The sequence below is a fragment of the Miniopterus natalensis genome, chromosome 3, assembly GCF_054644295.1.
Source record: "Miniopterus natalensis isolate mMinNat1 chromosome 3, mMinNat1.hap1, whole genome shotgun sequence".
NCBI classification, from domain to species: domain Eukaryota; kingdom Metazoa; phylum Chordata; class Mammalia; order Chiroptera; family Miniopteridae; genus Miniopterus; species Miniopterus natalensis.
In genome coordinates this window covers 103,634,274-103,704,238 of record NC_142083.1, presented here as the reverse complement: position 1 = coordinate 103,704,238, position 69,965 = coordinate 103,634,274, and the positions used below count along the sequence as shown (strand labels likewise).

The window sequence follows — 69,965 nt, the reverse complement described above, 5'->3', positions numbered from 1 at the left end:
TTCTCTATTAAGATATGTAACCTACCTAGAAAAATGTGTAAAAATGTAAGTTTGAAGAATGAAAATTAAATGAACACCACAACTTAAGAAATAGAACATTTTCATATCTCAGAGCCCCCACTGAATCTTTTACTCCCCTTGCCAAGTACTGTATAAGCACTGCCCTGGATATTGTTATTCATTTTCCTGTTTCCCTTTGTAGTTTTCTTACTGTTGATGTATCTCTAATGCAAGAGTGGGGAATGTCCTGCCTGCTGGCCATAATCATTTGATCTGGGCCTGCCAAGGCAATTGCAGGCGGGACTTGAAATTCAATAAATCTAGGAGCTTTTTTTCATAGCTAATTTTTAAGTTGATAATTTTGTATGGCCCTCAAATGATGTTATAAATATCCAAGTGGCCCTTGGCAGAAAAATGGTTCCCACTCCTGCTTAATGAATGCAATGCACTGTTTCACTAGGTTTTGAATTTTATATAAAAGGAATCCCAATATATATTGTGTGACCTGACTTTTGCATGTAACGTATATGAGATGCCGCCTTGTTGATCTGAGCTCTACTTGGTCTTCCTCGCTTTGAATTCTGTGGTGTGATTGCACATGCTTTCTGCACGCGTTCTTCAGCTGCTCATCGTTTCTGCTCTTGCCTGAGTTTTGCTGTTACGTGGTGCTTTTATAAACCTATTTCCTGGGGCGGATGTGGAAAAGTTTCTGTAAAGTGTATATCTAATAGATTTCTAAGGACACCCAAATGAGCTACTGATACCAAGTTGTATACAGTGGTTATAAGAGTTTATGCTCTACCAGTGGTGGATGAAAGTTTCAGTCTCAGCCATTCCTAAGGATTTTTACCTACCTAGCGATGGTTAAGACATTAATCACTGGTTTTAATACTCATTTACCTGAAGACATTGAGGTTGGTCATCTTTTTATGTGTTTGTTAATCATTTGTGCATGCTCTTTGTAAAATTTGTTGCTTGTTTTCTCTTACAGTTGTCTTCCCGTTACTTATTTGTAGGAATTCTTTATATGTTTTTTCTGAATATATATCTTTTGTGGCTTAATGTGTTTCAAATACTTTCAATTTGTAGCTTGTCTTCTCTTTCTCTTTCCCACTCTCGGGTGTTTTTGGTGAACAGAGGTCTTTACTTTTAGCAAGGTTGAATATATCACTGTAATCCTTTATGGTTTGTACTTTTTTTATTCATTACTATAGCTTTATAATAGCTTTGCATCTGTTAGGACAAGCCCTCCTTTATCTTCTCCAAGAACGTCTTTGCTGTTTTGCCTTTTTGTTTTCCATGTAAATTTTAGAATCATCTTGTCAGATCACACACAGCACAGACACATGAAGCCTGTTGGGAATTTGACTGGAATTGTGTTGATTTAGTTGCATTGGATTAATTTGGATTTAATTTTTTAAAATCCTCACCTGAGGATATGTTTTTACTGATGTTAGAGAGGAAGGGAGAGAGAGAGAGAGAAAGAGAGAAACGTCAATCAATTGCCTCCCACACACACCCTAACCAGGGATGGAACCTGAAACCTAGGCATATGCCCTGGTCTGGAATTGAACCCACAACCTTTTGGTGCACAGGAGGATGCTCCAACCAACTGAGCCACCTGGCTGGGGCTGGATTTAATTTTTTTAAAATTTATTGAGTTTAGAAGAAGGGGGGTGGGGGGGAGAGAAATAAAAAGATCGATTTTTTGTTCCACTTATTTTTTATTTTTTGTTAGTCCTCATCTTAGAATAATTTTTCCATTGATTTTGTTTTGTATTTTATTTTTTAATTATTTTATTTTATTTTTGTTTAAAATATTACAGATGTCCCTTTTTCTCCCCAATGACCCGTTCCACCCCACTCCATGCCCCTCCCCAGTCCCTCTCCCCACCATTGTCCATGTCCTTGGGTTGTACATAGATGCATATAATTCTTTGGTTACTCTTTCCCCCTCCACCCACCTGCCCTCCTCCATCCCTCTGACATTCGTCAGTCTCATCCATGCTTCCATGTCACTGAATCTATTCTGTTCATCAGTTTATTGAGTTCTTTAGATTCCACGTATAAGCGAGATCATGTGATGTTTGTCTTTCTCTGCCTGGCTTATTTCACTTAGCATAATATTCTCTAGGTCCATTCATACTGTCATGAGTTGATTCTTGAATGTGCCCTGTGCCCTGATGGAGGATCGAACCCGCAACCTTCAGAATGATGCTCTAACCAACTGAGCTACCTGGCCAAGGCCCAATTTGGATTTTATTTAATTTATTTTTTAATTGTTATTTTTTAAAATATATCTTTATTGATTTCAGAGAGAGGAAAGGAGAGGGAGAGAGAGAGATAGAAACATCAATGATGAGGGAGTCATTGATTGAGCCCACAACCCTGGCATGTGCCCTGACTGGGAATCAAACCCCGATTGCCTGGATCCTAGGTCGACTCTCAACCGCTGAGCCAAGCCCGGCCGGGCCTAATTTGGATTTTAAAATGATTGCTTTCAACATTTTATCCTTAAGTATTATGTTTGCTATAGGTTTTTGTAGATGTCATTTAGTAGATAAAGGAATTTTCTTCTGTTTCAAGTTTAAGAGTTTTTATTATTATTATTTTGTTAATCCTCACCTGAGGGTATTTCATTCTATTGATTTTTAGAGAGAGTGGAACGGAGGGGGAGAAGAGGAGAGAGAGAAAGAGAGAGAGAGAAACATTGATATGAGAAAGACACATTGATTGGTTGCCTCCTACATGTGCCCTGACCAGGGCTTGTGATCTAACCTGCAGCCCAGATACAGGCCCTTGACCTGGACTAGAACCTGCGACCCTTCAGTGTGCAGGCCGACGCTCTAACCACTAGCCATATTGGCCAGGGCTAAGAGTTTTTAGTATGAATAAATGTTGAATTTTATCAACTGTAAGAGATGGTATACTTTTTTGTCTTTATTTGTTATTAGTGTGACTCACATTGATTGATTCCCCCTTCCAGCTTTGTTATTTACTTCTTTTTACTTTTTTTATTCAATTTATTGAGGTGACAATGGTTAATATGAACATATAGGTTGCAGGTGTGGTTGTACCAGTCTACATTCCCACCAGCAGTGAATGACAGTTCCTTTTTCTCTACAACCTCTCCAGCACTTGTTATTGCTTGGCTTGTTGGTTATAGCCACTCTAACAGGTGTGAGATGATATCTCATTGTAGTTTGATTTGTGTTTCCCTAATTGCAAGTGAGGTTGAACATCTTTTCATATATCTATTGGCTCTTTGTATGTCTTCTTGGGAGAGGTGTCTGTTCAGGTCCTCTGCCCACTTTTTGATTGGGTAGGTTGTTTGGTGTTGAGTTTTATGAATTCTTTATATATCGTGGAAACTAAAACTTTGTGGGAGCTACTGTTTGCAAATATCTCCCGTCTGGTTATCTGCCTCTTTGTTTTCTTGTCAGTTTTTTTTTTTTTTTTTTGCTGTGCAGAAGCTTTTAGTTTGATATAGTCCCATTCATTAATTTTTGCCTTTGAGGTCAAGTTTATAAAATGTTCTCTGTGACCAAGGTCTGTAAGTTTGGTACCAGTGTTTTCTTCTATGTAACTTACTCTTTCAGGTCTCACATTTAGGTCTTTGATCCATTTTGAGTTCATTTTTTATACATATGGACAAACTGTAATCCAGTTTCATTCTTTGGCATGTGGCTTTCCAGTTTTCCCAGCACCATTTATTGAAGAGACTACCTTTACTCCGTTGTGTGTTTCTGGCTCCTCTGTCAAAATGTATCTGCCCATCTATATGCAGTTTTATGTATTGGCTCTCTATTCTGTTCCACTGACCTGTGTGTCTGTTTCTGTGCAGATACCTTGCTGTTTTTATTACCATAGCTCTGCAGTATCATTTGAAGTCAGGTAGCGTGATACCTCCAGCTTCCTTCTTTTTTCTCAGGATTGCTTTGGCTCTTCGGGTTCTTTTGTGGTTCCATACAAATCTGATGATTTCTCGTTCTATTTCTTTAAAAAATGACATTGGGATTTTGATGGGGATTGCACTAAATATGTATATTGCTTTGAGTAATATGGCCATTTTAACTATGTTGAGTCTTCCAATCCATGAACACGGGATATTTTTCCATTTTATTATGTCTTTTTCAATCTCTTTTAATAATGCTTTGTAATATCCAGTATATAGGTCTGTCGGGCTCTTTAAGTTTATTCCTAGGTACTTTATTCTTTTGGTTGCAGTTGCAAAAGGAATTGCCTTTGTTTTTTTTTGTTTAATTTCATTTTTTTTTCTGAAGTTCTGTTGTTAGTATACAGGAAGGCAATGGATTTTTGTACATTGATTTTGTATCCTGCAACTTTACTGTATTTGTTTATTGTTTCTAATAGTTTTTTGGTGCAATCTTTAGGGTTTTCTAAATACAGAATCATGTTATCTGCAAAAAGTGGCAGTTTTTCTTCTTCTTTCCCTATGTGGATGCCTTTTATTTCTTTCTTTTGCCTGATTGCTCTGGCTGGGACTTCCAGAACTATGTTGAATAAGTGGTGAGAGTGGACATCCTTGTCTTGTTCCTGATCTTAGAGGAAAAGCTTTCAGGGTTTCACCATTGAGTATGATATTAGCGGAGGGTTTATCCTATATGGCCTTTATTATGTTAAGGAACTTTCCTTCTATTCCTATTTTATTGAGTGTGTTCATCATAAATGGATGTTGTATCTTACCTAATGCTTTTTTGCATCTATTGATGAGTTCATATAATTTTATTCTTTTGTTAATGCAGTGTACTACATTGATTGATTCACGTATGTTGAACCACCCTTGTGCCCCTAGAATAAACCCCACTTGATTGTGATGTATTATTTTTTGATGTACTGCTGTATTTGATTTTGTTTAGGATTTTTGCACCTGTAGTCATCAGAGATATTGTTCTGTAGTGTTTTTTTGTGTTATCCTTGCCAGGTTTTGGTATCAGGTTATATTGGCCTCATAAATGTGTTAGGAAGTATCACCTCTTCTTCAATTTTTGGAAGAGTTTGAGAAGGACAGATGTTAAATCTTCTTTGAATGTTTGGTAGAATTCACTGGTGAAGCCACCTGGTCCTGGACTTTTATTTTTTGGGAGATTTTTGATGGTTGTTTCAGTTTCCTCACTGCTGATCAGTTTATTTAGATTTTCCATTTCTTCATGATTCGGTCTAGGAAGGTTATATGTTTCTAGGACCTTATACATTTCTTCTAGGTTATTGAAGTTGGTGGCATATAGTCTTTCATGATATTCTAGTATGATCCTTCGTATATCTGTGATGTCTGTGGTGACTTCTCCTCTCTCATTTCTGATTTTGAATATAGGGGTCTTTTCTCTTTTTTCCTTAGTGAGTCTAGCCAGGGATTTGGCAATTTTATTAATCTTTTCAAAGAACCAGCTCTTTGTTTTATTAATTTTTGTGTAGTCTTTTTGTTCTCTATTTCATTCAATTCTGCTCTAATTTTTATGATTTCTTCTGCTGGCTTTGGGCTGTTTTTGTTCTTTTCCTAATAGTACTTTAAGACGTAATGTTAGGTTGTTTACTTGGGATTTCTCTTGTTTCTTGAGATAAGCCTGTAATGATATTAAACTCCCCCTTATCACTGCTTTGGTTGCATCCCAGAAGTATTGATATGTTGTATTGTCATTTTCATTTGCCTCTATATATCTTTTGATCTCATCTTCTCTTCTTTGACCCGGTCATTTTTTTGTAGTATGTTGTTTAATCTCCATGTATTTGTGGGTTTCTTTACTTCCTTTTTACAGCAGATTTCTAATTTCAAGGCCTCGTGGTCAGAGAATATGCTTGGTATAATTTCATCTTGAATTTGTTGATGCTAATTCTGTTACCCAACATATGGTCTATACTTGGGAATGCTCCATGTGCCCTGGGGAAGAGCGTATAATCCGATGTTCTGGGACGAAAGGCTCTGTAAATGTCAATTATGTCTGTTTGGTCTAGCGTTTCATTTAAGGCCGATACTTCTTTATTGATTTCCTGTTTGGTTGATCTGTCTAGAGCTGACATCCAACTATTACTGTGTTTTGGTCTACTACGCCCTTTCATTCTGTCAGTAGTTGCTTTATGTATTTAAGAGCTCCCTGGTTGGGTGAACATATATTAAGAAGTGTTGAGAGATTAAAGATGGCAGCAGACTGAGTGAAAGCTACACTGACACTCCCAGGAACAAACTGGATTTACAACTAAAATATAGAAAAACCATCCTGAATAATCAATTGCAACTGAAGAAGAGCTGGAGAGCACCCTCATAACCAAGAAGGAAAAGAGAGACCGCACAGAGACTGGTACGAAGTGTGGAGGCATGAGAGGGCTGGCTGGGCTCCGACAGGCAGCAGCTAAAGGTCCAGAGGGAGGTCTCAGCTGTGGGGGGTTCCCACTGAGGACTCTGGGGCCTAAACCCCAGGCTGGGCTTCCCAGCCCAGAGCACCAGAACTGAGAAAGGTGCCCACATAACATCTGGCTGTGAAAAGCAGCCAGGTTCTGTCTTCCAGGGAGAGATGGCTGGAAATGCAGGAACTCTCTTAAAGTCTCAAAGCACAAAGTTTAAGGTGCAGCCACTTACCTTGGGCTCCAGCAGAGGGAGGGCAGAGTGGACTGGAGTTGTGTGAGGAGAATCTAGGGTAGTGGCCTCTGGAAATAGAGCTCAGAGGGCACCCCCCCCTGGATTCCAGTGTGAGTCATTCCCCCATACTGCAGAGTCAGACATTTACCTTCCTAGGAGCTTTTGCCTGAGGGGGAAGTAATTTCCCCACCCTGCTGAAAACCTCTCTCCCTACCCCGTGGAGTTTCTACAGCCTGAGGCTCATTAAGAGAACCAGATTAATCATCCTGCAGGTAGAGGCAGACTTCTGAGTGCTTTGAGTCTTTGCCTGATCTGCTTCTGGACTGGACCTTGGAAAAACAGACTTCAGTGTGCATCTTGGTCGTGCCCAAATACACCTAGCCCCAACAGAGTGAACTCACGCTGGGGGTTGTTGATAGCTCCAAAAAGGGTACTCAAGGCCAGTCACAAACAGTGTCTGACCTTGGCCTGGACCAGAAACCTTCCAAAAAGAATGAGAGTCTTGGCAGGCCTACCTAATACATAGAAACAAATCCACACAGGCAGCCAACATGGGGAGACAAGAAAACAAGCCCTAAATGAAAGAACAAAAGAATTCTCCACAAGAAGAGCTAAATGAAATGGAGATAAGCAATATATCAGATATAGAGTTCAGAATACTGATTGCAAGGATCCTCAACAGCGTATAAAAAGATGTGGAAACTATAAAGGAAATGAATAACATAGGAGAAATAGAGAATACATTGGAAGGAATAAACAGCAGATTAGAGGAAGCTGAGGATCGGATCAGTGAATTAGAAGACAGGGTAGAGCCAAGCTGGGCATGGCTCAGCCGTTGAACATTGACCAAGAATCCAGGAAATCACAATTTGATTCCTGGTCAGGGCACATGCCTGGGTTGTGGGCTCAATCCCCAGTTGGGGGCATGCAGAAGGCAGCTGATCAATGACTCTCTCATTATTGATGTTTCAAGTCTCTCTCTACTTCTCCCTTCCTCTCTCTGAAATTAAAAAAAGGAAAAGAAAAAGAAGACGGTAGAAAAAATCTCTCAGATCCAAAAAGAAAAAAAAAAAAAACAACCAACCAGAAGGACAGTCTATGGGAGCTGTGGGACAACATGAAACATAACATTTACATCATAGGAATGCCAGAGGAGGCAGAAAGTAAGCAAGGGATAGAAAACCTGTTTGAAGAAATAATGACAGAAAACTTCCCTAACCTGGTCAAGGAAAAATCATGCAAGTTCAGGAGGCACAGAGAGTCCCGAGCAAGAAGGATCCAGAGAGGCCCACACCCAGACACATCATAATTAAAATGCCAAGAATTCAAGACAAAGAATCTTAAAGACAGCAAGAGAAAAGCATTCTGTTACCTACAAGGGAGCTCCCATAGACCTGTCAGCTGACTTCTCATCAGAAACTATAGGCCAGAAGGGAATGGCATGAAGTATTCAAGGTAATGAAAGCAATGATCTGAAACCAAGACTACCCCATCCATCAAGGCTATCATTCAAAATAGATGGTAAAATAAAGAGCTTCCCAGACAAAACAAAGCTAAAGGAGTTTATCACCACCAAACCAGCATTGCAGGAAATGTTAAAGGGGCTGGTGTAATTAGAAGTAGAAATAGAGAAACACAGGCATAAAGAACTAAATTGGCACTAAATAAGGACCTATCAATAATAGCGTTAAGGACTTTAAAGGGGAGATCAACAGCAATACAGGCATAGTTGTGAACTTGAACACCTCACTGATGTCACTGGATAGATCCTCCAGACAAAAAGTCAACACAGAAACACTGAATAAATGACACACTAGATCAGATGGATTTAACTGATATTTATAGAACATGTCACCCCAAAGCTGCAGAATATACATTCCTCTCAAGTGCACATGCAACATTTTTAAAAACAGACCACATGCTAGGACACAAAACAAGTCTCTACAAGTTCAAGAAGATTGAAATCATATCAAGCATCTCAGGTCACAAGGGCATGAAATGAGAAATCAACTACAGTAAAAACACTCAAAAACATTGAAACACATAGAGGCTAAATAGCATGTTATTGAACAAGGAATGGGTTACCAACAAGATAAGAAGGAATCAAAAACTTCCTGGGAACATGAAAATGAACACACAACCCCAAATCTATGGGACACAAGGAAAGCAGTCCTAAGAGGGACGTTCATAGCACTGCAGGCCTACGACAAAAAGCAAGAAAAACTTTTAGTAAACTATTGAGTTCTACAACTGAAAGAATTAGGAAGCTCCCCTGTGAGGCCGTCTGGACCAGGGCTTTTGTTTGCTGGGAGTTTTTTTAATTTTTATTTTTTTACTGCTTCGATTTCATCAGTTGTTATTGGCCTATTCAGGTTTTCTGATTCTTCCTGAATCAGTTTCACATGATCTCACTCACATGTGGAATCTAATAAACAAAACAGACTGAGGAACAAAATAGATCCAGAGACACAGAAGCATGGAACAGACTGAGGGGATCTCAGTGGGAAGGTGGGGGTGGGGGAGTAGGTGGGGAGAGATTAATCAAAGAGCTTATATGCATAACCGATGGACACAGACAATAGTGTGGTGAAAGCCTGGAGGGGGAGCCAGTGTGGGGTGGAGGTGGTAAATGGGGAAAGTAAGGGGGGGTATGTGTAATACTTCCAACAATAAAGATAAATTTAAAAAAAGATAGTGCCCTAGAAAGTAAAAAAGAAAAAAAGTATGTAGTGTCCCCTTTATCATTATCAAGTGTCCATCTCTGTCTCTTGTTATCTTTGTTGTCTTGAGATCTATTTCATCAGATATAAGGTTACACCTGCTTTTCAGTGGATGTTATTTTTCTTGGAGAATCATTTTCCACCCTTTTACTTTGAATCTACTTTTGTCTTTGCAGCTTAGATGTGCCTCTTGTAGGCATCGTATGGTTGGGTTTTGTTTTTTGATGCACTCTGCTACTCTGTGCCTCTCTATTGGTGAATTCAGACTGTTTACATTTAGGGTAATTAGTGATGCAAGAGGATTTCCTGTAGCCATTTTATCTTCTGTTTTCTGGTAGCTCTGTGCCTCCATTGGTTCTTTTCCTTTGTACTTCTGCCTGTTGTTTTGTTTGGTGGTGTTTCATACATCTTTCCTCTGTGTCCTGTTGTCTTAAGCTATGTGTCCTGGTTTGGGGATTTTTGAGTGTGGTTACCATTAGGTTTATAAAAAATAAAGTTGCACATATACAATAGTTTTTTTTCTTTCAAGTTCATCTGATGTTGATGGTCCTTTTCTGGTTCAGACCTTTACCTGCTCCCCTTTTATGTTTTTGTTGTCACAAATTACCCCTGTTAAGCTATACGTATTTTGGTGATCTTACTGGTAGTGTTGTGACCTTATGTTCTTTGTTTCAGATAGAATAACTCCCTTGAGTATTTCCTGCAGTGGAGGTTATCTGGTGATAAAATCTTTCAGCTTCTGTATGTCTGGGAAAGTCTTTATTTCTCCTTCATATTTAAAGGATAATTTTGCTGGATATATTATTCGTGGCTTGTAATTTCTCTTTCAGATGTTTGAATATTTGGTTCCAGTCTCTTCTGGCTTGTAGAGTTTCTATTGGGAAGTTGGATAAAATTCTGATGGGTTTTTCTTTGCAGGTTACATCTTTTCCCTGGCTGCTTTGAGAATTTTTTCTGTGCCATTAATTTTTGACAGTTTCAATACAATGTGCCTTGGAGAGGGCCTCTTTGGATTGAGGTAACTAGGTGTTCTGTTTGCTTCTTGGATTTGAGGATCTAGTTCTTTCCATAGGGTTGGGAAGTTCTCACCCAGTATTTGTTTGAATAGTCTCTCTGTTCCCTTCTGCCTCTCTTCTTCTTCTGGAATGCCTATTATTCTAATATGCTTTTTCTGATGGCGTGAGATAGTTCTCTTAGAGCTTCATTTTTCTTTATGCTCAGGTCTCTCTCTTCTTCCCTCTGTGTCATTCCAGATTCCTATCTTCAGTATTACTAATTATTTCCCCCATCTGGCTGGCTCTGTTTTCTATGCTCAGTAGCTCATTGCTAATCTCCTTAATTGCATGCTTCATTTCCAGGACTTCTGATTTGTTCTTTTTTAAAGTTTCAGTCTCTTTGTTAAAGTACTTGTTTTGTTCATTGGTTTGTTTTCTGAGTGCACTGAATTGCCTGTCAGTATTTTCTCACATCTTGTTGAGTATTTTCAGAACTGCAATCCTGAAATCTGTTACTTATATCACATATTTCCATGTGCTCCAGCTTGTTTTCTGGGAATTTTCATTTTCTTTCTGATCATCCTCGTTACAGTGGTTGTTCATGGTATTTGCTTCTCTCTTTTGTCTAGGCATAAATGTCCCTTCTATAGCAACGTTCTCTAAAGAGGTCTTTTTACTACTTTCCAGTAGATGGTGCTGTATGGCAAGATTTTTTTCTCACATCTCTGATCTCCCAGACTTGACCTCCAGGGTCAGGCATCTGCTGGCTCAGTCACTGTTCTCTTCAGTCACCCTGCTGGGCTCCCCCTCTAGCTCTCTGTTCCTCCTGGCCAGCTGAAGAAAGCACCTGTTACTACCGGCTTCCTCCCCTCTCCTGGCCGTGCTGAGAGCTCCCGGCTACAGGGCTGTGTCTGTGGGGCATCTGAGCTTTCCTCCCTTCTTATCTCCCCGCTCTTTCCCAGTTGCCCACCTTTAGATGTTTTAGTGCATGGGACTCTCAGGCTTACCTCTGTATTGAGTAGGGAATTCTTTATTGGATTATAGTTGGTTAATTTCTTGAATTTTCAGGAGGAGAGGGCAAGGGTATCTCTCATGCCTCAATTGGTCTTCCCATCCAGCTTTATTAAGATACTGACATATAGCATTTAATTGATTTTTGAATGTGAACCATTGCTAGGGTAAACCCACCTTGGTCAAGATGTATCACCCTTTTCCATGGCTCGATGTGGTTGGTTAACATTTTGCTTAGGAAGGACTATAGCAATTATGTTTCTGAAAGATGCCAGCTTTTCATTTTCCTTTCTTTTGAAGACTTTGTCAGATTTTAATGCCCAACTTTTGTCAGCCTTATTAGATGGTTTGGGAAGGGTTGCCTGTTTTCTGGCTCTGGGATATTTTGTGTCACACTTGAGATTATTTGTTCCTAGAATTTTTTGTAGGACTTCTGGATAAATCCTTTGGTACCTTTATTTGTGGGAAGTTGGATTTCCCATAAAATGTCTTCAATGGTTATAAAACTTTTTAGATTTTCAAATTATTCTTTAGTCAATTTTGAATGAATTTTTAAAAAATACATTTTTATTGATTTCAGAGAGAGGAAGGGAGAAGGAGAGAGAGATAGGAACATCACTGATGAGAGAGTTGTCATTGATCGACTGACTCCTGAAGGCCTCCAACTGGGGATCGACCCCACAACCTGGGCATGTGCCCTGACCGGGAATCGAACTGCAATCTCCTGGATCCTAGGTCGAAGCTCAACCGCTGAGCCACACCTGGCCGGGCGTGAATGAATTTTTTTACGACTTTGTACATATTTAAAACTACATATTGCTGTGTTACTTATAATATTTTTAAAAAATGTTTGAATCTGCAGTCAGTTTCCCCTTTCATTCCAAATGCGATTTATTTGTAAATTCTCTGTTGGAAGATCTTGTCAGAGGTTTGTCACTTTTATTACGTTTTTCAAAGAATAATTTTGGTTTTGTTGATCTCTTCTGGTATGCATTTATTTTTTATTTCATCAATTTCTATTCTTCATCATTTACTTTCTTCGGATTTAATTTGCTATTCTTTTTATAGCTTCCTTAGATGCAGGTCTTTCATGCCTTCCCCTTTTAAAAAATGCGAACATTTAATACTGTTAATTTCCCTTAACTGTTTTAATTGCCTCTCAGCAGTGTTCATGTATAATATTTTGTTATTTTTTAATTTCCATTAATAATAATTCTTTGTTAATGGATTATAAATTTGTTTCTTAAATTCTAAGCAGACTTTTTCCTGCCATCTTTCTGCTTCTGTTTCCAGCCTATTGTAGTGTGGTCAGAGAACATGTTCTCTGTGAGAGCACTCCTTTACCTTTTGCTAAGACTTGCTTCCTGGCCTAGTATGTGGTAATTTACATGATCATTCTGGGCTCTTTGAAGATTTTGTATTCTGTAGCAGTGCAGTGTTTTTTGCATGTCCATCAGATTAAACTTTTTGCTTTGTTGTACAAATTATTCTAACCTTACTGATTTTTAATTCATTTTATTAATTGTTGATAGGGATATGTTAAAATCTTCTACTGTGATTCTAGATTTGTATGTTTATCTCTGTAGTTCTGATCATTTTTGCCTTAACCATTTTGAGTCTCTGTTATCAAGTTGCACAAACATTTAAAACTGTCGTATGTCACTGGGGTTTGAGCCTTTCCGTTTGACGCTCAGGTCTGTGGAGTTTGCATTTCGCGTGGACTGTACCATCTAAACCAGGTGGTTTGCAAAGAGGACTGAGGAGAAAAAGGGTTGAGGATGCTGGAGAAGGAGTCCAGTTTAGGATTTGTTGAGGCTGAGATGCTGGTGAAATAGTGTCAAGGAAATCTGGTAGGTGGTCAGAGAAACTCATCCTGTGACAGTGCATCTTCCCAGTTCTGAGCTCCAGTTGGTGCTGCTGTTCAAAAGAACAGTAACTAGTCCTTTTGTGTATCTCCTATGTGCCAGGTCCTTGGGAAACCTGTGGTAGTCATATCTCATTTAAACTTATGCCTTAAATATAGTTATATTACCCCCATTTTATAGATGAAAAGACTGAGGCTTAGGGAAATTAAATGTGTTAGCTAAAAATGTTTCTGTGCTGTATTTGCCTAGGTAACAGCAACTTTCTTATCAGATCATGGCATAAGCTGAAGTGAATGTGAAAACCTCAGAATTCCAGGACCCTCTGCATTCAGAACCTCCAGAAAAGAGGACATGGATGTGTATTTTTAATACACAGGTTAGGTGATTCATAAGACCAGGCAGGCCTAGCAAGAACTGGTCTCAGAGCCTGTCTAGTTCTGAACTCACACTCTTAGCCCCACAGAGCAACAGAGGTTCATTCTGGCAGGAGAGGCTTTTTGATCAGGGCTTGTGTAGTACTTTGTCAGCTCTGATCTTTGTGCTTTGTGGAAAGGTAATGTTTTACTAGACAGCAGGAGATATTAAAAATACCCTGCAGTCCTATAATGTCAGTTTTATTAGTGGTTTGAGAGAAGGGAAGGAAACTGACATTTAAGTGTTTACTAGTAGTTCTCTAAGCAGTGAACATTATTCTAATTTTTTAGTGAGAAAATGGGACCTCAGCTAAATTTATCCAGGGCCATAGATCTGGTAAGTGGCTGAGCCAAGTTTCAGACCCAGAATCATCTAATAGTGAAAATAGCTAACACTTATTTAGTGCTCAGTCTGTTACCAGGCTTTTATGTGTATTATCTCATTTAATCCTCCTGGTAATTGTGTGGAGGACGTTTCTATCATTATTCTGATTTTACAGGTCAGAGACTGAAGCCCAGGGAGGTGATGTTTCTCCATTTCACCCCCTAAGTGGGGGAGCAGGCTGTGAATGCTTGCCACTGCCCAGTACTCATTTGACTAGCCCCTGGCTTGTCCTGTTCATTTTTGTACTGTTCAGCATGGTGACCTTTATTTTAAAATCCATAACAAATTTATATTTGTTAATGCAAAATCATATAAAACTTAGAACATTGCCTTTGGTGTGCTCACAGGTAACTTGATTTCATTGACTTCCTTTTAGCCCCTTCACCATGCAGGGTAGCACAAGAAGGATGGGCGTCATGACTGATGTCCACCGGCGGTTCCTGCAGTTGCTGATGACGCATGGAGTGCTGGAGGAGTGGGATGTCAAGCGCTTGCAGAAGCACTGCTACAAAGTCCATGACCGTAAGTGTCGGTTCTGTTCCCAGGCACTCTGGTACTGTGTGATCAGGGACATACTGTGGTTCAGAGGGATAAGAGACACGATATGTACAAAATACCTGGCACAGTGAAAGTGCTTGGTTGGCTATTGGTAGTCAGAGGGCAGCTTAGCGTAGGCTGGGACTCAGCCGTCCCTGGAGAAAGCGCGTTTCCTGCCCTGTGCCGGCTGTATGCATTTGGAACTTCTTCTCAGTGGTTGTCCAGGGGGTAAATAAGATAATACATGTGAAGCACTTGGGGACAGGACCTGGTGCATACTAAGTTTTCAGCAACTCAAGGTAGCAATAAAGCCATGGGATCAATGTTGATAAATTGATAAAATGAGTATTAGTAGATCTTGTTGAGTGAAAAGGAAAGTTTATAAGTTATACTTTATACTTGTAAGACGTCATTGTATTAAGGTTTGTGTAAAATGTAATGATTTTTATTGTTCATGAATATATCTGCGTGTAGGAAAAGGCAACTGGACTGGAAGGATATGCAGCACACTCACGCTCTTGCCTCTGGGGAGAGGGGGAGGTTAGGCTTGTCACAAGAAATCAAAAGACACCTCATCTTTACCCTGTTCTGTTCTTTTATTGCCAAAAAAAGATGAGGCAAACCTGGCATTATTAGTCCAGGCCAATGGTTGTCACTCCTGATGAATGGGAATATAGGGTTTTTATTCTGTATTTTTGTCTTTTCTCTATTTAAAAAAATTTTTTTTCAACCCTCACCTGAGGATATGTTTTTTTATTGATCCGAGAGAGAGAGAAAGGAAGAGAAAAAGAAACATCAGTGTAAGAGAGAAACATCGATTGGTTGTTTCCTGCATGCACCCCAACCAGGAATCAAACCCACAACCTGGGCATGTGCCCTGACCGGGAATCAAATCCCCCACTTTCTGGTGCACAGGATGACGCTCCAGCCACTTGAGCCACACCGGCCAGGGACACTCTGTATTTTTAATTTTCAAAAGGAGAGTGGAAAAACAGGTGACAGGAAGAAAACATAAAAGGTTGATCCAAATTGGAAAGGGGGAAGGAAAACTGTCATTATTTACAGATGACATGATATTGTACATAGAAAACCCTAAAGACTCCATCAAAGTACTTCTAGATTTGATAAACGAATTTGGCAAGGTAGCTGGATACAAAATCAACATCTGGAAAACAATGGCATTCTTATACACCAACAATGAACTTTCAGAGAGAGAAACTAAAAAAACAATGCCATTTACCATTGCAACTAAAAAAATAAGATACCTACGTATAAACTTAACTAAGGATGTAAAAGACCTGTACTCAGAAAACTGGGACACTGAAAAAAGAAATAGAGGAAGATACAAACAAGTGAAAGAGTATACCATGCTCATGGAATGGAATAATTAATATCATTAAAATGTCCATACTACCCAAAGCAATTTATAAATTCAATGCAATTCCTATTAAAATACCAACAGCATATTTCATAGATCTAGAACAAACATTTCGAAAATTTATATGGAACCAAAAAAGACCCCAAATAGCTGCAGCCATCTGGAGAAAAAAGAACAGAGTAGGAGGGATCACTTTGCCGGACATCAAACTGTACTACAAAGCCATTGTAATCAAAATGACCTGGTATTGGTACAACAATAGACGTAGATCAATGGAACAGAACAGAGTTTCCATAAATAGACCCATGCCATTATGGTCAGTTAATATTTGACAAAGGAAGCAAGAGCATACAATGGAATAAAGACAGTCTCTTCAATAAGTGGTGCTGGGAAAATTGGACAGATACATGCAAAAAAATGATACTAGACCACTAACTTTCACCATACAGAAAAATAAACTCAAAATGGATAGAAGACTTAAAACGTTGAAACCATAAAAATCCTGGAAGAAAACAGGCAGTAAAGTCACAGGCATCCCACGTAGTGGAATTTTCACTGATGTATATCCTAGGGCAAGAGAAACAAAAGAAAAAATAAGCAGGGGACTACTTCAAACTAAAAAGCTTCTGCACAGCAAAAGAAAACAGCCTCAAAATACAAAGGAAGCCCTCGGTCTGGGAAAACATATTTGCCAAGGATGTATCTGATAAGGGGCTAATTTCCAAAGTGTACAAAGAATTCATAGCACTCAGCAAGAGAAAGACAAACAACCCAATTAAGAAATGGGCAAAGCACCTGAATAGACACTTCTCCAAAGAGGACATGCAGATGCCAAGAGACACATGAGAAAATGCTTAATGTCAATAATCATCAGAGATGCAAATTAAAACCACACTGAGGTATCACTTCACACCTGTCAGAATGGCTCCATCAACAAATTAACAAATAACTTTTGCTGGCGAGGGTGTGGAGAAAGGGGAACCTGGTGCACTGCTGGGGGGAATATAGACTGGTGCAGCCACTATGGAAAACAGTATGGAGTTTCCTCAAAAAATTAAATATGGAGCTGCCTTTTGACTCAGTGATCCCACTTCTAGGAATATATCCTAAGAATCCTGAAACACTAATCAGAAAGAATATATGCACCCCGATGTTCATAGCAGCACAGTTTACAATAGCTAAGATCTGGACACAGCCCAGGTGCCCATCAGTAGGTGAGTGGATAAAAAGCTGTGGGACATTCACACCGTGGATACTACGAGCTGTAAAGAAGAAGGACCTCGTACCCTTTGGGACAGCGTGGAGGGACCTGGAGAAAATTAAGTGAGGCAGAGAAAGACAAACATCACATGATCTCGCTTATACATGGAATCTAAAGAACTTAATGAACTGATGAACAGAATAGATTCAGTGACATGGAAGCATGGATCAGACTGAGAAATGTCAGAGGGATGGAGGAGGGGGGTGGGTGGAGGGGGAGAGAGTAACCAAGGAATTTATATGCATATATGCACAACCCAAGGACATGGAAAATGGTGGGGAGAGGGACTGGGGAGGGGGATGGGACAGGGTAGAATGGGTCAATGGGGAGAAAAAGGGACATCTGTAATATATATAAAAAAAAGAATAAAATAAAATAATCAAGTCAAACATAGGAAAACAAAAAGCCAAGCCAAGAGGAGTGAGAAAAGGTATGGGAGAGGCTCCAAGTTCTTAGATGAAGGGACACGAGAACCAGTGTCACATTTGAAGAACTGCAGTCTGTGGCATGATAGAGGCGGAGGCCAGGTTCCTGAGGGTAGAGAGGTGTGCGTGTCAGAAAGGAGAGAGTGAGTACGGAAACAATTCCTTTCATGATGGCAGAACAGTGGAGAGGGTGGTGTGTTAGAGAAGAGGCAGGGATGAAGCCACTGGCCATTGAGGTGTCTTGGGGAATTCTGGAAGCTTTGGTACATGGTCACAAATAAAGGCTTGGCGGGTTCGACAGTGAGGAAACCTGTTTACCTTTGTGAATCCTGTGTATCCAAACTTAATTGACCTACAAGTGACATGCTTCGGGAAACCGTAGATAAGACTGTGTGATATGCGGGAAGAAAATAAGTGTTTTTGGTGTGTAGGTTTACAGATCCGGGAAAACCCATAGTGCATGTGCCGTAGTAGTGCTTGTTTTTTTAATCCTCACCTGAGGATATGGTTTTACTGATTATTTTAGACAGAGAGAGAAACATCGTATGCACCCCTGCCCTGCAGCCTTTCGGTGTATGGGACGATGCTCCAGCCAGCTGGGCCACCCAGCCAGGGCTGCCATAGTTGTGTTGTTGTTTTTTCTTATTCTGCAGACAGTGCAGATCTTGGGAAGGATTTGAAGCAGGGAGTGAGATAGGTAGTGCTGTGCTTGGGAATGTTCCTTCTGGCGAGGACACACCTGCTCTAATTGCCTGCTCTGTGGAGGACGGGGTCTTTGGTGAGGGCCTCCCTCATGGAAAGAGAATATTATACCTGTCAAGCTAGCTTCTCTTGCTCTTTAAAAAGCACAACAGGGCTTTAAACCTACCCCTCAATATTCTCCAGTGATGGGCATAGTAGGCTTTTCTTGTATCTACATCACAGTCCATTCCTTTTGCCATTAGTATCTTACAGATGTCTGGGATGTGGACTTTACTATTGATGGGGAGGTTTCATATCTCACTGCAGAGAGCCATGTGATGGCCATACGAAGGTATTTTTGCCTTTACTTGACCTTTAAAGTTGTTCTGATCTGATATAGGAAAGTCTTGTAGGACATGTCTAAGAATTCCCTTATTCTCACACTTTACGTATCATTTCTGCACATCAAGGTGTAGTTATGCTGTGATCATCAGGATAGGACTAGTTTGTTTTCTCCTCTCCTTCATTTTAAAAAAAGTTGTTCACAAACATTATTCTTGTTTGAGAGATTTTAAACTAGGAATGATGGAGGAAAAAGTCTAAAATTAAGTAAATACATATAAAACCCAATATTGATATCTTGAAGAAATACCCAGGAAAGGCCCCTTTTACCAACTAGAAACATATTTAGCTTCTAAGAGAATTAAAAACAAAAGAGTAATTGAAACTGCAAGTTACTCTAGTTGTTGTTTCCCGTGGGGTTTGTCCAGTTTATCAAAGCACTTCCTGTTCTGGGCTTTGTTTTGGGCTCTCTTCTTACGGTCACTAGGGGAAAACAAATTTCCCGAATCTCCTGGCTAGTGAAGAATTTAGACTTTGTTCTGATGTCCTGGTGGAAAGCCTTGGGTTTGGTCTTTCTGAATGGCACTAGGACCTGTGTTCTTAGTGCCCCTTAGATTCTGTGCTAGGGTTTGTGCACATGCATGTGGTCCTGCACAACTTCCTGAGACTCTCCTGGGTGCCAGGCCTCTGTGCTAGGGACTGGTAGCACAGAGACAAAGTTTTTGCTTCACCTTGGGTCTTGTGCATCCTACAGATACAGAATCAGTTGATTCCAGTAGACATCCCCGATGGAGGTGGGTACAGGAGGCTGCAGGAGTGGTGGTTAAGAATACTTGGATTTGAGGATTTCTGCTTTGGACTGAGACAGAGTAACAGGGACCAGTTTACCTTCTGTCTGAAATGGTTAAAAAATGGACAGAATATATGAAACATTGGATATTAGTCAGTGAAGGACAGTGATCTTTTGACATACAGGCAATGAGGGTTTTTTCAGTCTTTTTTCAATCCTCACCCAAAGATATGTTTTTCATTGATTTTAGAGAAAGAGGAAGGGAGAGAGAGAGAGAAACATTAGTGTGAGAGAGAAACACTGATCGGTTGCCTCCTGTACGCACCCCAACCAGGGATTAAACACACAGCGTAGGTGTGTGCCCTGACTGGAAATCGAACCCAGAACCTTTTGGTGCACAGAATGATTCTCCAACCAACTGAGCCACCCACCCAGGGTGTTTTTTTCCCTCTTGACACCAAGTACATGCTGTCTTTTCTAACACCACCTCTCCAATTCCCTGGACACCAGATGGATGTCCAGTAACTTAATTCAGTTCTGACAGTATCTGCTTGGTGTTAGTATCAGATCCCACAAGTTAAAGGGGCTCAATCCCACAAGACTACCCCCACTTCAGATGCCAGCCATAAGCCCCGGGCCACCCATATTTCTCTTATGACACCCTTCTTGGGTTCAATAATTTGCTAGAATGGCTCACAGATACCAGGAAGACACTCTACTTACATCTGCCTGGACTGATGCAGCAGATGTTTCCTACAGAAAACTCAGGAGACCCTAAGGAGCAGGACATAAACAAGATAAACAGAGCCTCTGGGCTTAGAGCAAGAGGGGAGTCAACAACTGTCTGTACAGAGTTTAAAAAGCCAGCAGCTATTTCTGATTAAAACCCTTAGCAAAGTAGGAAAACACGGGAAATTCCTCAGCTTGGTAAAGGGATCTATGTAAACATCACACTTAATTATGAAAGACTTAATACTTTCCCCCTAATAGCAGGAGCAAGACAAGAACTTCAGTTCTCACCATTTCTTTTGTAACCAGTACACTCAGGCAAGAAACAAATACAAGGCTTCCAGACTGGAAAGGAAGAGGTAGAACTCTTTTCACAGACATGACCTCTGTAGAACGTCTGATGGGATCCTCCCCAGAGCCATCAGAATTGGGAAGTGAGTTTAGTAAAGCTGCAGGGTACACATCCCAGTTCTACCCGCTAGTTTGAGCATCTGTTGGTGTTTCTTCCCTAAGTTCATTTATTCTTTATTGGTTGCCAGCTCGCTATGAGGTGCCATGCCGTACTCTAGTACCATCATTTTGTAATTAATTATGCTGTGTTGTTATGTCTTATTTTAACTTTTAGTGTTTTTTTTAAAGTTATCTCTTGTCCTAAGAACAAATTAGGTAAAATATCTAAAATTTTAGGTTAAAAAATTAACACTTTACATTATTTCAGTGAGTAGAATAAATACTATGATGTTCAGGCAAAAAAACAGTTACCTAAATATACGTACTAAGAATAGATTAGTGAACACAGTCTCAGAAGAACACTGGGGCTTGATAGATAGTTGTTTTGTCAAGCCTTTGCTGCCTTCATCCTAGCTTTGTTTTTCTCGAGCTGACTTAGGAGACAGTATTGGTTCGTTGCGTTGGTGAGTGCTTCAGGACACACACACCAGTAGACTGCACCGTGCGTGGTGAGTCACAGCGACACTGTTGACATCTTGCGTTAGTATTCCATCTCGTTTCTGAAGTTGTATTTGTAAGTACCTTCTCTTTCCGAGGACGACTCAGTGATAATTAGAAGCTGGCTCCAAATAATTTTTCCTCCTACTTTTAATGATTTCAATAAACATGTCTCCTCTTTGACCATGATGAACAGTTAATAAACTTACCATTGTCAGGGCCTCTGCTTGCCTTTCCAGTCAATCAGGGGGGATTAGGTCTGTGGTCATAATTGAAACATGGTGTTAAAATTAGCATGAAAAGTAACATCTAAGATGTAACTTGGACCTTTCAGCATAAGCAATTTCACAACAGGCAGTTGTTATGAGCTTAGGCAGGAATCTTTGGGTTCAGGAAGCTCTGCAGCCACGATGAAGCAAGTGTTGTGTTTTCGTGTCTTTGGCTCCTGAAGGACTAGAAGTGTCCCAGCCCCAGCCTGCTCTTGATGATTTTGTGCCTAGGAACCCAGGGTGGGCGGGCCCTCCCAAACCGGAGGTTATGTGTGGTTAGGTGAGAGGACGGGATGAATTCTTTAGTAGGAAGGAACTAGCGGGAACAGTGAAGCCATTTGTTAAAGACACAGGTTCAAATCTGGGATTTGGAGAAGTTCTTTTACTTTCTGTTTTTTAAAGGAAATCTTATTTACTTCACAGAAAAGTTGTGAGGATTAAACAAGGGCACTCCTGTTCTGTGCCTGGCTGAGTCTTCCTGGTGCAGTTCAGTGGGTGCTACGTTGGCCCCTTTTGCACCCTCTCCCTCCCTGTCATCTAATTACAGGTCCTGGGGGTGGGGGTTGTGGCTGTCAGAAGATCTGTAATGTTGGTAAATAGTGTGATAGGAATTACTGTAGACCATAGGGCTGAAATTCTGGGGCTGGGATTTCCTCAAAAACTCCAGAAAGTGTGCTCAGCATTTCCAAGTGGAAAGAAATCACCAGTGCTTGTGCTGAGATGGGGAAGCTTTGCATGTGTAAGCAACAGAAAGAAGGCCAGTGCGACCGGAGTGTTGGGGGTGAGTGTGGCTAAGGGTGATGGGAGCCACTGGTGGCTGCCTCCTGCACGGCCCCGACTGGGGATCGAGCCTGCAACCCGGGGATGTGCCCTGACCTGGAATCGAACCCTGATCGCCTGGATCCTAGGTTGATGCTCAACCGCTGAGCCATGCCTGGCCAGGCTATTAGCACAATTCTAAAACATAGAGACCGTCAAGAGTGCTGATGTTGTCTGGCCTGGCTTGGCTCAGCGGTTGAGCGTTGACCTAGGATCCAGGTGATCTGGGTTCGATTCCCAGTCAGGGCACATGCCCGGGTTGCAGGCTCGATCAATGACCCTCTCGTTGTTGATTTTTCTCTCTCTCTCTTCCTCTCCTTTCCTCTCTCTGAAACCAATAAAGATATATTTAAAAAAAAAAAAGTGCTGATGTTGCTAAGGGTGTGAAAGTGTTCACGAAACAATGATCACAGGCAATTGAGAAAGGTTAAAACGGAATCATTTAGGAGAGTTGGAATAGATGAATTCAATTTACATTATTTCTAATGGTAAAAAAATGATTTGGTTTTCGAACAAATTACTTCTAGAACAGCCTTCCAGAACGAATTAAGTTTGAGAACCAAGGTTCCGCTATGTTTCTTACCATTTCCTTCTGGCCTGCAAAGTTTCTTCTGAGAAATCAGCTGACCGTCTTATGGGAGCTCCCTTGTAGGTAACTTAACTGCTTTTCTCTTGCTGCTTTTAAAATTCTTTGTCTTTAACCTTTTGCATTTTAATGATGATGTGTCTTTCTGTGGGCCTCTTTGGGTTCCTCTTGTTTGGGATGCTGTGCGCTTTCTGGACTTGTAAGTCTATTTTCTTTACCAAGTTAGGGAAGTTTTTGTTGTTATTTTTTCAAATAGGTTTTCAATTTCTTGCTCTCTTCTTCTGGCATCACCATGATGCGATTGTTGGTACACGCGAGGTTGTCCCAGAGACTCCTGACACTGTCCTCATTTTTTGGATTCCTTTTTCTTTTTGCTGTTCTGATTGGGTGTTTTTTGCTTCTTTATATTCCAAATCGCTGATTTGATTCTCAGCTTCATTTATTCTACTCTCGATTCCCGGTAAACTATTCTTCATTTCAGTTAGTTATCCCTCATCTCTGAGTGGTCCTTTTTTATGCTGTTGAGGTTCTCACTAAGTACCTTGAGCATCCTTATAAACCAGTGTTTTGAACTCTGCATCTAGGAGATTGCTTATGTCCATTTTGTTTATTTCTTTTTCTGGAGTTTTGTTCTGTTCTTTCATTTGGGACATGTGTTTTTTGCTTCTCATTTTGGCAGCCTCCTCCCTGTGTTTGTTTCTATGTATTAGGCAGAGCTGCCATGTCTCCCAGGCTTGGTAGAGTCGCCTAATGTAGTAGATGTCTTGTAGGGTCCATTGGCACAGCAACCTGATCACCTAAGCTGCGCACTTGAGGTATGCCCCCGTGTGGACTGTGTACATCCTCCTCTTGTAGTTGAGCCTTGATTGTTGTTGACACATCAATGGGAAGGATTTACCCCTGGGCCGACCAGCTGCAAGGACTGGCTACGACCACTGACCATTAACTTCCGACCGATCAGCTGTGCAGGGACCCACTCCACTGAGCAGGACTTACTTCAGCAGGTCTCTGATACCCACTGAGTCAGCCACTTGACTGTGTCGCTTGTGGTTGGGTAGTAGTGCTTTGATGTGGTCTGAAGCTCCACTCTGGCACTTCCTAGGAGGTGCAGGCCAAGGTCAGCCACTGCCTGCATTCTGCCCTAGGGCCACCCAGCATGAGCTACAAAGCAATCTTCAAGTTGCTGCTACTTGTGCTGGGCTTGGAGGTCCCCAGGCAAGGCCAGCTGCTGCTAGTGCCAGGCTGGGGCCACTTAGCGAGAGGTACAGGACACACTGAAGCCAGATGCTGCTTGTTTGAGCGATTTTAGGAAAATCTGAAGCATGAGCCAAGACAGACCATTTGCACGGAAAACCCACTGGAAACAGCTTGGGTCGGCCCCAAAGTTGAGTGGGGCAGGTCCTCAGGGAATCACCAGGGGAGGACAAACAGTATGAACCAGGTTAATTGAGTCTCAGATATGACACAGACCTGCCAGCTCTGGGAGGGGGGGCTCATCAAAGGAACAATGGCTTCTGCCTGAGCTTCTGTCTGGCAGAAAGTTGCCCCCCAGCTCTCGCCCTGATGCCAGACAATTCTGTTCCTCCCCTTATGTCTCTGGTGCCTTTCGAGCTGCTGCCTTTGTGCTGGAGCTCAGAGGGAGAAAATCAGAGTTAGTGTGTGTGCTGGCTCTTTAGGAGAAGGTGCCTGGGACTCCAGCAACCTCAGCCTCCCTCAGCCTCAATCCTTGCTCGTTTTTACAGCCAGAAGTTATGGAGACTTCTCTTCTGGCACTGGAACCCTGGGCTGGGGGGCCTGTTGTAGGACTGAAACCCTCCTGCTACCTCTGCAGCCAAGATACTCCAATTTTTATCTACCACACATGGGTGTGGGACCAGCTCGTTTCACATCTCTGCCCCTCCTACCAGTCTTGACGCGGCTTCTTAATATCCTTAGTTGTAGGACTTCCATTCAGCCAGATTTCAAGTCTGAATGATGATTGTTGTATAATTTAGTTGTACTTTTGATATGGTTGAGGGAGGCGGTGAGTACTGTGTTTACCTAAGCTGCCATCTTGACCAGAAGTTCAGTTGATTATTTATTTTTAACATATTTTTATTGATTTCAGAGAGAGGAAGGGAGAGGGAGAGAGAGATAGAAACATCAATGATGAGAGAGTCATCATTGATCAGCTCCCTCCTGCACGCCCCCTGCTGGGGATTGAGTTGACAACCCAGGCATGTGCCCAGACTGGGAATCGAACTGCGATCTCCTGGATCATAGGCCAGTGCTCAACCTCTGAGCCACACCTGGCCGGGCCAGTTGATTATTTAACCCTTTGCGGTCGTTTGTCTACTCTCAGCCACCAAAGCTTTTTTACCGTTCCGGTTGTATGTCTGCTCTCAGCTACCACAGCAAGGAACCGTACGAATCTTAACTCCATTCATGTATCAGTTCATAATTTCTCTTGTTTATCCTTCATAATTTTGCATGTTATGTATCACTGCTCTTTCAATGGAAATTAATTCTGACCAGTACGACACCCATGTCCAAATTTAATACGACCGCAAAGGGTTAAATAAGTGAAAACAGGAATACATAGTCTTGGTTTAAAAAAGTGTCATAGTACAAAAAGTAGAAGATGAAAGGTGACCCTGATCCTCCTCTGCTTTTGCCTCTGAAAGGCTCCCCGTTGCCCACGGGAGGAAGATCACACACTCCCCTGGTTCGCACAGCCCTGAGCCATCAGGCTCCTGCTTCTACTGCAGCCCCATGGGCCCTCCTGGCCCTTCTTCCCTCTCAGGCTCTCAGCTGTCCTTTCACCCCAGACCCTGCAATATGGATTGGTGGCCTGGCCCTGGGCTCTGTACATACCCCTCCTTTGATGGTCTGATGGGCCATGTCAGTGGTACCTGCGTCCTTGTGGTCTCTGGGCTCTGCATCTCCTGTTGGCATCATGGAAGTGGGATAGTGTACGGTCAGCACTGCTGTTCTCACGCCCCTGCTGGTGTGATGCTGGGGGCTCCAGCCCCCTTTCTGTACCCAGGAGGAGGGTGGTAATGCCTGCCTTGGAGGGCTGTTGGCAGGGTTAATGGATTACTGTGAAGAGTGCTGGGAACAGGGCCTCTCCTGTAGGGAGTGCCCACTGTGAGCTGCTGCTTGTACCCCTAGCTGCTGTTTTTCAGTGTTGCACCTGCACATTTGTGAGGACGCTCAGGGACATAGGCTCCTGGGGAGCTGGGAAGAAGTGGGGGAGCTGGGCTCTAATATTGTGTGCAGTGAGCGGGAGCTCAGCACAGGTTCTGCGCACATGAGTGTGTGCGAGGTGTTGCGTGGGGATGGTAAGTGGGCAGCGGGGAGCTGTGTGGGAAAGCAGGCTGGGGCTGTCAGCAAAGACGAAGACTACGCAGGCCCAGATACCATTTCCTCAGGGCTTTCTACCTCACAGCACCCTAAGGCTCTCTGAACAGTCCAGGAAGAAAGAAGCTACATTCACCCAAGAGGGCCGAGGTCTTTCCCCATTCCTGGCTTTGCTGCCCGGTTCAGGTTGACAGATTGAAACAAGTTACATATGTTTGATGAAGTGCCCTCCTCCCCCCTTATTTCCAGGCAACGCTCCTGTGGAGAAGTTGGAGGACTTCATCAACAACATTAACAGTGTCTTGGAGTCCTTGTATATTGAGATAAAGAAAGGAGTCACCGAAGATGACGGGAGACCCATTTATGCCCTGGTAAGTGCCAGACAGAGCCCTCTAGTGGCATTTGTTGGGAACTGGGACTGAGACAACTGCCCAGTGCCCTCTGTGGGAAGAGCCAGGGCGACCTGCCTCGGCAAGGGCTCTGAGATGGAGACAGACAGAGCCCTGTGCCTCCCGACCAGCTCTGTGCTCTGTGCTTCCCAGGCCCCCGTGGTCTGTAGTCTCTGTAGTACCCCTGCCATTACCAGGGCGGGGTGACCACAACATGTACCTGAGCGCTTGCCTCACTGCCCCCTAGGCACCAAAGTCACCCGAGTGTATGGAATATTAGCATTAAAGAGATAAAGTGCTTTTCATTTGGAACAAGACAAACTATGAAAAGAAAAGGTGTGTGGGCACAATGGATTGAGACTCCTGTTTTCAGATTTTCCCTTCCAGCTAGGGAACGAGTGAAAGAGAGGTGAGAGAAGCTGACAGGCCCCCCATCCTTGGCTAGGGAACTGCCTTAGGCTAATCAGAGATCAGGCTGCTACCAGCCAGGCCCACACAGACAGGGACTCCCGAGCAGGGTTTCCCAAGCTCTGTGCCAGAGGAAAAAGGATTCAAATAACTGTGGAAATGCTGGTTTAAACAGGTGGGTCAGATTTCTTTACTGCCCTTTTCAGTGCTTTGTGCATTCGAAGCTCCATTGGCATGCAGACAAGTTTTCCAAATTTTTCTGAGTTTGGAAAATATTGTACAACTTCTAGAGTTCTCAGATCTCTGAGAATTAGCATGTTGACTGAGCTAAAGTTTTATGTCTGTAATATAAGACTGGTTATAAATCCATCCCTGTGGCCCACAGGGCCTGGGCATAGGTGCTCAGTGACTGACGAGGGGGGCAATAGGGAGGGAGAACCAGTGAGTGAATTAACTGACAAGTGAAGGGCACAGCCTGACCATCATGCTGACTTATTTTTTAGGTGAATCTTGCAACGACTCCAATCTCCAAAATGGCCTCAGATTTTGCAGAGAATGAACTGGACCTGTTTAGAAAGGCTGTAAGTTATGGTAACTCTCGTCGGTGGAGCTTCTTATGGGAAACTTTTGCCTTCATCATTAGAAGTGGAAACTGCAGTCCTCAAAGGTCACCCCCATTGCTGCCCAAGAAAGCCTTTGCAGGGGGATGTCAGTGAGCGCATCACCCGGAACTTGCAGCTGCCCCGTGATGGACGGGAAGGTCACTGAGGCTGCCTGGGAGAGAAGGGCTGGTCCAGGTGTGACCCCTGGCTGGTCATTGGCCTCGTGGGTGTGGGATTGCAGGTGAACAAGCGTTACTGCAGACACCGGCAGTGCGGTTTGGGACCAGCAGCATCACCTGGGAGCTTGCTGGAATGACCTCATCCCACCCTCACCCAGACCCTTGAATCTGAGTGGGTCTTAACAGAGTGCCCACTGATTCATTGGCACATTTACACTTGAATGGCACTGCTCTGCCTGCCCTGCTTCAGAGCTCTTTACTCAGTCTTTTCATTCACCTGGCGGAGTACCTGGGTAAGACAGTGGTTTTCAGCCCTAGATGTACATTTCAGTAACTGGGTAGGTAACAATAATTTCGACATTTGGCCTCACAACAGGTCTGTCGAATCCAGGGTCCTAGAATCATTCCTTTCTAAGCCTCCTCTGGTGACAGCAGCCAGGCTTGAGAACCAGGCTCTGAGACATTGGACACATCCTCTGTGTGCAGGAAGCCTGTCTTTCCCCAGTGACTCTGCCCTGTTGGGGCCACCTGCCTGTCAGCCTCTTCTGGCCTGGTCCACAGTGCTGCTGTGGCTCCCAAGCTTTCTTGCTTCCCAACCCACTCTGGCTCTGCTTTCCTGCCCTTGCTGGCTCCAGCTTGCCAGTCGCACCAGCCTCGATGGCCTGGCTGCCTTTGAGTCCGAGGGATGCTGCTTCGATTACCCAGTCATTCATTCTCAGCTACTCCCCTTCAGGGAGGCAGGGACCTGAGGGGTGAGGTGACCCTCCCTGACTGGGGGCATGGAGAGCATTTATTTAGGATGATGCCACAAGAGTGACTATTGAATTAGAAGGCGTGAACATGGTCATGCCTTTTTTAAGAGTGGATTTTAGAGAGAGGAAGGAAGGGGGGTAGAGAGAGAAACATCGACGTGAGAAACTTCGATCGGTTGCCTCCCGCATGTACCCCAACCAGGAATCGAACCTGAAACCTGGCTATGTGCCCTGCCTGGGAATAGAACCACCACCCTTCGGTACACAGGACAACATTCAACCAACCGAGCCACCCAGCCAGGGCAGTTTATGGCTTTTGATGCATGTGATGAGATTGTTTTCCTGAAGGATCAGACCTGTGTACAGTTCTGCCTGTGATATGAGTAGTTTTATATTCCTGCGTAAAACTTGTGTTTGCCAATTGCCAATTTAATAGATACCTGCTGTTTCTTCCAGTTGGAACTGATTATTGACTCAGAAACTGGCTTTGCCTCTTCCACAAATATTTTGAACATGGTTGATCAACTTAAAGGCAAGAAGATGCGGAAGAAGGAAGCCGAGCAAGTGCTGCAGAAGTTTGTACAAAACAAATGGCTGATTGAGGTACTCCGCCCTGTGGTTTCCCAGCCAGCTTGGCTAACTTTTTAGAATTAATAGTAATTTTTCCCTCAACACTATATTGTATCCAACTGATGTCCGTTGAGCCTTTCAGGTCCTTTATCTGCTTTGATGCCCACAGTAACCCTGTGAGGAAGATTTGGAGCCTCCTGATCACTCATGTGCTCTGTCCAGGGGGCCACAGCCAGTGGCAGAGCCAGGGCTTGTGCTGAGGTTTGTAGACTCCAGGATTTGAGCCCTGGTCCCTAGACTGCGAGGCAGTGTTGTACAGTGGTCAGGAGCACAAGTGTAGCGTCAGGTCTGGGCCTGACTCGTGCCCCAGTGGCCTCGTGGCCTTGCTCTCTGCCTCTGTAATAGTGCTCACCTCAGGGCTGTGAAGGTCAGAATGATTAGTGTGTGTCAGGTACCCAGAAATGCCTTCATTGCCATGGTTACCACTGTCACCAGGAGGACACGTAGACAAACTTTTGGAAGTGTGTGGAAATCTGTGAGAGGACCGGACTGCAGGCTTGAGTTTCTAGATGCCCCATGTCTCGTTCTGCTGACTGGAGCGGAACCGATGCTTTCGTTCTTTTTTCACAAAAGGCATCCATGTTTCCAAGGAACCTGAGTTGGACAGGCTCCCCCCCTGCCCAGTTTACCACAGTGCCACACTGTCTGAGTGCCCGTTGTCTGCAGGACCACTCAGCGTGGCCTCAGCTTTCCCACTTGGTGGTCAGACCTGGGCTCGAGTCAGCTGGTGGCTAACATGTCTTCTTCACTTCCTTTCGGGGGAGAGATGCCTCTGGTTGTCATAGTGACAGTGTTCGGAGTTAGTGATCCCTCAGGGGATGGGCTGTCCCTGGCAGTCTGACTGCATATGGTCAGTTCTGGGGTACTTTCCTGATGGGAGGAAGATTGCCCGAGAGGTCATGGGCTGGCGGGAGCTCCAGTGCCAGGATCTCTGGGCATGTGGTGCCCATGATGCCCTCAGGTCCTCCCAGCCACCCTGTGACAACCAGGAAGCCCTTAGCTCTGTGTTTTAGCTGAACAACTTCAGCTCCGTGGTCTGGGTGATGTCCCACACTCAGCAAGTGGCACAGTCATCTTTAGAGTCATATTAGGGTGGCTGCAGCTCCCCATTAATTGCTTTGTCAGTTTTTCTTGCTTTCTGGGTGGATTCAGGAATATAGAACATGCCTGGGCAGCTATAGCTGACCTCACTCTGTCCTCCAGCCAAGCTCTTCAAGGCAGAGGCTACAACTTCCTCACATTGTACCTTGTCACACCTGTGAGCACTTGGTAAATGCTGAATGGGTGACTGGGCAGATGGTGCAGCTCCAGAGGAACAGAATTTATTTAAAACTTACAAAGGATGATACCAGAAATTCTGGTATTTGTAGAGAAACAAATTGAAGCCATGTTACCTCACCCGTGAGAGCTGACCAGCCCAGCATCCAGTCCACCCTCCGCACCCTGCCTTGGGCTGGGACCCAGCACGCTCTGCAGCCGATGCTGGTGTCAGCCCGTGATGGTTACAGGGATGTGTGCCTGACGTTATTGTTGGACTCACCCTGGGCCCTAGCCCTTTGCTGCTCAGAGAGGCTGGGGAACATGCCTCTGTGGTCTGTTGGACTTGAGCTTTGGGTCCAGGCTCCTGTCTTCTGTTTCTTCCTCAGTAAAATGAAGACGCCAGGGCCGCCTTCCTCAGGGGTGACTCTGAGCTCCAGTGAGATGGTGGGTCAGGTTCTGTGAGCGGCCAAGTGAGGGAGCCCTGCAGAAATGAGTGTGTGCCCCCTGCAGCCCTGGGCCCTGGCGACCCCGTGGGAGCCCTTTTGTCGACTGGCGCTCGGCCTCACATGGGCAAAGAAGCAGACCCAGTGGGGCAGTGGGAGACTGCTCCGGGTTCCTCCTCTGGCATGTGGCTTCTTGCCTGGGCTTGTTCCCATCCAGAGACTGTTGATTGCTGTCAGGTGTCTTTTGTGAGGGTTGAGTGCTTTCTGAACTGGTTGGCACCATGAGGATTGCCATGAGCTCTGTGGCAGTTTGGAGGACTAGCTGGGGGCCTGTGGATGGGTGCTGGTTGGTGCCCAGACCAGCCTTCTGGGGGCAGCACCATGATTAGAGGGACTGCATCTGATCAGAGGGACTGCAGTCCTCAGTCTCAGAAATGGGACCTTATAGAGACTCATACTTGTGGGCACATCGCCCCGGGGGCACTTCATTATCACCGGAGACTCTAGTGCGGGGGCCTGCTCTGTGCCCTGCGCAGCACTCCCTGCAGCATGGAGGTGTGGAGGTGGCTGTGTGGCCTGTCAGAGGCCCTGAGTCGGGTAGTCAGATGCAAGGCTGCGAGGCCTGGGACATCACGTGTGTGGTCTTCTCTAGAGGGCCTGGCACCCATCCTGGCCACCCCGCCTGGCCCTGTGACGTACCCACAGGGCTGATAGGATCACGAATGGTAAGCGCTGGGCAGTTTCAGGCACATAGTAGATGTTAGTCCACGTCGCCCGATCCTGACTCTGAGCTGGAACAAGGTCTGCTTAGTCTTCCCTCAGATGTTCATCAGGGGTTGAGGGCCGGGTCACCTCAGTGCTGGGGACACAAGAGAGAGCAAAGCCAGGCCAGCTCACTGCTCTCAGGGCTCACGTTCAGGGGGACAGGGTGGGGGGCGGGAGGAGACACACACACCAGAAATTAGTCAGACATCTCACTGAAGTACTTACAGGTAGAAAGCAAACATGTTGTTATAACTTTAACAAAGGAGTCTGCCTGCAGCTGAGGACTGCCATTGAGTTGGGGTGGGAAAGGTTATCCAGGCTGAAGGAGCAGCCTCTGCAAAGGCCCTGTGTCCCTAAGGGGACATGGTGCTCCAGGAGCTAAGGACAGAGTATGTGGAGCACAGGGTTGTGGGGGACAGTGGGACACAGTGAGCCTAGCTATGGGCACACAGGGGATTGGCTCTTCAGACTAAGGGGGGGGCAGCCCTGAAGGCTGGAGACAGAGAGGGACAAGGCTGGTTTGCCCGGCAGATGTCAGGCTGTTGGAGAGTGTTACAGAGGGGCATGAGTGGGCTGGGCACAGCTAGGGGGTGAAGGTGGCTGTGGACATGGACACCACACACATCTGGGAGCTTGGGTGAAGGAAGCAGCCACAGCACTATGCATAGCTTCTGAGATGCACAGGGCCCCTGCCCACTTGGGCTGGCCTGACAGCCTGCAGTGCGGTGCTGGGTGCGAGTGCCACCCGCCTGCGCTCCCTCTGGGTGGTTACTCAGGCCTGCCGTTGGTGGCCCTGGGTGGAGTGAGTGCTCTTCTGGGCTTGGTCACACAGGCACACCATTTCCTCAACACTCATGTGGGGATGGGGGCAGGAGCCACGGTGGGTGGTGTTTAATGTTAGAAACAGGAGAAATTGCTCTTGCTTGTTGTAAAACTTAGGACTGAATAGACATACAGGAGCACTTGGGGATGGCATGGAGGCTTAGTCTTCAGTGGCATCTCCTGGAGAGGCACCTCCTTCTCTCCCACCAGAGATGAGGCTCGAGCCTAATAAATGCTTGATAGGTTCACATCCCATTCGTGGTGGACTTTACGGATTGAGTTAAACTTACAGGGGCTTCGGTGATATTTGCCTCTGAACGGGGTCTCCCTCAGCCAGCCCCCCCTCTTTCCTGTAACTTGTGACAGGCCAGCTGAGCTGTCTTTCCTTGGGTTTTCCTGCACTTCCTGGCTTTCCCAGGGATTTTAGGTCACATGGTGTGTGGACTGTGTCTGGACCTAGACACCGGGAGGCCCCACCACCAGTGCTACCACAGTGTGACTTGGGGCCTGTCCCTGCCCTGTCTGGACTGTTTCCAGCTTTGTCTGTAAAGTGATGTGGCCAGAAGTGATCTCGGGTGGTCCCTGTGGAGGCTTCTGGCAGTAGTGCTGAGAAGCACCTGATGTGCTTTCTGGGAGTTGGGTGCAGGTTGTCTTGAGTTCACCCCTTGGGGAGACTGCCTGTCTTCCTGGCCTGTGTCCCCATTTTAGGTGGCTGTGAGAGTGCATCACACATGGGCTGCTGTGCAGACTCATGACTCATCTATGAAGGCATAAGCGAGGTGCTAAGAAAATGTGGGGTTGGGGATCCTCAGTTTTCTTTCAGGTCTTTGCCTAAGTTCCCGCTTGAGACTCTGCCAAAGGTCCAGCGTGGACCCCTGTTGGCTGGGGCTGGTGGAAACCTGCAGTGGTGAGGGGTGTCCAGGCCCCTGTGTCTTTCTGGGCCTTGGGTGGTGGGACCGTAGAGGGAACAGGATACTTAGAAGGAGAAGGTCTGGTGTGCAGCAGCTTGAGCGGTTGCTGCCCCATTGTGTCCCTGCAGAAGGAAGGAGAGTTCACCCTGCACACCCGGGCCATCCTGGAGATGGAGCAGCATATCCGGGAGACGTACCCCGACGCTGTGAAGATCTGCAATATCTGCCACAGTCTCCTCATCCAGGTGCCACCGCGGGCTCCCTGCCTGAGGCTCTGGCCCCCCGGGCCCTGTGGGCCCCTCACAGAACTCTGTGCCTGGCCTGTCATCTCCGTCACCTCCTGCGACGTGAGCAGGAGGGCCTCTCCTCAGAAGTGTCTGGGACGATCCCACAGATGCACCACCTGTTCCCTCCTGGCCTCTGCTCTAGTCCCAGGGCCCTTGACTATATTTGTACCTGTGTTATCTTGGCAGCTGTGTGGTGACCCACCTTCTGTGTCTATTGCTGGTTTTCTGAGTCCTCGGTTTTCTGTGGACTTTGTAGGGCTTCCCAGCTGCTGAACCAGTGCTAGACATTAGGTTCCCTCTTTGTGACTTTCCTCTTTGTGCAGTGGTAACTACACTCCGGTGAGCTCCTTTGCACCTGCTGCCCTGGGTGCCTGGTGGGTGAGTGCTTCCTTTGGCTGGATTCCTGGAAGTGGAATTTCTGGGACAGAGAGTGTACATGTTTTTAAGCGTTTGAAATACATCGCCAATGCCTCTTAAAAGCTGTAGCTCCCCGAGGCCCACCTGCAGGCTGTGAGGCTCACACATGTGGGGAGCTGAGGGTCAGGGTGGCCTTGCAGCTTTGCGGGGCCTGGCTGGCCACCGCTGCCCACTCTGGACGTGGAGTCTTGAGCTTGCATCTTTTGGAATTCTTTAATATGACACACTGCACTGATGGCTTGGGGTTATCATCATTATTAACCTGGGGCTTGGAAGACAAAAATACATAGCCTGCTGGGCAACTTTCTGAAGGTCTGTGAGCAAGGAGGTGTGTCCATGGCACCACAGCTGTCGCTCTTGTTTCAGGGTCAAAGCTGTGAGACCTGTGGGATCAGGATGCACTTACCTTGTGTGGCCAAGTATTTCCAGTCGAATTCGGAGCCTCGCTGCCCTCACTGTAACGACTACTGGCCCCACGAGATACCAGGTTGGTGCCCCTGGGTGCTCATGGGCTCTCATGCCCTGTGGGAGGGGCTGGGCTGGGAGGACTGGTGCAGGCACTGAGGGAGCCCTGGGAGGTGGGGTGTGTGGGGTCGGCATCAGCATGGCCTGAGCCCACATGCTGAAGCAGCGTCTGCGGTAAGTGAAGGCTGCCTTGTTGGCACGGTCAGGGGGCTCGCTGGAACCAAGTAGAAATCCCGGGGCTTGTGGGGCTGGCCTGGGCAAGGCTCTCTCCCCAGCAGCTCTGCGGAGCGGGGATGGAGGCGGCCACAGCTCCCTCAGGCTGTGCATCTGGAAACTGGCTCATCCTCTTGTCCTCGTGGGGAGGGGGCCAGCAGTGAGGCTGTGAGACAGGGCACGGCCCTGGGCACGGCCCTGGGCACGTCAGGTGTCGTTGTGAACGTGAGCTATTGTCAGAGCACAACCAGCCCTGCCGTTCGTGTCTCCTGCGTTTTCTGTGTCCAGAAGTCTTCGACCCTGAGAAGGAGAGGGAGGCTGGACTCTCCAAATCGAACAGAAAGTCCTTGCGATCCAGGCAGCACTAGATGGTGTGCTGAGGCCCAGGCTGGAAGATGTCAGTGTCTCTCGTTTCACATGGTCACCCCTTTGTGCTTTATTTTCACTTATTAGCAGGTTTGAAATAAAACTCACTGAGGAGTCGCTGCAGCCTCCGTCCGTTTGTGCACTCGTCTGTGGGAGGTTCCCATCATGGCAGTTTCCTTCTTTCCTGGAGCTGATAGTGGGTCCCCTTGGGTTGGGTCCCGGCAGGGGAAGGTACCAGACAGAGTTCATGTACAACGCCGGCCCAGGGTGGCTCACTGTCCTTGCTCAGGGTGGCCTTTACCAGCAATCTCTAGCCCTGGTTACTTGTCCCCAACACTGGCCAGCCCAGCCTGGATTTGTGAGGGCCTTGGCCTTGGCCTCACAGTCTGGACTCTCCTCCTGCCTGTGATGCAACTGGCCCAAATGGGCATGTGACCAGCAGGCTGAGCTGAAGGTGCTCTCCTCACTGGGCCCTCTGCCCCAGCTCAGTGACTGGCAGCCCTGCCCATCAGCTGCCCCAGCTGGGAGCTGGGGGGTCGGCCTAGATGCCTCCCCCTCCCTGACCTGCTGCACCAAACCTGTCACCACATCTGTGCAGCCCACCTGCCAGGTGGCCCCAGCCCACCACTGCTGCTGGGGTCAGTCCCTCCCCTCACATCCCTTCTGCACCTGCTCCTCACTGATCCCGCCTCCAGGCTGCCCACCCGCTCCATCTTTTTTACCACAGTGACCGTCCCATGATGCCAGTCAGCCTGGGCACCCCTGCTGAAGACCGGTGACCACTGACAAGGACTCGAGTCTAGGCACACAGGATCAGGAGGCCAGATGAGGAGGCCCTGCCCACCCCACAGCCTTTCCCTCCTCTTCGGCAGCGCAGCATTCCTCCCAGTTCCCAAGTGAGGTCCGGCTCCTCCCTCTGAGCCTTTGCTTAGTTGTCCCCTCTGCCCATATTCTTTCTTGTGTCCTGCTTGTGCCTGCTGACACCTGCCCACCCTTTAGGTCTTGGCTGGGCTGTCACTACCTCCAGCCCCAGCCCCCCAGCCCCGCACTTCCTGGGTCATCACACGTGCCACACTATTTTACTCCCTGTCTCTCTTCCCCTCAGTACCAGTCAGGACCCTTTTAGTCATGACAGAAAACCCAGCTTGAACTGGCTTAAACAAGGAAGGATTTGGCTAGAGGGGGCCTTCAGGAGAGGCTTGGCCTGGTGGTTCCGGTGTCAGTCACCAAGCATCCAGACTTCTCCCTCTCGTCAGTGGGCTGGCTCAAGCTTGGGGCCTAGATGATGTTCTAGAAAATCCAGCCCCTTTCCTCCTGGTGGCAAAATGGCTGCACCACTTCCAGCCTTACACGCCCCTGCCCAGTGTCAGGAGGAAGTGGGTGGGTCTCAGTGGCTCCCCCACTCTGCAAACATCCTCATGCTTTACAGTCCAGTCTGGATACTTACAGAGGCAGGGACAGTAGAGTCCAGTTGGCATTAGCACATCGCCACCTGGCTGAGAGTGAGAGGGGGTTCTCCCTGAGCACGTTGAAGATGCTGTTACCAGGCAGAGAGTGAACGAACTGTGGGCACCGAGTGGGTGGGGAGGCCTCCATCTGCTCTGCCCGGTTCACCCCCACAAACCCAGTGTGGAGCAGGTATCTAGGACCTGTGAACAGGTGACACCTGCTGGCGGGATGCCCACCCTCCCAGCTGCGGTCTTGCGCCTGGAGCCCTCATGCCAGCCTCCCAGGCAGTGAGAAGGCTGGAGCCTCGGTGAGCTGGCCTGGGGTCCTGCCCAGCCCTCAGAAGGCATGTGCCAGCCCACTGGCAAAGGCCTATGGGTGCTCGCACTGGGTGGCGGGTTCAGTTTTGTCAGATAGGCAACAGGAGTCATCCCTGGTCATCTGAAGAAAGATTTTTGTTTTAAAAATATATCTTTATTGATTTCAGAGAGAGGAAAGGAGAGGGAGAGAGAGAGAGAGAAACACCAATGATGAGAGTCATTGATCAACTGCCTCTGCACGCATGTGCCCTGACCGGGAATCGAACCCCAATCGCCTGGATCCTAGGTTGACGCCCAGCCGCTGAGCCACGCCCGGCCGGGCTGCAGAAGGACTTTTGGATGGGAGTGAGAGAGCTTGCAGAGAGAACCAGCCCAGAAAAGACTGGGTGGCAAGAGTCACTCGGCCACATGGCACTGCTGCCACCATAAATGAGCCCCAGCTGTTTCACTCACCCTCCCAACCTCCTCAGGATGCAGTGCCAGGGGCTGGCCCGATTCACACTCCCGCCACTGCTGGGCTGCACTCTGGGGCAGCCCATGAACAGACCCCCGAGGAGCTAAGAGCAAACCAACCCCCTGGACGGGGGGCAGGGCAGCTCCTGTTCGTCCTGGCAGGTGGTCTTAACAGTCAGGGGGAGGCAGGGTCTTCCCTGCAGGGAGAGCTGAGTCCTAATTGTGACCTGGGGAGCTCTGAGCGCCCTGCTGCTGGGGACAGGCCCTCCTACCGGTCTCCCTGTGATGATACCCACATGCACTCCCCGGACTCCTTGGCCCAACCCACCCAAAACCCTTACACAAAATCCCAAAGTCCTTGCCTAGCACTCCAGGCTGCTGTGGTGGCCCTGCCCACTCCCTGCACAGCCTGCCCTCCACAGTCGCTCTAGGAGTTACTCGACGGTGACACTCACCCTCTTCGGACTTCCCGTCTTCCCCGTTTCAGGCCCTTCTCACACAGCAACAGGCAGCCCACAGCTCTTGGCCTAGCAACCCCGCCCTTGCCACTGCTGCTGCAGTCCAGCCCGAGGACCTGCCCCGGCCCCTCCCCCTTCCGGGCTGCTCCCCCCGCACTGGCTTCTCCCCTCCCAAGGCCAAGGCTTTCCTGCCCTAGGACCGTCACACCTGCTTGGGGCTCCTTCCCCTAAGCTCATGGGCAGTTCTGGATTCCTGGTCATCCGGACTTGCTGTTTCCACCTTTTAACTTGTGGCCCTGCTCTGCTGTCTTCACTGCGCACGTCGCTGTGCACTATCCTCTCGTCCCTGCATGGGTCCCCTGGGCGTGTGAACCACCACGGTCCACGTCTGATGGGTGGGCAGTGGGGTCCTCGTGCCCGCGCCTGTCCTGGGGGCTTGGCCAGAGGGCACCGGAAGGTTTCGCCTTCTGTCTTCCCACCTGTCGGGGCGTCTGCTTGAGGTGGCCCAGCCTCCCTGTGGCTCTCACGATCTCCCTCTAGCCCGACTTTAGAATCACACATTCCAGTGGGATGCTGCTCTCCCAGAGCGCGCAGAGCGGGAGTGGGCGGGGGCAAGGGCTGGGCCCCTGGCGGAAGCTGGAGCCGCCATGCCCTCTGCCCTCTGCTGCCAAGGGCGAGGGTTCTGCTTGAGGCCCACCTTATGGCTCCTCTGCAGCCAGCAGCCGCCAGGCCTCGTTGGTGCGTGAGGCCGGTGGCATTGCTATTTTACACCTCACTACCTTCAGCAGTGTTGCTATTTGGTGGAAACTCTTCATATGAAAAATTAGGTCAAAACCTATATATTAATGATGCCAGGTAGGGGAGTAAACAACCTCACAGGCAGTTGCCCAGAGCCCTCACCTCCACGTTCTAAAGAGCTCTGGTGTTTGCCCATCCTCCGGGCACACTGCCCACCCGAGCTCACTCCTCAGGTCAGTCCCACTCCCCCCGCCACCGGCCAGCTTGTGTATATTCCAAGTCTCTGCTCAAATCTTGGAAGCCCCCAGACCTTTGTGATCGGGTTCGAATCCCTTGGACTGCTACATGGGAAGCTAGTTTCAGCTTTCACCACCTTTCCATCCCTCCTCCCCTAGTTACCAGGGTGGCCTGGGAGTCAGAATCTCCCCCGGGGTTTCTGAGCCTGCAGGTCGGGTCTGGTGCTGAGGACATGGGGCTGACCAGCTGGGGTCATCTCCCCTGTGGAGGCGGCCTACTTGCAAGAGGAGAAAGACTGAAACCAGGGCCAGACCAGCCGGTGTGGCGGGGAGGGCGGGCGCGGGCGCGGGAGGCGGCAGAGGCCTGAGCCCGGGCTTCCTCCAAGCATCCCTTTGTTTCGGGGCAAGTGCCCCTGCTTTGTCTAGTCCGAGCTGGGCTTCTGCCACAACCAAGCGAGCCCAGCCGGCCTGGCAGAGCCTGCACAGCCCAGACTCTTATTTTTTAACCCTCACCCGAGGATATTTTTTCCGCTGCTTTTCAGAGAGTGGACAGGAGAGACATAGATTGGTTGCCTCCCACACGTGCCCTGACTGGGGCCAGGGATCCAGTCTGCAGCCGAGGCACATGCCCTTGACCGGAATCGAACCTGAGACCCTTCAGTCCGTGGGCTGATGCTCCAACCACTGAGCCAAGCCAGCTAGGACCAGCCGAGACTCTTAATACACTTTTACTTGTATCCTGCACCACGGCCCGCACCCCATCCTGCCCTCTTGCAGTCCCAGTCGCACTGAGCTGGCCCCCTGGCTCCAGGCCCACGCTCTGTCTCCTTGTGTCCTTCCAGACCCACCTCTGGCCTGACTCCCCTGGTCCCATTCTTCCTCCTTTGTGTGACCACCTCACACGGCTGCCACTAGCCTCCAGCACCATTACTGCCACCGCGATGGACTTCTCCCCCCGCCCCCCGACTGCCTGCTCCTGAGGCCTGGGGATGGCCTGCTCTTCTGTCCTCGGTGCCAGAATGCTGCTTGCCCAGAACAGACTTGTGGGACTGAGCCCTTACCCTGTGGGATCTGACACTCCCTCAGGTAGACAGTGTCAGAACTGCAGTAAACTGTAGGACACCCAGCTGGTGTCACAGAACTGCTTAGTGTGGAATCCGCCCCCCACGGTGACCAGAAGTGTCAGTAGTATTCCAAGAACCTTGTAATGAAAAGGGAAACAATGGAGCTTTATCCTTAACACCTGCCATTACAAATGACCCGTGGTCACTGTGTGCATCATGCATCTTCGACCAGCTTTCTGCTGCCCCTTAGGACGGATTTGCAGAGCGGGATGACCAGGACCCAAGGTGCGCACACGCCTGTAAGGCTTGGTTTCTGCTGAGATTCGGTCAAGCTAAACTGCCAGCAGGACATCTCCCCATCAACACTCAGTACGAGTTTTAAACATGTTGCTATAATTTAGTTGGTAGCTTTGTTTCAACTGCATATTTTTGAGTATTATTAAGATTGTACTTTCTTTAAGGTTTATTATAAGCTTTTAAAATTTCTTTTATGATTCATTTGGAACAGATTGTTTACCTCACAGTCATGGTGTGACGAATGTCAAACCCAGACAATACTGCATAAATGTCACTGATCAGAGATCCTTCCGGCAAGCCGGGACCGGGGATGTTTCTGGTGTTGGCTGTTGGGATCTGCCTGCCTGTCTTCAGCCACAGGGCTGGGGAAAGTCTTAATGGTCGACCACAAACAACAAACCACATTTATATAAACAAAACCAACACGTTTTATATAACAAAATAGATGCACATGGAAAGCCCAATGTTTGGGCCTCTCCCCAGAGTAGTGACCTGGGGGGATGGAGCCGGCAGGGGGAGGGGGCAGGAGGGGCTTCTAGGTGCTGTGAGGGTTCTCTTTCTTGCTTTGGGAACAGTTTCCTGGGAGGGTGCACAGGGGAAATTTGTCCAGCTTAGACGATTCCGGGCAGTTCTGTGAAGTCGGACTGCACCTCAGCAACGACAGCGCAGACAGAAATAGAGCTCAGCTCCAGTGTCGTCCAGATACGCCAAGGCTGTGGGTTTGATCCCCATCAGGGCACATTCAAGAGTCAACCAATGAGGCATGAATAAGTGGAACAACAAATCTCTCTCTTTCTCTCTCTCCCTTCCTCTCTAAAGTGAACACATAAAAGTAAAAAAAGAAACGTCCCCAGACTCCCCATTACCAGCAGAGGTCTGGGCTCCCCAGCAAGCTGATAGGGACCTTCCCCTCGACCAGGGCCATGCCGACCTCTCCAGAGCTGCAGGTTACGGTGTCTAGAGAGGCCCAGTCATAACAAACAAGTATGTAACAATGGTGATGATTACTGAGATCAGTGACAGCTACTGTTGGTGGAGCAGCAGGGCTCTGCACACACTCCACCACGCAGACCCTCCCTCTGTGACGACAATGCTCCCAGTTTTCCAGGTGGAGACACACTTGCCACAGATCACAAGGCAGTTAAGCAACAGGGCCAGGTTTAAACCCAGGCAGCCAACCTCAGAGCCCAGGCTCTGCCAGGGCACAGGCTGCCTGCCTGTTCGTGTCCCAAACACGTCAGGCCTCATGACACCTATGACTCGCAGTGTGACCTAGTGTCCTTCTGGGCTCTCGCCTGCCTGCCTCTGCCGCACATACCTGACCCGGCACTCCTCGCAGTGTCTGCCCAGCGCTGGAGCTTGGCCCCCAGGGAAGGCTTCTTCAGGGCCCAGGCTAGTCAGCTTGTCACCAGGTTCCAGGATCCAGTGCCAGGCTGGGCACAGAGCACACCTATGACCACCAGAAGCTGACCGAGAAGCTCAGGTCGAGGGCCCGCACATAATGCCAGTATTTAACCGGGATGAACAGGAGCTCTCCAGGGGACAGGATGCAGGACAGGAATGGGGCCTCAGCAAACTTGGGGAACTTCTCTAAGTCAGGATTCTCCACGTCAACCTGAGGAAAGCAGAAGTCACGTGCCTGGTCTCTTGAGATGGGGTGGGGAGAGGGGCTGCGATGCCACACTGGGTCCCACCTGGCTTGTGTTATGAAGAAGGTGCGTGTCGTGAGGATACAAAGCTTCCGACTCCTGTGGGGAATACAGCCGTATATACTTCCTCCCGAGGACCTGGAAGAGAGACCCGTCCATCAGTGGGCTGGTGACCTCACCTCCCACAGCTCCCATCCTGACTGCAGGCCCCGGAGCCCACACCCTCCCTTGCCTCTCTGCACCTTTCCGTATGCTGTTCCCTGTGACCAGCCAGAGCCATCCCCACCGCACACGTGCTGATCCCAGGGGGCTTCCCTCCAGATACATTCTAACCCAGTGAGCTCGGCACTGTGGCTGACAGCTAGGCACTTTCTGTGGCAGCCACCATTCCAGTGCCTTACGTGGACCAGCTCTGACCCTCACAGCAAGGGATGGGCAGTCTGCCTCTGTGCACAGGTCTGCCTGGCTGGAAGCATGTTCTCATCGGTTTGACCCTCTGCTTAGGAAAACCTAAGGTGGCTTTACAAGCTGCCCTCCCTTTGCCATCTTCAGGGTCTCAGGAAAACCATTAGGGATATCCCTCATTTGGAGAGAGGGTTTTGGCAGGGAGAAGCCAGCAAGGCCAGGGGCAGGAGGGGAGAAGAGCTCGCTCCATCCCACCCAGCTGCTCTGGCCCTGCTCTGTGGGAGAGGATGAGCCGGCTCCAGGAAGCACACCGGGAAGCAGCTCCCCACACGCCCCCAGCCTGGTGCTCTTCCTGTCTCTAGGTGTCTACAGCCAGGCCAGTCGGTGCTGCAGCCCTGCTGTGTAAAGGTAGGTTGTGTGGTGGGCTCGGGGCTGGGCTGGGAGTGGAAGAGGGTCGGTGCTCTGGAGTGACTCCCACCTGGGCCAGGAAGTTCTGCTGGGGATCCTGATGAAGGGGGGACACGGTGCCTGGGGGCCCAAACCAGGCATTGACGGTGATCTCTTCCTCCTCCCCATCGCCCAGGCAGCAGTAGTCAGGAATGCTGATGTCCTGCTTCAGCTCCGGGACCTGTGGGTGGCAGAGCAGACAGGAAGGCTGAGACCAGGCCTGGGGGCGGCGCCAGGCCAGAAGTCAAATGACTGTGACAGAAGGGCCAAACACACAGTCCTCTTGTGTAATAACATGACTGTACCCACAATTGCTGTCACAGGAATTAAAAACTTGATTTAAAAAATACATAATCACTAGGAAAGTGTTACAATTTTATTTTCAGATTTGTTTCCATGTCACATTGTTACAAGGCAGCAAGGAGCTAAGGAAATTCCAGGGCAGGTGGAATAGGGGAACTGAGACAGGGAAGTTGAAACAAGGCCACACAGTGTGGGCAATCTGCAGCCAGCCTGCAAATAACAGGCCATTATCTTCCCAGCCAAGGGCACGTGAGAGAAAGGGTTATGCCCTCCCTAAGGAGAGATGCGGGAAAGGAGGGGAAGGGCAAAGGAAACCAGGGCGGTCTCACTCCCTAAGCAGAGAAGCCAGCAGCCTCAAGGTTTGGCAAAATAAAACCGCCAGGCGCTTCTCAGGAGTTCTGGGAAGGCCAAAGTAAAAAGGGACCTTGAGAATTAATCTGAACCAAAGTACTCAGCAGAGGGATGCTGAGGCCTGCAGACAGCAGGGTCTATAACGCCCGGGACCCCACCCACCTCGCCCTTCAGGTGAGCCGAGAGCAGCCTGTGCTTCACCCGCTGGATGTGTGGATGTGCTCGCCCTGCTGCTTTAACAAAGGTGCTCGCTCTAACTGCTGTAATACAATCGGCTTTTCACAGCGCAGCCAGGGTTTCTCGTATAAATGCACTGACATGAGAAGACAAGGGTCGAGGTTGGGGACAGTCCTCTCCAGCTGACTCAGGGGCTGTCTGGTAGCACCTCTCTGGGGCCCCTGGGGTGTGCCTCTAATGATATGCATTTTTTGTTTGTTTCCTTTTTAAAAAACCTAATACCAGTGCTTTGTACTGTGCTTAAAGATAAACCAGTTGGTAATTTTCTAAAGAGTTAATTATTTTTAAAAATCAAGTTAAGGAACAAACAAAAAGAAAATGGGATTGACTTTTACACCTCTGAAGGGAAAATTGCCCAAATTTACTAATGGTAGAGCAATGACAACAGGGATGTGCTAAGTAATTTAATTATAAAGACGAGTAGACTAGGAAACCTACTTGAACTAGTCTGGTAAAGAAGGGTTAGTGTACACAGTTCATACCAAATAATAAGAACCCAAATACAAAGGACAAAGACGAGATTAATAAACAAAAATGAATTAGATATAAGGGCGTGATTCAGTCGCACTAGCAGAAAAATCCGAAGGAAATGTTTTCCTTTCCCGCTAATCAAAGGAGCAGAGACTGAAGAAGTGTGGCACCAGCCCGTGGGTGAGGAAGTGGTGGAGGGGCGGGCGCTCTCCTGCAGGGCTGCCTGTGGGCCAGCGGTGAAGCTACCCCATCACAGGTGTTCGAGCCTTCACATTCTTTGACCCAGATGGTCCCTGTGCTCCTGTGTGGGGGCACTGGGGTGCCTCAAGGAGATCACAGGTCACACAGCTCGCAGCTCACAGCTCACAGGAGGAGGCTGCAGGAGACAGCTACCTGCCCGGGGCACCATCAGTGTCTGATGTCAGCAGCCTGACGAGATGCGCTCCAAGACTGCCGCCACCTTCTCCTCCAGTGCCTCCTCACCCCTACCTCCTTCCCAGCCCACGCCCTCTTTGGAAAAGGCATTCTGACACCTCTGCCTCAGGGGAAGGGTGAAAGGGGAGGGCACCTAAAATTAAGGTGTGGCTTCTAGGCTTTCTCCTTTTAAAAGCCCAGGAAGGTATAAAGCATGTTTCCAGAGGTGGCAGAAACAGGTGGGGCATAGAAACCATCTGATGAGACAGCAGGCCCTGAGTTTGCGCTTAATGCAGTGAGGGAGGCCACCTCTTCGACATTTTCACTGCAAGCTCAGCACATTTTATGCTCACAACCAGATTTACCTTTATGGCTTTAACACATGTGATTCTTTTAGGGCCCAGGCTTCAGTTTCTCTTTAATTTCCCAGAGCCTCAGGGCCAGTGCCAAAACAGCAGGTTTGGGCAGGGTGGCACTGGTTTTGGCCTCATTTGGAAAGAACCAGCCAGCGGCTCACTGAAGACATCTCTCACTCTGAATGAACCCACTTCCTGACCTGACCTTCAGTGCGGACCCCACCAGAGCCAGCCTACAGCCCCATGCTTAGGGTGTCTCCTGGTAGGACAATCTCTGAACCCAGTGGCATTTTCCAAGCTTGAGAGGCATGGAAACAAAGCTGCCCAGGAACTGCCTCTGCTACTCTACTCAGGTATTTTCAGAGTAAGCACCCTGGTCTCCAGGGTACCACAGGGAGACTGGCCATTCCTTCGGTAGCAGCTACTCCCAGTTCCGGTTGCTGGTTAAGAAAGTGCTGATCACTAAGAAGAGCTGGAATGTTCTGCAGGCAGCCCTGCAGTCTGTACTCTAAGTTGGCCTCAAGCAGCCTGTGTGGAAACGGTGCTGTGTGCGCTGCTCTGGGCGAAGGTAGCAGGTCCCTGTCCCGTGCGGGGCCCTCAAGCTGTGTGCAAGATTCCAAAAAACTCTGGGAACCTCCCCACAGCAGCTTCCCCAAGGCCACACGCCCTAAGGAATGCTGAGAAGCTGACTGGTTACTGATGACATCATCAGGATTTCCGAAAGGTGATTGGTCGATGTTATCAAAGCACTGGCCAAGGATTCCAAGACCCCAAGAGAAGAAAGCTCCTGCAGTAAGACTTATAATTAAAAACAGGCCTAGTTTACTTGCCAAAATATTCTAAAACACGGGGTCTCTAGGAAGAAAGTAAGTGATTTGGGGGCAAGTGGTTTTGAGTGGGAGCCACTGAGCTTCAAATGGGCAGAGAAGGCCCAGAAAGCAGTGCAGAGGCCTGCCAGGCACCCTCTGCGCCAGGGCGATGCCCCAAGGTGGGCTGCTCAGACTTCCCCTAACAGAGCTCTGAACAGCAGAGGTGAAAACACCCCCGGGGGCCCAGATAAAGATGCTGGTGGCCGTGCAACAGCCATGATATCTTCAGAGTAATCACAAGCTTTGCCTTCTCCTCAGGCTTCCTCTAGTTCTACTCAGATGGCAGGTGGCTGCTCCAGGGCAGGGGGTCAAGTTTACACTGTGGCTTCAAGGGGCCCCTGTGTGGCTGTGCCACATATCACTGAGGTCAGGGGAGATGCTAGTCTTTTGGGATCACACAGTAGGGCTGATCAATTAGAACCCCCTTTTCCTCTTAGCAAAAGTTCAGGAGGCAGAACATGTAAGTCCTAAGAGGGGAGGTCCAGGAAAGAAATACAGCACACCAGCCCTTTTTAACATCAGGCTGGGAGGTTCCTGGAGGCTGGCACAGCCCCAGCTGAACCTGGGATACCCCCCTCCCGTCAGGACAGGCAGTGAGGGCAGCCCTCGCCTCAGCAGCAGACATGGCAGCACTGGCAGACAGGGGCCCAGCTCACGCTTGGCTGTGGTCCTGACCCCGACTGACCTGCCTGGCCTTGCCTCCTGCCAGGAGCTGCCCTCCCTGGGCATTCCTGCTGAGCCCCCACCATGAGTGTCTGGCCTGGCGGAAATCACATCAGCCTCTCTCCTGGACTCCTCAGCCAGTTGGTTGGCTCCCAAATCTAGGAATCTACCTTGATTGTTCCCTTTCCCTCAACCTCCGCCATCCACCAGTGTCCAGGGGCCAGCTCTCCACATGTACCTTAACCCTGTCTACCTCCATGGGCATCAGCCAGCTCTGGGCCATTGCAGCTACCTCCTGATGGTCTCCCTGCCTCCACGTCTGCCCACATTACATTCATCTCCAGAAAGTGGCCAGATGCAGGACCACCCTCCAGTTCCCCATCACATTCAGAAAACTGTCCTTCCTCACCCAGCCCCCACCTACCTCTCAGACCCACTTGCTGCTTTCCGCCCCCTGAAGGTGCAAGTTCACTCCTGTTGTCCTCCTAGCTGGCCTGCCCTTTCTTACCTCCTCACATGGCTGGCCCCTGCTCATCTTTTGGATTGCTGCTCAAATGTTACCTTCTCAAGACACCTTCCCTGACTGCCCATCTAGAGAGCCCTCTCCTGCCCAGCCTCCTGTGAGGTTGTCTCTTATTTTCCTTGGGGCACTCATCACCATCTGATGTGCTGGCTGTAGGTCCACTGGGGCAGGGGAGTCACTCCGACTTCTTTAGCCCTGTATCCATGGAGGAGCCCAGGGCTTGGCACACAGGGTCCATGCCCCTCAGTCCTGACCCAGCCACACCCCCAAGTGCCAAGTGAGGAAGGGAGCGGGGGACGAGGAAGAGACTGGGTAGAACACCAACCTTCACTCACTGCCCCAGGATGAGCCTTCCTCTGACTGACCCAGCATCCTAACCAGACAGCATTGTAAACATGGAGTGCCCCAGGATTCCTGCCACTTTGCTTTGCTTGCATTTAAAAACAAAGTCTATTTTTCTCATGATGAGAGCACATCATTATAGATGATTTGGAAACTGCAGAAATGACAAGCAAAGGCCACTCAGCGCTCACAATCACTAGTTTCTTTTGTGCACTCCTCCTTCCTCAGCCCAGCTAAGAGCATTCTTTGCAGTCATGCACACTGGTTTTCTCACGTCCCACAGCCAGGCAGCCCCCAGTTCCCATGACCGCTTCCTGAGCTCCGTGTTTGGAAGCTCTGGAACCCGTCGCCTGAGCCCAGTCACCAGGCCCGGGATGGAGGCTGCACTGCTGACAGCTCCCAGTGATGCCAATGCTGGCCGGGGACACACTCTGATGCCTGTTTGCAGGGGGCTGATGTGTGACAGAGAAAGAGCCAAAGCGGCACCTCTGCTCCCTGCATGTTGTTTCTCTTCTCACCCCCGGTCACTATCCCTAGCAAGTACTCTGGATTCTTTTGGAAATACCACCTCTTACTGGGAACCCTCCTGCTAAAAACCTCGCAGGGCTCCTCGCCGTCTTCCAGATAAATCTGAGTTCTTGGCCTGGCATTCAAGGCCCTCCCTGGATTGGCCCCAGCCTCCCTCTTTACCCTCTGCCTGCTCTGCAATTCTGGACGAACCCTCCCAGGCTGGTTGATGCACCCAGAACCTGGGGCATGTCCCACTCCACCCCTCTGGGCCTCTTCAAGTGACGCTCTGTTCACTGGGAGTGCCCTCTGCCTCCGGCCTCGCTGGGCCCTCTTCCTCTCAGCTGCAGCCTGCAACCCCTTCCTTCTTCAGTCTTCAACAGTGTGTCCTCAGGGCCTTTCATCTGGCCCACCAGGACTGGGTACCCAGAGAATTAAACCTGGCCCCTGCCAGGAGCCTGCAGGACCAGGGGTGGGGAGACAGCCTTGCTAGGAGACATTTGAGATGTGGTAAGGGCGGTGCCAGAACCTGTCCAGAAAACTTGCAGGGAAGGCAGTGACTCACTTTTCCTGGGTCAGGTCAGAGTCTGCTGCCCTCGCCTGGCTTCCAGGACCCCTTCCCCAGTTCTGACCACACCTGATGCTTGTGGACTCACCTTCCTCCCCCAGTCCTGGGGCCCTGGGCTCAGCCTCTCAGGCCTGGTGGCCCTGCCTGCTTCCTTGCTGCTCACTGCAGGGAGTGGCACCAATGGGTGCCAAAGAGGCTGCTACACCCTTTGCTGCCCTCTGGGGTCAAAGCCCAAGAAGGGGGTAGGGGAGCTGAGAGTGAATGCCAGAGGAGCGTGGTCTGACTTACCTGGTCAAAGAGCTGGTGCTGGGCCAGGTACCCGACGTTCCTTGGCTAGTCCATGGGAGAAAAACCAGAGGTGACACAGAAAGCCCGTTAGTGTGAGATGGACGCCCTGCAGGGGCTACTACTGTTTAGCTGGGTCTCAGCACCTGCATGCTCCTGCCCTAGCCCTGGGCAGCAGCCCCGATGGCCCTTCTCGGTCCTGCTGGTCCCCCTCCTCCGGCCCATGGGCTTATATGATCTCCCTCCTGAGCAGGACTGGCTGCTGGGGGAGACTAGGGATCTGGTGCTGCCCCTGCCACAGAGGTTGCCCGGAGTTTGTCACCCTGTACCCCAGGGCTCAGTTTCCTCAAATTGAAAACGAAGGGGCAGGCCCTAGCCTGGTAGGTCATTTGGTTAGAGCATTATCCCTATATACCAAGGTTGTGGGTTCAACCCCTGGTCAGGGCACATACAAGAATCGACCAATGAATGCATAAGTGAAATAAAGTATCAATGTTTCTCTCTCTTCCTTGCTCTAAAATCACTTTTTTAAAAAAAGGGCAGATACGTTTGTTGGATCATTCCTTTCTGCCGGTGGACTCCGCCGAGTCAGCATCGTTGGAGTCTCCCTTCTCACAGTCATCACATCTAAGTCCGAGTCTCACCAAGAGCCGGGACAGCTGCAGAACCTCTTTATTGGAGGTTTGAGCTTTGAAACAACCCGTGAGTCTGGGGAGCCACGTTGAGCCACGTGGAAGCTCACAGACTGTGGAGATGAGATCAAACACCAAGCGCCCCAGAGGCTTTGGGTCTGTCACGTGGGCCGCTGTGGAGGACATGGATGCAGCCACAAATGCAGGGCCACGCGAGGTAGAGGGAAGTGTGGAGCCGAGAGGGCTGTCCCAAGAAGAGTCTCAAAGACCTGGTGCCCACTTTCGTCGGGGTACTGAAGATGACACTGGAGATGTCACCTAAGAGGTTTTTTGAACAGTGTGGGAAAGCTTAAGTGATTGAAATCATGACTGACCAAGGAGTGACAAAGAGAGGTTTGCTTTTGTAACCTTTGATGACCATGACTCTAAACAGGGCTGTCATTCAGAAATACCATACTGTGAATGGCCACAACTGTGAAGCAAGCAAGAGATGGTTAGAGCTTCACACAGCCAAATAGGTCGAAGTGACCGTGGAGGTGGTTTTGGTGGGAATGACAGCTTTGGTTGTAGCTGCGGTGGTGGTGTAGGTATGGTGGCAGTGGGGATGGTTGTAATAGATTTGGTAATGATGGAAGCAATTTTGGAGGTGGTGAAAGCTACAATGGTTTTGGTAACTACAACACTCAATCTTCAAATTTTGGACCTATGAAAGGAGGAATTTTGGAGGCAGAAGCTCTGGCCCCTGTGGTGGTGGAGGACAATACTTTGCCAAACCACGAAACCAAGGTGGCTTTGTCGGTTCCAGCAGCAGCAATAGCTATGGCAGTGGCAGGTTTTAATTCCTGCCAGGAAACAAAGCTCAGCAGGAGAGGAGAGCCAGGGAAGCTACCAGTTACAACAGATTTGTGAACTCAGCCAAGGAGAGTGGTGGCAGAGCCAGCTGCTACAAAGAAGGCATATTCTAGACAATACTCATGTGAATGGGCAAAAACCTCGAGGACTGCATTTGTGACTGGTTATTTTAGGTTCTGTTCTGTGGAAAGTGTAAAGCATTTCAACAAAGGGTTTTAAAGTAGATTTCTTTTTTATCCATGCTATTGATTGCTACATGGAATCATCTGATCATGACACTGAATAAATGTCTTTTATCAAATATGTCATGTAGTCCACTCTGAAGTCCAATCTTGGTAAATTATCCCAACAGTGTGAAGTCAGAATTCCTTCAGGGTGATGCCAGGTTCCATTTGAAACTTATTTACAACCTTCTGAAGCCAGTGTCTTCAAAAACTTTGGTGTAGCTGAATTGATAGTGACTATGTTGTGACCTGGAGTTCACCATTAAAAGTGTCACCCAAGTGGAGTCATGGAGTTTATGTGGTTATCAATTACTGTTGGCACATCCTATGCAATATATCTAAACTGAATTATAGTACCAGATAAAATTATAGATGAGAATGAAGCCTGTGTATCATCCACTATCATGTGGGATCAATAAACGATTTAATATCCTCTTAGGAAAAAAATGAAAGGGCTGTACACATGATTTTAAAAAAATATAAATGGAATCATACTATATTACTTTAAAATCTGCTTTTTTCATCTAGGAATACATTATAAATCTCTCTTCAAGTCGATACATATGTGTCAGACTCATTCCTTTGATGGACACACGTGTAGACAGACACGTTATTAAACTCACCTCTCCCCCTATTGGTGGACATTGGGGCTGTTCTGCCCATTTGGGTTGTTTTGCCAGTGTTTCAATAAACAGCCTAATATTCTGGTCCTTATATTCGTGCACATCCAAAAGTAGGCCAATTGAGTCAAGAAGTATGCATTTTAAATTTTCATAGCTCTGCCAGGTTATCTTCCTCGAAGTTAAATAACTTACACTCTTTCCAGGATTCACTGTGAGTGCCCATTTTCCCACATCTTTGGAGATTATCATTGTGTGAAAAGGTCAGCTTCTTACACAGAGCTCCGCGCCAGGGCTTCTCTGCAGGTTCCCACGGCCTCCCTGAGGACCCGCGGGGGCGGAGCTGGCTTTGGTCTCATGGCTCTAAGGCTGAAACGGGGAAGTAAAGAACCAGGATTCCTGGAAAATCTGTCTTTCTGCTTCTCTCCTTCATTCCCTTTTCCTTCGGACAAACACTGAGAGTTCACAAAATGCCAGGCCGCATGCTAAGCGCTGGGCAGAGCCAGATGTGATGTGACGCGAGGACACCACCTGCACCACAGGTAAGCCAGCGCCGCTCGGGCTGTGCTTAGAGTTCCACGTGTTACCCTCGCAGCGCCCCTATGAAGCATCGGTAACCTCTCACTAACCCCTACGCACCCTAACTAACCAAAAGTCGGCACTGACACAGCCAGGACCAGCGCTGGATCCTGGGCTAGGCCTGAAGCCGCAGCGCACATCCCGCCCGCTGCCCCTGGTTACGCCTTTGCCAACCCCCAGGTTTCTCCCCAGCGGATGGAGACTGCGGACCTCGCACGCCTACAAGCAGAGGCAGCTCGTCTCCAGGCCAGGCTCCCCTTTCCAGGCCTCCACGTGACAGTGAACTGAGCAGAGACGGGGGTAGGGGAGGAACGCAGGGGAAGCAGCAATGAAAGGACGTCTGGGCGCAGTCCCAGAGGCGCCTACAGCACAGTGAACCCGCCAAGCCAAGTGCCCGCGGAGGAGGCTGGAAACGCGAGTGCTGGAGACGGGATCAAGAAAGGTGACTGGGCCGTCCCTCAGGAGTTCAGCCACAACGTTGGGAAGGCCCGGAGGAGAAACTTAGCTCCCATGGTCACAGACCTGGACCCGCTGATTGCAGCAGACCCATGACCAAGTCCGGCCGGGGCTTTACAGAGCCGTGCGGGCTGCTGGGAGTGTGGAAGAGCTGCAAGGCACTGACGCTGACTCCCACACCTGGTCAATGACCTTGCCCACCACTGATTGGGTGCACATGGGTGCACATCCCTCCCCCGAGGGTCTGTGCACCCACTTACAGGCTCTCTGCTCCCAGCCAGCAGGGACAGTTCAGGCACCTCCGCAGACAACCTGCATTCTCTGCCACCCCGCCCTTACTGTTAAGAATCTGAAATGAGAAAAGGGTGCAGCTGCTTTAGAAAACAGTTTAGCAGTTCCTCAAAAGTTAAACAGAGCTGCCACGTGGAGTTACCACAATTCCACTTAGTATATATCTAAAAGAAACAAAACCCTATGTTCACACAAAAACGTGTACACGAGTGTTCAGAGTTGTTTTCTTTTTCTAATCCTCACCGAGGTTATGTTTTTATTGATTTTAGAGAGGGATACAGAGGAGGGAGAGAGAGACATCAATGTGAGAGAGAAATATCGATTGGTTGTCTCCCATATGTGCCCCGACCAGGGATTAAACCCACAACCTAGGTATGCTCCCTGACTGGGAATTGAACCCACGCCTTTGTGATGTTCTGGACGAGGCTCCAAGTAGCTGAGCCGCCCAGCCAGGGCTATAGCAGCATTTTTTATACCAGCCAAAAGCGCACACAACCCAAATGGATATCACCTGATAAATGGACAAAATGTGGTCTCTCCATACAACTGAATATTACCCAGCCGTAAGAAAAAATGAGGCAGTGCACTGATAAATGGTACAACAGAGATGAACCTTGAAAACCTTGGTGCTCAGTGACGGAAGCCAGACACCGAGGGCTACATATTGTATAACTCCATCTATAGGAAATGTCCAGAAGTGGCAAATCCATAAACAGTAAGCAGATTAACAGTTGCTGAGGGACAGGGGTGAGGGGCGTGGGGAGTTACTATTACTTAGTTTGGGGTTTCTTTGGGGTGACAAAAATGTTCTGGAATTACATAGTAGTGATGGTTGCACTATCTTAGAATATACTCGAAACCACTGAAATGTACAACAAAAATTTTTGAAATGAGTCCCTCATGTCCTGTCTGCCCACCTGCCTACCCAGCAGCCTGCCTTTCTGGCTGTGGCCAGCCTCCTAACTGCTTAAAGACTGATTACTCCAAAACCTTCCAGTGCAATGCACGAGCTTATTTGCTCAAAGGTAATGTGTTTTCCCCCTTGTATGTATTAGGAGAAAGGAGTCAGAAAGACATACCTCATTCAGGATGTATTTGCTGATGAACTCACTGACCGTCATGAGTCTCTGGGACCATTCCTCATCTGTGTACCTGGAGCCCACTTCCACTGGGACAGTTCGGCAGCCAGCAATTTCTTGGATATACTCCAAACTATTAGAAAAGTATGCATCGTCATTTCATCACTATTGCCAGTGCTTGCTGGGCAATGTGATAGACCTGGAGATCTTCAGCAAGTTACTTAACCTTGCTGAGTCCTTGCTCACCACCGCAAAATGGCGGTGACAATGCTCCAACCCCTGAGCCACTTGGCCAGGCTGTCAGTTCTTGTTTAACCCTTGGCCACCCACCCCAGGGCCCAGTAGAGACCTGTCCAGGGGTTGTGTGACTGGGGGATGGTGGGGGAGGAGTGCAGGAAACTTTGGGAATGCTAAAATGGGAGGGAAAACCTCTGGCTCTCGGCAGCCACCCACCTCCACTTCTTCATGCACGGCCAATGGTCGGCCACGCCTTGCAAGATCACAGGCCTCTGTGGAATCAAATAGTGCTTCCTGAAGTACTGGAGGGATGGACAGGAAAGCCGGGGAACTGCTTTTTCTGAACTCATATCTGGAATTGAAACATGACCACTCCTGGCTTTCTGTTTAAAATCAAAACAAAACAAAATGGCAATCACCAAGGAGAGATGTGCTTTGAGGCACTTCCCTAGGAATCTGCATCAGTGGCAGGCACTTAGGTGTCATGAATATTAATGAGTTAACCTGTATCATCGTTACTGCTGCTGCTACTGCTTACTTCTCATGAGAGCAAGATCTTGTTTTCTTTACCAAGTCATGTCAAATGTTTGTTCAATTATGAAAGAAACAAGTTGCTTTCACAGAAATTCTGCAACAAAGGAACACTTCCTGTCCCACGCACCACCATCTAAAGTCAGAGCGTTCCTCTCCCACCTTCTCCAGACACAGCCCTGATCCATGGGCAGTAACAAATAGGCAACTCTGCCTCTTCTATCCAATGACTTATCTAAAGCAGCATCCCTGTTACCACCAGTTCTTGCAACGTCTCAGGAGTGGTTGCATCATAATTTAATCATCTACCAACTGACCAACCTGAGTAAGTTACTGTCTCTGAGCTTTAGTCTCCTCCTCTGTTAAACTCCTGGGAGACAGCTCCCATGTGTAAAGTACCCAGGATGACTGCCTGGCATGTGTCAGCATCCTCTGCCACCTCTGCTGGACCCCAGGCCAGCCCTCCACAGCTGCAGCAGTGCAGCCAACACCCTTCCCTGCACGTGAGCACAGGGCTGTGCAACTGCCTGGTCTCGTCAGTCCCAACCCTCATCTATGGCAGACTTTTATGTTCACATGTCCCTCATCAAGGAAGGCTTCCCTGAGCACCCTCCATGAAGCTGCCTTCCTCCACTTTTTACAGCCTCACTAGACTGTCAGCACCAGAAGACAAGGTCTGGGTCTTTCTGTACCATCACTTAGTGGCCAGCACATCTGGGCCACCACTGGTGCTCAATAAAGCTGCTGAGCAAATCCCCTCTTATAGGCAAGGGAACAGGAGGGTGCAGAAGGGCTGATACTTGCCTGACTCAGGTAGTAGATGGCAGCATGGGAACTTGAGCCCAGGCAGGCTGGCTCCAGAGCCTGAGCTCTCAGGCCCTTAGCTATATACAGTGCCCCAAACCACCCAAGCCATGAATACCAGCCTGGGCGTGAAGTCACCTTCACATGCTTTTGGGACAGACTTAGCATGGGAAAGGGCACTGTAAGCCCTGGGTCAAAGCAGACAGGTATTTGTCTCTTGATCTGCATGTTTGCCCTGCCTTGTCAGGGTCAGTGAATACACTATGTCCATGGCACCCCTGGATATTGTATAAAACCTTGTTAATTTCACAGCTAAAAATGACTGCCTGTTTTCGTATTTTTTAAAACCAGAAATGAGGTCAAACATTTCCCACTTCTTTAATAGATGCTTCCTCCTTGTGAATGCACTTGCCCAGGGGTACTTTGTGAGGTCTGTGTGTAGCACTGGCATAGAAACCTTTTCAGTAAACCACGCTCAGTGTCTCAGACTACCCTTTGCCATGTGCACTTAAAATACCAGTAAGGACATGTGCAAGGATATACAGCCAAGTGACCAGAAGACAGCTAGTTGCGGTATCTCCCCCAAACTCAGCAGAGCAGAGACACAGGCAGCCAAAAAAGCGGGTGATACTTCAACCAGCTGACCAAGAAGCTGAAAGAGATGGGCTAACTGGCTGTAGCTCTCACCCATACAATCCCTGTGAGCTGCTTCTCTCAGGAACCACAAAGCTGCCCCTCCCACCTCTCCTAAAAGGGCACTGCTTCTGCAGAAACTGGAAGAAAAAGCTGAGAAAATAGATGGAACTGTTCTATTTCCAAATAATGGAGATGCTATTTTCAGCCAGAGAGGTCAGCATGCCAAGGCCTCACCTGAAGGGAGGGGTGACTTGTTACTTCTAGAAAAATAGGGCTGTTAGATTACATTAGGCGTGGTCACTGACAATCCCATCAAGATACCTTTATGTGGGGCTGCTCCTGGGCCAGGCCTTGGGCAGGCCTTTTTCCAGGGAGGAGGTGCGTCTGGAGGACGGCAACTACTTTAATGAGAATATCCTCAAAGATGGCTGCTCCCATCAGTAGGCCCATGTCACAGACTCTTAGGGCTGCCACCCCGGAGCTAGGGTTCCCAGGAGCTTCACACAGACACATGGCTTTCAGAAGGCAGCCGAAGGCATAAACCCGACGCCAGTCTTTGTCCACATCCTGCCACAGCCCGGTATTGAGTTTCTCCCAGGAGTAGTCAAGGATTGCCTCGCTTGTGTGCAGACACTCGCCACTTCTGCCCTGGTAAAAGAGGTCGGTGGCCTGCTGCAGCAGCAGCAGCACACTCCTCTCCATGTTCTCACTGAGGTCCAACTTCAGTTCTTCTTTAGTTCGGGGCAGGAGTGCCCTGAGGGCCTCCTGGAGAGCCCCAGTTCCCGCCAGTGTGTCTTGGTTGCTGTCTTTTGCCATCAGGCCCACTGCCAGCTCAGTCTGAGTGCTGGTGGAGGAACAAATAAAAGTTATAGCAAAACACCATGGTGGACACTTGAATTCATACAATTTTATTTTTAGTAAATAAAACTAGAGTGAAAAAGCTAGATCTGTGATGACATCCAGTGGCCAAAATGTCAACCACTGAGAATTAGAAAACATATAGAGAGGGAGACCATGTACAGACTTGGTCCCCTATAGGTTCCTGCGCTTGTCCTTTGTAACACACATCTCATCTGTGATGATTCTTCAATAGTGGTCTTCTCTGCTAGGCATAAACTCTGGGAGGGCAGGGCCCCCATCTGTCTGGGGTCATCACTGTATCTTCAGGGCCTGGCGCAACACCAGGCATGTAGTGGGCATAGGAAAAATATTTGTTCAGAGAACATGTATGGTCCTTGCCTGATATACTTCCAACATCCCTCCTCTCTGGCAAACCTATCCAACCTTTAGGCCCATCTTTAGTGATCTTCTACGTGAAGCCTGCCAAGACTCTCTGACAGTGTTTTGTGTTCCAATGGTCCTGGAGCTTCTTTCATAGCAGTTGTCACATGTACCACGAACACCTGCTTACATGTCTCTCTCTAATGCTAGCTTGTGAGCTCTTCCAGGGCAAAAACATTTCTCTACACTTCCCTGGAGCCTACAAGCAATCTGGCTCAGAGTAGACACTCAAGGTTATTGAAAAAATAAGATCTTAACTTCTCAGAAGAAACTAGAAATACATTAAACCTATTCAGAAGGGAAAAACATCACAGATGGTGCCTCTGGTAACATGACCCTGGGCACTACACATGGATGGCAGGCCAGTCCTTAGGTAGTATTAACATGTGAATAGGTTCTGCTCAAAATTATGATGATATATATGTAATGACAAGTCATAAAAAATGATATATATTTACAAGTCATAAACTGGAGTTATTCAAGGCAAATTGAGACCTATGGTCAACCTAAATATAGGCCATATGAAGAAGTGGCTTTGTCTTTTCACTTAAAAAGTTTCCTAGAGCTCGACAGTACTGGCTCTAAAAGACATTATTGGTCATAGGCTTTTTCAAAAGGTGGTGAGGGTGAAGACTTCAGGTATAGAAAGAGCCCCAGTAGTCTTGTGTCCCGGCTTTATAAACTAGCCTTCCAGAGTGCCACCTTTATGGGCCTCATGACGGCCTCAGGGGAAGATCAGGTACAGGTTGCATAAAACAGCTTTTCTCAGTGGCTGGTGTCTTGGCTTCTTACATGAAGATCTGTTGGTGTATAAAACAACAATCTTGGAAAGGGGGATAGATCAAGGTTGTATCAGCTAACCTCTGAGTGCCTTTTTTCTTGGCTTCATAAATCAGCCTACTGTGACCTTTATAAAAGGCTTCTTATTGGTCACATTAAACATCATCCAGAGTGCACAACCTAAGCCGGCCCTTGGTTAGCTATAAACAGCCCAAATGGGTTCCTACTTGGTTATAAGACACAACCTTGTAGGAAGCCACCAGTCATCCCAGAATTCTCTTAAATTATTATTATTTTTTTAAAAAAAATCTTTGATTTCAGAGAGGAAAGGAGAGGGAGAGAGAGAGAAACATCAATGATGAGAGAGTCATTGACCAGCTGCCTCCTGCACGCCCCCCCCATTGGGGATGGAGCCGGTAACCGGGGCATGTGCCCTGACTGGGAATCGAACCCCGATCACCTGGATCCTAGGTCGACGCTCAACCGCTGAGCCGCACCCGGCAGGGCTCTCTTAAATTATCTTTAAATATCTAAAGCACTTCCCAGAGTAGTCTGTACACTGGCTGGGTGAGACGGCTTCTTGGGGAACCTCACCCCGATTCCCAGAGGGAGTGCGATCAGATCAGCCGTATGAACAGCGCATGGAGCCTCAGGCTGCGCTGGGTCAGGACACTCCTCTCCCTGGCTGTCTGGGAACAGGCTGCCCAAGTAGTTTTGTAATTTCTCCAATTGTATTCTGGCAGCATCTCACAGAAACTGCAAAAACGAGAGCTTTCTGGAGAGCTCTCTGCAAAACCTTCCAGAAAGCTTAATTCACCGGAGCAGGGTACCTTTCGACACTGAGGGTCCGTATGACTGATTAAACGTAGTTCCAGTCCTAGAAAGCATACCCTCCCCTCTACCTACCCCTCAGAGACCCGGCCTGTCCCCTGGATAATCGGGACCCCCCCCCCCCCCGCCTTCCCCAGGCGGCAGGAGCGGGGGCCTGGGCCCCGGCCCGACGCCCAGCCACTGGTCTGGGCCTCCGCAGGCTAAAGACAACACCTTGACCTAAGTTATGTTCCAGACCGGGCCCTACGGTCGTACGGCCGCCTGGCTGCTCCCCCACGAGGCGGACAGAGGGCCGCGGAGGCGCCTTTCCAGGGCCGTCCCCAGCGCCGCCGCCCCGTCGGCTCCCCGCCGGGCCCCGCCGCGCCGTCCCCCCGCCGGCCGCCAGGCTCCCGCTGGGAGCGGCTGCGCCCGTCCTCGACGGCGCCTTCCACGGGTGACAGCGGCGGTCTCACGCCGAGGCTCGGGCCCCGGGGCGGGCCCGCTAGCGAGGAGCGGGCGAGCCCGCCTGTCCCACGCCGCCGTCCGCGCCCCGCCGGCCGCCGCCGCTCACCTTTGCCTCCTGCGGGCCACACGTGGACCCGGCGCTGGTCACCTCCCGCCCGCGCGGAGGCGGGTCCGTGAGGCGGCCGGCGCGGCCCGCCCTCTAGCCCCGGCCTCCTCCTTGCCCTCCCGCGCCTCCTCGGGCCTTCACTCCCGGGGCCCCGCAGAACCCCGCGGCTCAAGCGCTTCCGGTCGGCGGGTTCCGGGACTAAGCTACCCGCCCGGACGAGGACACGAAAGACCGCGCAGGCGCACTAGAGTTGAACCTACGCGGCGTCAAGAACTGCGCAGGCGCAAACAGCTGGCTTAACGCATGCGCAAAACGAAATTCTGAAATCAAACCACTGCCCATGCGCAGGGCCTCTTTCCTCCCCCCCGCAGCGCGGCAGCTACGTAGAGCTGCGGCCCCGCCTTCTCAGGGCGCGAGGACGAGCCAGCCGAGGCGCATGCGCGAGGCCGCCTCGGCTCCGGGCCCGAACACGACGCCTGCGCAGTTCTCCGGCCGCGGGAGGAGCGTTTCGCCCGCGGGCCCCCGCCCACCGTCCACGGGTCCGCGGCGTGGAGTCGCCCGGGCTGGCGGCGGCTGGCTCCTCCCGGGGCGCACACCGCGGCTGTCTCCCGAGCTGTGGGGCGCCGGCTCGGGCCGCCTCGCGCTCTCCTCGGCTGGTCGGAGGGCGAGACCGGGGCGGCGGGGCCGGGGGCGGCGCGCCGCGGGGCGTCCGGGCCCCTCCGCCGGCCGCGCGCTCCGGGGACCGCAGTCTCGCCCCTGGGCAGCGGCCCGCCGCCCGCCTCAGCTCCCTGCGTCCAGCTGCGGCCAGCGGCTCAGCCGCGCGGCGGGTGGGCGAGGTCGGTGGGCAGCGCGGCCCGGCCCGTCCTCCGGGGAGGCACCCGTGCGGCTCGGGGCGCGCTGGGCTTCGGCGGGGCAGCCCCGGGGCTCGGCCCCGAGGGGCCTGGGGGGCGCGCGGGCGGCCGGGCGGGGCCGCGGGCCTCGGGGCAGCTCCGCACGGGGACGGTCACGGTCACGGCCTGGTCAGGCAGGGGCGCGGGACTCGGGGCAGTTCCGCACGGGGACGGTCGTGTCCTGGTCAGGGGGGCGCGGGCCTCGGGGCAGTTCCCCACGGGGCCGGTCGTGTCCTGGTCAGGGGGGCGCGGGACTCGGGGCAGTTCCCCACGGGGCCGGTCGTGTCCTGGTCAGGGGGGCGCGGGCCTCGGGGCAGCTCCGCACGGGGTCGGTCGTGTCCTGGTCAGGGGGACGCGGGCCTCGGGGCAGCTCCGCACGGGGTCGGTCGTGTCCTGGTCAGGGGGGCGCGGGCCTCGGGGCAGCTCCGCACGGGGTCGGTCGTGTCCTGGTCAGGGGGCCGCGGGCCTCGGGGCAGCTCCGCAGGCTGGCGGATTCCAGCTACTTACTAGCCCCAAGGGAAAGGAAGGGAAACCCAGCCCCTGCCCTCAAGGATTTCACAGGGAAATGAGATTAACAAATATTTATGGTGAATTTACTACACACCTGGCACTTTCAAAGCACTTAAACATTAAAATCATAGATAACTATTAATTTCCATCCCCAGTTCAGTGGTGACAACACTGACTTTCACCTGAGCCCTGTGCTCCTGGAAAACAAGCTAAGGAGTTCCCCTCGCCCTTTGTGCCCCAGAAATCAGCTCGCTGCAGAGAATCACCCTCGTGTCACAGAGGCGCCCACTGTTTACCTGTGAAAAGACTCCAAATTCCCATTCTTGGCCTCATCAATGATTAGCTGAACCGCTTGTCTCTGCTGATCAATTGGAGCAAAATGCTTGTTATCAACACTTTGGTTCAATTCTCTCCTCCGGAGCCTCTGACTCGAGACCACCCTCCGCCTGAGCTAGCGAGCGGCTCCTGAGAACAGGACGGCCTCCGAGTCTCACCCCACTTCCCAGCTCATCCCAGCCATGCCTTTTCCTCCCTGTGAAGAAATCCTCGCTGCCCAAGCCTGAAGACACTGCAGACCCTGGTCACAGGATTCTCTATCACCATCGTCCCCGACCCACAGCAATCATCCTTTCACATAAAAGTCTCCCCTTCCTAAGTCCAGTTTTTTAAAACTTGACAGTGGGTAGGCAGAGACTGCAGTCGGTGGGCACTCTAGGGGCCAACGGATATTCAAACACAGGAACCCCCAGTGCTCTTCACAATGGTCAGCAGTGAGGTTTCGGCCTTTCACAGTGAGTAGATAGGGGTGCTGTGAACCAGGTAGAGACAAACACTGCTTTGCCAGCGTGTTTGTGCAGATGAAATGTTTTCATACAAGGGAAAACCACAGTCTTTCACTCTGGGGCTTTCCATCCCGTGGTGGTATTGCCATGCCCGCCATGCCCAGTAGCCTGGGAATTGGCCATTAGGCTGACCCACGCTTCTGAGCACTGCAAAGGTGGTGGCCTTACCATGCCACTACCTATCTTCAACATGTTTCTAAATATTGGGACAGTGTTACATTTCTCATATGCATTATTTATGCCACTTCTACGTCCAGAAAGGAATCAAGACTGATTACCATTATAAATCTATTATACATTAGAGGGAGAGGCAAGAGGCAAAAAGTTAGTGACTTGAAAGTCAAACATAGTAACAAAATCTAATATATGACATCTAAAATAATTTTTATACTAAAAAGTATGTATGTGAATTTATTTTTATGTGATTTCATTATAATTCAGAAATTTTGTTTGCTCAGAAAATTTAATGCATTTAACATATTTGTTAAACCCATAGTAAGTATTGTAGTTTTTGCTTTAAAAAAACCCCTGGATTTTAGAATAGTTTTAGATTTATAGAAAAATTGTCAAGATAACAGTTCCAGTGTACGCTTACCCCCCAGTTTCCCTGTCATCTTGGGTAAGTGTAGTACATTTGTGACAGCTGGTGAACCAGTGTTGGTATATTTTTATAAGTAAAGCCCATGCTTTATTCAGAGTCCTTGGTTTTTACCTACTGTCCTTTTTCTGTCCTAGGATTCATGCAGGATTCCATGTAGTTGTCTTATCTCCTATGTGGCCTTTGGCTATGGCAGTTTTATACTTTCCTTGTTGATGACCTTGACAATTTTGAGGAATATGAGTGAAGCATTTTGTAGACTGTCCCACAGTTGGGGTTTTTCTGATATTTTCCTCATGATTAGGCTGGGATTATGGGTTTGAGGGGAGAAAACCCCAGAGGGGAAGTGCCCTTGTCATGAGGTCACATAGGGGTTCCTACCACCAGCACGACTGGTCACTTGAGGTAACGTGGCTGAGGTAGTGTTTGTTAAGTTTCCCCCTTTTTTCACGCTGGGGGGTTACACTCCCCTCCCTGAGGGCAAGATCTGCATGAATTATGTACACTTCTGCACAGGACATTTGCTTATTCTCCCCATTTATTTATTTATGCGATCATTGGTTTATATCAGCACTTACTCATGGTTATTTGTTTCATACTTTGGATTATAGTCCAGTAGTACATTATGTGTTTTGTTGCTTGAGTTGGTCCAGCTTTGGCCTTTGGGAGCTCTTTCAGGTTGGCTCCCTGTCCCTTTCCTTCCCCGATTGGGGGGGGGGGGGGGCGGTGCCCATGCGTGGCCTTACCTTTTGCCACTAGGAGATGCTCCTGACTTGTGTTTATTTGCTGCCCATCTGGAATCAGCCATTTCTCCAAGCAGCTCTGGTTCCTTTTACTGGAGAATGATATTGGAAACTACGACCTGTTCGCTAGGTGTGCTGTTTGTTACTGGTGTGCATTTCCTTTTAAAATGAACCTTGGAAGTGATGGGTTTCAGTCTGCTGTAACCGCAGGCCAAGGGGAGAGAACACAGACCCGTCCTCTTGGGGGCGGTCTGTACTGTCGCCTTGTGAGAGCTGATGAGATGGGATGTGTTGGTGCCGTCGTCTTTGGAAAGTACCATCTGTTACGTCAGTGATGCTCTTGTGCACCAAGGACTCTCACATTACTTAAGACATCTTTCATCCCTGTCTGGCTTTTGTTTTGCTTCAAAGAAACTCTTTCCAAAGTTTGGTTATTTTTTCCCCCACAGTTTGTTTATTCTTGAAGGTGGTTCTGGCTGATACAGGGCCCAGTACTAACATGAAGTCACCCTGTGGGAATCGTTTCCTTCAGAGCCCTCTCCTAGTCCTTTTGTTGGAGTCCACGAGACGGTCTGCCTGGCGCTAGAAGTGTTTTTAACACACGTGTAATACTTGCTAATTTCTTTCCTTGTTTAATGTTCTGGCTCAGAGCTTTCTTACAGCACAGGCTTTAAGGTAGAATTTAATCATTGTTTTGTTGTTGCATTACTTGGGCAGTTACCCCGGCAGCAGAGACATTTGCTGCTTACCAGAATGCACGCACACCCCTACACGTCCACCCCCTTGCAGTTAGGCCGGGTGCTGTGACTGTCCGGGGCCGATGGATTGTGTGTGGGAGATTTAAAACCCTGGGAGCCAGCCTCCAGGGTTCATCTCCTGCTCCGATCAGGTATGGCCGCCCTCTGCCCGAGACCCGCTGACGGGACCCTCTGCCAGCCCACGTGCACATGCAGCATTTGTTGTGTTAAACCTTGAGCTCCTGGGATCGACTGTTATTGCTGCATTGCCTAATCTTTCCTGACTAATACACCTTTTAAACAGGGAGAGTGACACTGGATTTTCATTTACATAATGATGCAAAGTTTACTAATAAAAAGTGAATTGGTTCAAAGAAAAATAGGTGAGCAATTTGCTAGGTGATACTCAGACATAGGAAACTCCTCAGGGCAAGGGCTCAAATGACTGACATTTGGGGACATTACTGCCAGCGTGTTCTCATTTGTCCTCTGCATGGGAACTCTGGCCTTGGTTGAAATTGGCCAGAATGTAAATCTGTTAATTCTCATTCGTTCCCTGTATGTCCCGTTGCTTAGACAAGCATCACCAAAATCTCTTCATTAAAGATGATTAGTCAGAGATTACATGAAAATATCTGAATTTTCTATTTGATTTTAGAGCCAAGTAGCTTGCCTTTGCCAATAGTGATCCCCAGACACTAATCAAGAGTGTGAACCTGGTGAGGTTTCATGTCTTCTGTTCATAGGGTGCAATTTCAAGGCAGAAGCAAACGACAGCTGACTCAGAATGAGTGACCACCGGGCGCGGAAGCCAAGGGGGAGGGCACTGTCGTTCCAAGTCGGTGCCCCAAAGCCGGCATGTGCCGGTTAGTGAGTAATTGGGTCTTGGCACAATGATTTGCATGTTGGAAACTGCTAAAATATTCCTGTACTTGACCGTGTCTCTTCCAATTAGACGTAATAAATGCAGATTTGACGGCCATATGTTTCATTTTGATGTAATGGCTTTAACCTTTATGGGGGGTGTGTGGCTCTCCAGTTCTCTAGGGTTGGGCTGATTAGAGGTAAGCTGGTGTTTGAAGATGAGATGTGATCAGCTTATTATTAGAGACTCCTCCTTGGAACTGAAAGAACAGGCAGTATTAGCTTTTTAGTTTGGAACCGACTGCTTTCATTTATGTCTCCCTCCCCCTCGTCTCTCCTTCCATTCCTCCCTCCCTCCTTTCCCACTCCCTGTCTCCTTTTCTTGAGCAAGGCAAATAATCTCTCTAAGCCTCAGTTTCCTCATCTGTAAAATAGAAATAATAGCAATACCTGTGGGAATTTTTATGAGGAATAAAAAAGATACTGTGTTTGAGGCATTAGCGCAGTGTTTGACACATACTAAGAGTTCAGAATATGATAGCTGTTACTGTTATCATCACCAGGTTATGCAATCTTTCTGAACCTCAGTTTCTCCATCTGAAAAATGGGCTCATGCCATTCATTACAATAGATTGTTGTGATGTATGAAGGAGATAATTAGGTATTATTTTTATGAGCTCAATGAATGAATGAATTCTGGGACTTGTGTGTGAGGGTAGGATCCCTACCATAACAAACTGCCCCCAAATTTGGCCTGAAGTAAGTTTATTTCTCCCTCTCCCCACATCCCAGCACAGGTGGTCAGGAATCTGTTCCACGCAGTCAGAGACTCTCACTCCTTCCCGCTGAGACTCCACCCTCTGCGGGTTTCTCAAGATCCCGTTCGTTAGCCCACGGGCCGAAAAGACGGTGGTGGATTTCAGGTGGGAGATTTTTATGGGCCAGCCCTGACCGGTCACTCCCGTTCTGTTCCAGTGGCCTCTCAGTACAAACCTGGCCACAAGGAGGGCTGGCAGATGGTCTAGCCATGTGCCCGGGACAGCAAAGAGGGTGCACCTCTGTCTACATCATGGCTCTTAGAGATGACAAAGAGGGTCGCCAACTGCTCTGAAACTCCCAAAATAAAAACAAATGAGTTTGACTTGCCATCCTAACAGCTTGAAGAGGCAGGGGAAGGTTGGAAGACGCAGAAAGGAGAAGTGCGTGTGGAGCAGTGGTGAGGCCCCACATCTCTTCTACGGCTCGGGGTCCCTGACCTTGGAGCTACAAAGAGGCCCATACCCTACCCCTCGGTCCTAGGCCTTTTGCTCCTTTGGAATTTCTTGGCAATCTCCAACATTGTTTTTCTGCTTTCTTTAAAAATGCCACCAAGACGCACACTCCACAGTACACCACTTCAGTCCTAAGTGGGCATTTTTGCTAGATGGATTGATTTTTTAAATGGCAGCATCTGTTTGCATGTACACATTTATTTATAATTCTTCCCTTGGCAATTAGAGCAGGGGATTGGTGAATGGCAACCAGATGTTTGAATTAGTGGGGATGGGAGGCAGTGATTTGATCTGTGAAGGAGTACCAAAGCCCTGACCAGAGCCATGAAAATGGAACAGATGCCCCCAAATACACAATCCTGGCGAGGGACTTTAAATCACACTGCCAGCCCTGGAGAGGCCATGGCCAAACTGGGTGAGCCTGGAAAGCCCGTGACAGTGGGTGGCTGTGCCTGGCCTTCCCTGAGACACGGGGGTTGATGGATGTGCGGAGGACAGCAGAGTAGCCGCAGGGAGTGGACCTCAGCAAGTTGGACCCCCTGGTGAGTCCCCATTTCACTCGGTGAAACGCAGAGCCCTTACCATGGTGCACTGGCCCTGCCAGTGCCCAGTGCCCGTTGGCCCTGTTACTCCTCTGCCCTCATCCCATCTGCTCCCCACCCGCCTCCATGCTGCCCGGTGCTCCTCCTTGGGTCTCTGAGGCTCCAGCTTCTGTTTGGAGCTCTTGTCCCATCTGCTCTCTGCGAGGCTCCCTCTTCTTTCAAATCTGCTCCAGTGACACTTCTCAGAACCCCCCAGTTAACATCACAGCTCCAGCATTCCTCCCTCTCTCCTCATTTCAGTTTCTTAGCACAACCTTTCTAACAACGTACATTTAAAAAATGTTTATTTTCTGTCTGCTCCGTACAAGATTTGCGATGACAGGGACCTTGTCTGACTTGTTCACTGCTGATCTGTGCTTGACACATAGTAAGGGCTCAGTAAATATTTGCTGACTCAATGACAGGATTTTTTATTTGGGGAACACATTGCCCTTTTTTACTGTCCCTCTCTGCAACTTCAGGGGTGTGAATCACAAAGCCCAGGTCACTCAGGGTGGCTCCCTGGGGACACCAATCCTATATTCTTCATCTCTGTAGCTGCCCAGGGTCTAGCCCAGAGCCTGGCATATAGTAAGTGTTCAAGAAATAGTTGTTGAACAGAGATGACAGAATGACCCAAGATGACAGTCAACAATGCTCAAGGCAAAAACAAGTCATCCAGATTCCTTCTTTTATTTCTTTGACCAACACCAGCAAGTCTGACCAGCGGCACCTCTCAAATATGCCTTCACACAAACACCAGGCTCCGGTTCCTCCATCAGCTCCCTGGTCTGACCCCTCATTTCCCAGCCTGACTGCCGCAGTTCCTAACCACTCCTGGCTGCTACTCTTGCGCCCCCTACAGTGTGTTCTCCACACAGCAGCCAAAGAGCTAATAAAAATCAGATCACGCTGTTCTTTCCCTCGGCCTGAAATGCGTTCTCCCTGGTTGGGTTCCCAGCTGGTGTCTTTATGCTTGGAGCCTTCCCTGACAGCTCAGCCTCAGCCAGGAACCCGAGCCATCTCCTGCCCCACAGAGAGGAACGGCCTGGTTTCAAGTGGGTCCCAGTGACCCACTGCTCTATGGGTCTGCTCTGTTGCATCCCCCCACCTGCTATTGATACACAGCTATGCTCTGAAAATGGTGTTTCAGTCAACGCTGGAGCGCATACGCGGTGTGGTAAACCTTAGCCCAGGTGTGCAGGAGGCTGTACCATCTAGGTGCGTGCAAGTGCGCTCTAGGATGTTCTCACCACCTCGAGATCGCCCTTGTCACATTTCTCAGGATGTATTCCCATTGTTAAGCGGTGCGTGACTGTGTACTTTATCTTTCCTGTTGTCCCTCCTCCCCTAGTCGCCCCGCCCCGCCTTTTCCTTCTCATCAAAGCAGGCAGCTGTCGCCTCAGAGGAGGGACATAGCAGCAGGGAAAGAAGAAATGGACTTTTCGTCTCTTTTAGAGCTGAGAGCTGCAGGGGACTTGAGGTACCATGAAATGTCTTGAAGAGAGAGTAGGAAGAGTGGCACCCTCCCCAGACTCAGAGTCCCCTCGGCTGAGGCGGGAGACGGGAGGGGAGTGAGGGAACGCACGCCAAGACAGCTGCACATCCACCAGAACCCCTTTCCTTCCTCCTCGGGGGACGTGGCCTGCGTTTCCTGCTTGCTGTTGAAGGTGGCCATGTGACTGAGTGGTGGCCAGTGGATTGTGGGCCTAAGTGATGCCATCACCTCCAAGCCAGGCCTGCTGCAGCCTCCCCCATGCAGTCCTTCCTACCCTTCCCCTGTCTCCTGGCTGGATGGGAGGCTCCGGGAGAGGCTCTGACACCTTAGAACAGGGCTTGGCCACCTATGGCCCTTGGGCTAAGATCCCTCCTGCTGCGTGTATTTTAAGGAAAGTCTTATTGGGACGCAGCCACATCCATTCATTTATGTATCACCTGCTGCTGCACATTTGTGCAGTAATGGCAGAGTTAAATAATTCTGACGGAGACTGTACGATGCACAAAGCCAGGAATGTTCCCTCTCTGGCCCTTGATAGAAAAGAGCTCCCCTTGCCCTGGAAGGGGGTGGTCAAGATGGGAGGAGCCCCGCCCCCCGGGTGTGGCTGCGGGGAGTCCACCATGAACTCTCCAGGAACAAGAAGGGGACGTTTATTGTGTAAACCTCTGATATTTGTGGTTGGTTAGTCACAGCAGCTGGCGTTGCTTATTCTAATGCAATGCATGCAGGTATCTAGTGAGCAAATGACAAGTGGCACTTCCTCCTCTCCATACTTTTCCACTCTTCATGGATTGTCATATTTGGAGTAGCTCAGAAAAACAAGCTGGGCTTGCTTCACACGGCCTCTCCTCTCCAAGCCTTTGCCCCAGCTGTTCCTAACCCTCTGCCAAGAACATTCTTTCCTCATTTCTTCACCTCACTGTCCCTGCTAACCTTTCAGGCCTTGAGGTAGCCACCAGGCAACTTTCCCTTCCTACTGTGTCCCCAAGACTAGGTTAGATGCCTCTGTTCGATGCCCCTAAATAACCTTGAGAGACAAGGGGATAGAGTACTTAAGAGCTGAACTTGGGTTAGGCTGCTGGGCTTCAAGTCCTGGCCTGTCACTTAACGCCATATGACTTTGGGCAAGTGGCATAACCTGTGTGTGCCTCAATTTCCTGACCTGTAAAATGGGAATAATATTATCTGTCTCCTAGTGTTACTGTGGGAATAAGTGAACTAAAGTGCTTGGAGAAACATCTGCTATGAATGAATGTCAGCAGGTATTATTGCTGCTCCTCTCTCCGTGGATCCCACTTCCCACTGTGATAACTCTTCTCTGGTGGACTGTGAGGCACTGAGGCAGAGCAGGCCCCCAACACACTGCGGCTGGTGCTCAGGCTCTCCCGACAGCGCTGCCCTGGGCAGTGCCTCGAGAAGGTGAGAAACAGGTGGAGTCACCCGGCCCGAGCAGCGCAGTGTCTGCTCAGTGGGGACAGGCTGTAAGCCGTGGATCCCAGTTGTATCAGTCAAGGCTCTTTGTTGCAACCACAGAAGGCACTCCAGCAGTCTAAGTAGAAAAGGAATAAAAGTGACTGAACAGAAATTCCAGACGGCTGCCGTCAGCCTCAGAGCTGTGCAGCCGGAGGACACTGACACTGTGCCACCAGACTGCTGGGGTGGGGGCCCTGGCCCTCCCAGCCCCAGCCAGGGGCAGCCCCCTGCAGGGTCCCACTGCAGCCTCGGTGGTAGCTGCTCTGAGAGCAGGAGCTTCTGTCCTGCTGGGCATGTCCCCACCGACGAATGGCCCTGGGGAACATGAGGGGTCTGTGGGGGGAGCCTCCTGATGCCAACCCCAAGCAGCCCTTTCTGCTTGTCTGAGAGAGTGGTGGATAATCGTAATGATGACTATCATTGTTAAGTCCCCACAGTTTCATCATATGACCCATAGCAGCTACCACCAGGAGTGAAAATGAAGACGCTGGTGCAGGGCAGCAGGACTGCAGACCTTGCCGTGCCCTGTGGTTGCTTTGGAGCACCTTTGGAAGTTGCTACCTCAGTAGCCCTGCCCCCATCCACCCAGAGACAGAAGCCAGGGCTGCTGTTTGGCAGCCTGCCTTGCAGCTGGGGCGCAGACCAAGGCCTCAGGACAGTGGGAGGAGGGCCCTGGCGGGAGAGCCCTGGGCCCAGCCTGGCAGCACGCTGGTCACCACAAGCCTTTGTTGGAATGTTCTTCCAGTGCAACTTGGGGACTCTTCCTGGCTTTGGGGCCTCCCAGCTTGACCCTGGCTCTCCTGGAGACTTGGTGAATGCTGCCTGATAAATGGCTTTGTGACCCAGGCTAGCTGTGGTGGAGCCTGCTGCGGGCGGCCGAGAGCCCGGCCCAGCGTGGATGGTAGGCAGGCGCCCTGTGGGAGTCAAGGGCAGGAACCCTGGGGCTGGTAGGAGTCAAGGGCAGGAACCCTGGGGCTGGTAGGAGTCAAGGGCAGGAACCCTGGGGCTGGTAGGAGTCAAGGGCAGGAACCCTGGGGCTGGTAGGAGTCAAGGGCAGGAACCCTGGGGCTGGTAGGAGTCAAGGGCAGGAACCCTGGGGCTGGTAGGAGTCAAGGGCAGGAACCCTGGGGCTGGTAGGAGTCAAGGGCAGGAACCCTGGGGCTGGTAGGAGTCAAG

General features: G+C 49.1%; 2 protein-coding genes and 1 pseudogene across 4 annotated transcripts; 2 read left to right on the top strand and 1 right to left on the bottom strand.

Moving 5' to 3' along the window:
- Positions 1 to 14,355: 14,355 nt before the first annotated feature.
- On the top strand, positions 14,356 to 35,114 carry NSMCE1 (NSE1 component of SMC5/6 complex). Its single transcript, XM_016222708.2, has 7 exons — positions 14,356 to 14,506; positions 26,338 to 26,459; positions 27,389 to 27,466; positions 28,875 to 29,021; positions 33,378 to 33,494; positions 34,320 to 34,440; positions 34,920 to 35,114. Exons 1-7 carry the CDS (start codon positions 14,371 to 14,373, stop codon positions 34,997 to 34,999), a joined length of 801 nt encoding a protein of 266 aa, XP_016078194.1. The 5' UTR covers positions 14,356 to 14,370; the 3' UTR covers positions 35,000 to 35,114.
- Positions 35,115 to 39,946: 4,832 nt separating this feature from the next.
- On the bottom strand, positions 39,947 to 58,871 carry KDM8 (lysine demethylase 8 (putative)). 3 transcript variants are annotated; one of them, XM_087815861.1, is made up of 8 exons: positions 58,783 to 58,871; positions 55,662 to 56,184; positions 53,586 to 53,752; positions 53,133 to 53,265; positions 48,403 to 48,447; positions 42,542 to 42,691; positions 41,704 to 41,796; positions 39,947 to 41,624 (listed from the first exon to the last, which is right to left on the bottom strand). In XM_087815861.1, exons 2-8 carry the CDS (start codon positions 56,154 to 56,156, stop codon positions 41,460 to 41,462), a joined length of 1,248 nt encoding a protein of 415 aa, XP_087671987.1. In that variant the 5' UTR covers positions 56,157 to 56,184; positions 58,783 to 58,871; the 3' UTR covers positions 39,947 to 41,459. The 3 variants fall into 3 exon arrangements, with proteins under 3 accessions (XP_087671987.1, XP_087671988.1, XP_016078213.1); XM_087815862.1 differs by lacking the exon at positions 48,403 to 48,447; XM_016222727.2 differs by lacking the exon at positions 58,783 to 58,871 and having other exon boundaries at positions 55,662 to 58,170.
- LOC148093609 (heterogeneous nuclear ribonucleoprotein A1-like 2) lies at positions 48,990 to 49,870 on the top strand (annotated as a pseudogene).
- Positions 58,872 to 69,965: the final 11,094 nt, after the last annotated feature.

Coding starts and splice junctions, on each gene's coding strand:
- KDM8 (XM_087815861.1), bottom strand. CDS start 56,156: ATGGCAAAAGACAGCAACCAAGACACACTGGCGGGAACTGGGGCTCTC. Junction 53,753..55,661: donor AGGAGCAGCCCCACATAAAG/GTATCTTGATGG, acceptor GATTTTAAACAG/AAAGCCAGGAGTGGTCATGT. Junction 42,692..48,402: donor AGCACCAGCTCTTTGACCAG/GTAAGTCAGACC, acceptor TGCCACCCACAG/GTCCCGGAGCTGAAGCAGGA.
- NSMCE1 (XM_016222708.2), top strand. CDS start 14,371: ATGCAGGGTAGCACAAGAAGGATGGGCGTCATGACTGATGTCCACCGG. Junction 14,507..26,337: donor CTGCTACAAAGTCCATGACC/GTAAGTGTCGGT, acceptor CCTTATTTCCAG/GCAACGCTCCTGTGGAGAAG. Junction 33,495..34,319: donor GCCACAGTCTCCTCATCCAG/GTGCCACCGCGG, acceptor CTCTTGTTTCAG/GGTCAAAGCTGTGAGACCTG.